The sequence below is a fragment of the Chamaea fasciata genome, unplaced genomic scaffold (assembly GCF_029207755.1).
Source record: "Chamaea fasciata isolate MVZ Bird 193981 ecotype frontalis unplaced genomic scaffold, bChaFas1.0.hap1 SCAF_3, whole genome shotgun sequence".
NCBI lineage: Eukaryota > Metazoa > Chordata > Aves > Passeriformes > Sylviidae > Chamaea > Chamaea fasciata.
In genome coordinates this window covers 78,300,599-78,372,687 of record NW_027094088.1, presented here as the reverse complement: position 1 = coordinate 78,372,687, position 72,089 = coordinate 78,300,599, and the positions used below count along the sequence as shown (strand labels likewise).

The 72,089-nt window shown below is 42.5% G+C and overlaps 1 protein-coding gene across 3 annotated transcripts; it reads right to left on the bottom strand.

The window, feature by feature from the left end:
* Positions 1 to 18,761: 18,761 nt before the first annotated feature.
* CNR1 (cannabinoid receptor 1) lies at positions 18,762 to 37,062 on the bottom strand. Of its 3 annotated transcripts, none has more exons than XM_066179575.1 (4): positions 36,865 to 37,062; positions 29,583 to 29,675; positions 29,080 to 29,136; positions 18,762 to 24,069 (listed from the first exon to the last, which is right to left on the bottom strand). In XM_066179575.1, the coding sequence occupies exon 4, from the start codon at positions 24,006 to 24,008 to the stop codon at positions 22,587 to 22,589; it is 1,422 nt and encodes a 473-aa protein (XP_066035672.1). In that variant the 5' UTR covers positions 24,009 to 24,069; positions 29,080 to 29,136; positions 29,583 to 29,675; positions 36,865 to 37,062; the 3' UTR covers positions 18,762 to 22,586. The 3 variants fall into 3 exon arrangements, with proteins under 3 accessions (XP_066035672.1, XP_066035670.1, XP_066035671.1); XM_066179573.1 differs by lacking the exon at positions 36,865 to 37,062 and adding an exon at positions 35,906 to 36,052; XM_066179574.1 differs by lacking the exons at positions 29,080 to 29,136; positions 36,865 to 37,062 and adding an exon at positions 35,906 to 36,052.
* Positions 37,063 to 72,089: the final 35,027 nt, after the last annotated feature.

Below are 72,089 nucleotides of genomic sequence, written 5' to 3'. Positions count from 1 at the left end.
AAGGCTGGGATTGTGACACCTTGGGAAGCAGAGGGAGAGATCAAGCAGGGAGCCAAACATGCTGAATGTGCAGATGGAGAGAATAAAGGCAGCATGAAGATACTGAAAATGAGGAAACAACCTGGGTTGCTGGGATGGGAGAGTTTAGGGACTGAAGTGATGAAGAACAAAACTGGAGGGAAAGCATAGAGCTAAAGGGATAAGAAAACAGAAACTGGGGTGAGAAACCTAAAGAATGGAGGCTGGAAGTCACTGGCAAGAATAGACTGAAAGAATGAGCAAGAGAGATGTAAGACTACAGCAAGCACAGTTTTTGAATGGAAGAGAAAGAAGAGGTCAGAACAGAGAATTTGTTGGGTGGTACCTCTGAATATTCTTCTTGAATACTCTTCTATCATGAACCTGGATTAGGAACATTTTTCCTGAGCTTCTTCTCTGTTGCTAGCAACCATCCACAAAAGCTGTTAGCAGACTGTGTGTATTGGCTCCTGTATTTACAGTAAGTTTGAAGGTGAATATTTCACTGCATTAGCCCAAGTATCCAGAGCCCCATTCTGCAGCTGAAAGTCCCAACCTTGTGTATGGTTTTTGTTGTTATGAGTATGGTGCTGGAAGAACATGTGAATTGAAGACTGAATTGAACATTTGAATTGAACATCTGAATTCCAGGAAGAACTTAGAAGAACATCTGATCTGTCGGTATGGAGTTTAAGAAATCACAGAAAACTTGAAAGGAATTGCAAGTCGGAGTGTCAAGAAACGTGCATATGTGGGCTATACAGCACTGGCCCAGTCACTGTCTCTGGTGTGCACTTGAAGACAGAGTAGGGTGCAGGCTTGTTCCCTCACCACACTCACACAGAAGGGAGTAGAGGACCAGCCAAAGCTGTCAGGATAAGAAGCGCTGGTTAGGCAAACCTGTAAATCTAAAAAAGCAAGGCGTCCCCCCTTTTTTCTGAATTAAGTTTGGCTGTAGACTGAGGTGGGGCTAGGACTTCATCCAAACAACTGGAAAAAAGAGAAAGAAAGGCCACCAAGGAATTTAATGGGGCAGCATGCTGAGAGACAAACCTTATGTACTGGCAGACTATGTACTGCATTGTAAAAGATCCTGGAAAGACAGATTTTTTTAATATGTTTTTCAGTTTTAAAGCCTTCAGATGTTTATCTTTGTAGATAAATGGATAAAAGAAAATTCCTTGTCTCATAAAAATTTCATCAGGTGAATGATGTATTCTTTCAAAATGTCATCAGTCTTCCTGGTCCAAGTGGTATTCACAGCAGGTTCTCAGCCACCGGAAGCAAAAATGCCAATATCCTTCGGACAGTGTAGGGGCAAGTCATGCATAATTGAATCTCTTGTTTTTATTGTTAAAGCACTGATTTATCCAAGCTGCCCATGTACTGCACTTGCTAAGCTGAGGGGAAGGTATTTGTAATTTTCTAAAAAAGCTTTAAAGACCTTAAAGTTTGCATGTCCACAGAAAACACACCCAAAAGGATCCATCTGCTCCAATTTTGTGTCTGTGAGTTGCTCTTCTGTCTGTCTATCACCATTGTGCTGAGGCTGGTAACTCAGCTGAAGCCTGTGTTTAACAGTACCTGCCAGAAAAGCACACAGATTTGCTGTGGGGTCACTGGAAGACTGGAAATCCAGAACTCCCCTTGGAGATCTGTTCCATAGCTTTATTGCCTTCTCTGCTGAACAAGAATTTCTCCTCTTTCAAAATATGAACACATCTGCCTTCCTCTTTTAGCAACTGGTTTCTGTTTCTGCTAAAGTCAGCAGATTTTTTGTGCTTTATATTTTTTCTTCATGGAATTTTTTTTCGGCACCAACACACCAATCACTTATTTTTCTTTTTATCACTTTTTTTATGACTAAGCTTCTTAAAGGTCGTCTCAAAATCTTTTGTCTCATGTTTGGGTATTTTTTCAAACCCTTTTTGACATCTTCTAATCTTTCAGCATTATCAGTTCAACTAAGAACCTTATATGCCCTTATGACACTGATCTCTGTGTTCACCTGCTTGCTATGCCTCCATCCTTAATCTTTTGCAGAGCCACACCTTTATTAGACAGTTTGTCACTCAGTAGATACAAACTGCATCTGTACCTGAACCAGCTTCTCATTTGATGCTGATAAATCCCACAGTGGTTCCTGTGTGCTCCTAATTCATTCGTATGCTTCTCCCAACTTCATTCATTGCTTCATCCATCTTCATGCGCTCCACCCATTTTGTCTTCACGAGGAGCACTTCACTATTCAGAGAACTGAAGATTTGTTGACCTATGTACAAAGGTGCTAGTAAGAACACAACCCTGAATCCTGTTCCATTTGCAGGGGATACCTGTTGTCTGCATTTTACACTAAACACCAGTCTGTGCTCTTATTTTATGATAAAATAAGAGCAAAGACTGCTGTTTCACCATTCATAGCCCCATAGCAGCGAGGCTACACAAGGGAAAGTCCCTGATTCCCTTCATGCCATACCCTAGGAATCTCTCATGTTTCTACACAAATTAGTAGAATTTGAGTAGAAAGGGTGGAGTGTGGGGTGCAGAGAGAAATCGTGTCCATTAATGAACATGGATGGCCTTCAGAAAATGGAATCTGGCCTTCAGTCACTGCACAGTTAAGCAGAATAAGAGGTTAGTTTATAAAAGACAATCCATTAAATTGTATGCAAAAACTCTTCTGGGTGCTTTGTCATCACCTCTTCTCATTGCTGGAGACCTCTTTTACTCCCTTGCCTCCTAACTTATCCAAAATATCTCACAATACATGCATCTGTGGGAGTTCTCCTCTGCCTCTGACTAGGGCTACTACAGATTCTTCATACCATCTTTCATTCTAAAGAGTGTTAAATTTATATTCAACATTTTAAATAAGGAAAACCCAACTTTTTCTACAAAGCTAGAGCTCCATCTCTCTCTCCTCACTCTCCTGCCCCTGCTTTCCCCCATGTCTTTCTTCCTCTCTCTCTCTCTCTCTTTCTTCTCTCTCTTTCTCTCTCCAGGACAAGTGAAATGAATAAAAGTACATGACTGTGGTTCCACCAGTCTTTCTTTGTTTTTCTTTCTCTTTTTTTTTTTTTTTGAGTATTTTTAACTGGAGAGGGGGCAGAATGGCAAAAGAAAGCTCAGAGACAACTTAAGTTTAAAAAAAATTACAGACCTAGTGTCTCATTTTCATAGGTTTTCTTAATTATGGTTTTCATACAGCATGTCACAGCAGGGCTGTGTTAAGGCATCACTTACAGCAGTACTATGCCACCAGCTCTGGAGGGTTTTATTTATAACTTTTACTCCTTGTGATAAAACTTCCTTGCAAATTCTGAAAAGGACTTACACATCCTTCAGTGGTGTTTTAAAATTTCAGTTTGTCTTTGGCAAGATTGGTTCATCAAGAAATGAGATGCCAGATCTTAGCAAAGAAAGAACCATATCTATCTGTCTCTGGCAGACTGATTCACAGTGTTGCTTGAAATGCAAACTGTGTTGCTAGACTTTTCCAAAAAGAATGAAAAATTATTAAATAGGAAGTAAAATTGAAGGATCAGAACACAGTATAGATTGTTCCTTTCAAATGTTACTTGTAAATACTAGTGTAATTCCCCTAACCTTACTGGCTACAAAGTATATTTCCTTCCTTCCTTCCTTCCTTCCTTCCTCTTTCTTTGTCTTTCGTTCTTTCTCTCTTCCTCTTTCTTTTCCCCTACTTTCTTTTTCTTTCTTCCGTCCGTCTCCATTTCATCCCTTCCTGAACTGCTCTGTTACTGCCTCTCTCCCTCCCTGATTCCTTTCCAGAACTTTTGACTTTGAATGAAAAGGGGCAGTTTTTAAAATTAAAATTGGCATAGGGAAAAGGGCAAAGTCATGCCACCTCTTTGTCTCAGTTCTGAGGATTCCAGGACCATAAAAATAGTTTCTAAAAGCACAGAATTAGCTCAGAAGTTTGAGTCAGTTTTCATAGATATCAGTGAAAAGTTGGGTCATGATGACTAAAACTGCTCTGTAACAATAATCTCAAAGCAATAATCAAAGTCTAACTCTTTGCTTTGAAAACCAGAGCTGATCCTCTGGGCTGTGCTTTGGGACCTGTGCGCCTCTGGATGCCGGCAGCATGGGCGCTGACTGAGAGCTCAGGTCAAGCTAGCAGGAACCAGGCAGCTTCTGCTACTCCTGTGGGATCTGCAACTCCTCCTGGCTGCTCTTTGCCCTCAGGACAACAGGACTCCACAGTGATGGACATCACTCAAAATCAAAAGGAAGGGGCTTGTTTCAGGGTCAGCATTAATTCAGGGAAGCACTTGAGGAAAGCCCTCAAGTTGAAGGCTGCCGAGCCCCCATAGCCCATGGGGGCAAAACCTTGTTGTTAATAAGGTCTGAGTCCAAACTATTTCCTGATAACAAGGAAGGTACTAGAAGGCTCTGCTGAGCTTTGGTGGCTGGATGGACCCTGGCTGCAGAGAGAGGAGTAGGATAGGATCGGTGCCAGCCCATGTCTGGGCACATTACTGCCTGTGCCAGGCCTGTGCCAAACAATATGTGGCAAGCCAGGGGTCTGTAATCCACTCAGTTACCTTTCAAATCTCTTTTGCCTGGCAAATAAGCTGCATTGGCACTAACTCGCACCCAGTTGTCCTCCATATGCTGCTCTTACTGCTGAGCTTTGCAGGCCACAGCCACAGATCCTCCTCCTTGAGCTTTTCACCCCGTTGTTAGGATGAGACTGGGGGTGGCCTAGGTTTCCTTTCACCACTCTTTGGGTTCAGGTGTGTCAGCCCCTCCCCTCAGGAGTTCCTACTGCCAGTCAGATCACCATCTTGGACCCCAGATGATCTCTCCCTGAAGCAGGCCATGTCAAGAGCTTCAAGTAACCAACAGCCCTGGTGAGCTGGTGGGTGCAGAGGAGTGTGGGCTGAATCCATATAGTCTTCCTCTGGCCTTTCATAGTCAACTCATGGGAATTACTGCACTTTGGAAAATGGCAGCTGTGTTGCAGCAACACCAGTGAGCTCCATGATTTAAATTCTGGTAGGATAAACACTTGTCAAATACCTCACACTAATCAATAAATGTCATCTAATAACAAAAGAATCTGTAATCAGCTATGACCTCCATGCATGAGACATTCACCTTGGATTCACAAAAAACCTTATGGGACCAGCAGCTGGGCTTGTTAAGTTTCTTGTGAACTACAGCTCTGAAATTCTTGTCTTATGTCTCTTTGAATGCCAAGGAAATGATTTTTGTTTTAAATTTCAGAGTAGGTCAGTCCACGTATGCCTAGCAACAAAAATTATGCCAACAGAGTCATATGGCAGGAAATATAATGTTGACTTGGTCCTGGCTGTGCTTTTTATCCTTAACAAGAGAAAATCAGGAAATAAGAGGAATGTTGGATTTAATTTGGAATTTCCTGGCCCCTTGCTGTTTGTTGTCTTGAAGATAACACTATCTAAACATCAATGGTCTTAAAAATTTAATTTCCTTTCTCTATTTCCTAGTTTGTACTGCTCAGGTTTTCAGGCTTCTATTGTGGCTCCTCTTGAGGAAGAGACTTTTTTATAATTCTGAGTGTGTTTTCACACAGCATTTACATTCCTCTTGTTCTTTTCCACTTTTCTCCCAAGTGAAAGCTCTCCGTTCTCACACACTTAGTCAGCCTGTGGTGCTAGAGGGTAGGCATAGAAAGAAGAATTAGTTGATACTGCCAGAGCTTTTGTATTTTCCTTTTCATTCTTCTTTTTCTGCCACCAAAGATGGCTATTGTCCAACAGGGCACGTCGTGAGACCTTATATAGGGCATCTTTGATCTCAGTGTCCAGTATGCTCTGCAAGAGCAAGGAATTCTCATTCTAGAGGCCAAAAATAAACCCCATCTTGTCGTTACATCTGGAGACCAACAGGAAAAAACACAGGTGCTTTCCTGTGATGCGACAACTCACCTGTGCGAGCTGCTACCACCTCAGTGGAGGAAGGGTGCCCAGTTAGGATTTTGCCCACAACTGTGTCCTTGCTGCCCTTCTTCTCTGGGAGCTGGTGGTCTTACATGAGCCAGGGAGTTCACTTCTATCCCTCAGTGAATTCTCTGCCAAGAAAGACCAGCAAATTCAGAGGTATTCTGGCAAGGGACATGGTTACCCCATTCAGACCTCTTTGATGGTTCAGAGCCTCCTCTTGCTTGGTTAAAATACAAGATCCACACATTCATTTGATTGATGCTAAAAGGGTGTCACCTATTCTTTTAGTATGGTCTGGAAAGTTGCACTCTGTAGACAAGGAAACAAAGCCATGTTTTCATATCAGAGAATCTTTTGCTGATTCTAGGCACTGGGTAGATTAGGCACACAGCTTCCCTCTTGAAATCTAAAACAAATTCAAGTAAATGGCTTGGTATATGTGGAAATTATTTTTTAATAATGTGTAGGTATTCTTGTTTATTATTTATGTGCATATAATTCCGGTAGCAATTAACATCTTAATGAAATCTTTGTATAGAATATTTTTTTAAATGAAAACATGATTGTGAATATGATTTGCTGCTCCCAGCAAACCAAGCATAATTGGATCCAGTTTAATGCGGAAAGTATTAACAAATGAAAAATGTACTCTGAAAACATTCCTGTGATGACACAGGTCCATCAGAAGAAGCTGAACTTGCTTTTCCCAAGGTCCTGCAACACAGATGAGGCTGAGATGCTGTTGCAGTTACAGCACACTGATCCCACTGGTGAGATTCTCAGGCATTTATTTGCAGAAAGCCTGTGCACTGTGAAACTTTATTTACTTTTTCTCACCAGAGGATTTTACTCCTTGAGTAAGGGATGGAGCCTCTTTCAACTTTAGGTTTCAGGAAACTCAAAACTCAATGAGAAATTAAGGTCTTGTTTGGTTTGGGGATTTTGCCATATTATACCACTGGTGACAGCCACTGATGGAGCTTTGTCTGCACTGTCCCCAAGTGCACACAGACAAAGCTGCTATTTGCACTGGTGGAGATTAGCTGGCCATCAAACAGCAGTAAATTGAACAAATGCAAATCAGATCTTGCTGTGCCTGGCTGACATATGTCCCTGCCCATGGCAGGAGGTTTGACTAGAGGATCTTTAAGATCCATTCCAATCCAAATCATTCTATGATTCTGTTACTTGCATAAAGGACTTTGCCAGTGTCAATATATTGGCTTTGCAAGTGGAGCATTTTTACAGGGCAACTAAAGGCTAGTGGCTAGCACAAGTTTGGCTGTGATATATCACACCTTAAGCAAAGCAGTGGAGAGGACAGTCAAGGTGTGAAATGTACTTCAGAGTGGCTTGACTCACATGGGCCAGGTCACTCACAACCCACAACCTTTCCTCCTAGAGTACACGGAAGTCCCCTCAAAACTTCTGATAAGCCTAAGATCTGAGCTCATACTTTAAAACCTTCCAGGCAGGTTTTTTTGTTTGTTTGTTTGTTTTTTTTTTTTTTTTAAATTATTATTTATTTTCTCTTTTTTTCTTGTACATGAAATAATCATCCTGTTCTGCTCAAACTCACACTGGACAGACCAGGAAAGAACTGAGATGGGAATTCTTTCTGGATGCCATAGGAACTTAGAAGCCACAAGGGGTACTTTTAGCAGGCTTTGGCCAAAGTTAAATCCAGATGGATTTTCCCTTGTTGAGACCTGTTCTGCCATGGCCTCACAATTATTTATGAATCAGGACTCACATTTTCCAGTGTGGCTGTGAACGGCCATTTTCACACACCTAATTAAGCCCAGAAATGCGTGTTTAATGTTCTAACGATGACAGAACACCCAATAATATTTAGTGCTTATGTACAAATGAAATGATGCATACAGCATCAAAGCTGTGTACACACACTAAATAATTCATCCTTATAATAACTGCTGGGGGCAGGGGGGAGAGGCATTAGCTAAAAAGCTCACTCCCCTTGTTGCAGCAAGTCATTGGCCAAGTCAGGGTTCAGCACTGTGAGGGTTTGGCGCTGAGCTTTATGCTCCATCTATTAGCTCTCACTTCTCCCCAGTTCATATGTTATTTGGAATGTTTCCTACTTGAAGACATTCTCCTGTGGGAAGCAGCTATGAGTCCATATGAACAGAATATTCCTTAAAAATAAACCAGTGATCCCCAGGCTGGGGTGAGTGGTGCTGTCGAGGAGATACACAGATATAAGTGATGCTGCCTGAGCTGCTCATGACACAAACACCCACGAATATGTTGTGATGCTGGGAGGCCACGCACCCACACACTCCAGTGGTGGGCAGGAGCATCCGGGTGTCACAGTACTGGGAGCATGGTGCAGAGGAGGGCTGGGTGCTGGGAGATGGAGAAAAACCCAAAACAAGATGAGCGTGGCAGCTGTGTCAGTGGCTTTGTGCTCTGCTGTGCTTACAACCAAAGAGTACAGCCCTACCTTGGTCACCCTCCTACTCACTGTCGTGATCGAATTCAATCAGCTACCAGAAATTACATAAAAAATGACCCCAAAATCCCTTCCAAAACATGAGGGGTTTGAGACTAGTGGGGGCTCCCTTCCCCCTCCCTCAACATTTAGCCAAAGTGAATAAAAGGAGCACTACAGGACGATTGAATTTCTCTGCAAACATCCTGTAGGTTTATGATCAGGATGCATCCTCTGGCATGATATTATTTGCACGGTTCAGCTGTGTGTCACATGCGTTGGCTTCTGTTTGCCTCTTCCCGTGAGCGGTGAGGTGTACGACACCTCTGAAAAAGCCCATCTGCAGAAGGCAGCTTTCCGAGGCTGGTGAAGACGGTAGCCAATGCTCTGGGAAAGAGCCAGCTCAGATGCAATAATAATGTGATGTTTCACTGGCTGAGGACAGCAGCTCCTGCTATTCTGGTGACAATTGGCAGGTATATGGCCCTACACATTGTGCATTTTTGACAGACACAGCGATTTTTCCAAGGAGCCTTTGGACTTCAAATATTTTAAATGCTTTGTTGTCTTATTTTAATCTAGGTTGCCATTTGGTGCAGTTGACATTGTGCTCAATACAAGTTTACTTGTGAAGTTTATATTGCCATTTTGGGATGATAGCACTGTGTCCACAAATTCTTTTAAAAGCTACTTCATCTTCAAAGAAAACACCCCCAAAATCCTGTACATATTCCAGAGCTTTGTACAACATATGAGAAGTGCTGGAGAGACCTAAATAATAGGGACCATTTTCTATCTAGATATGTTTGGACATTCCTTTATAGAGCATGTGGAAATATATTTCATTTTCAAATAGATACACCCTCCTCCTGTAACATGAGTCAAGAGGAGAAAGCCCACACAGTTGTTTTGGTTACTTAGGAGCTTCCATGCCTGATTAATCAGTTTCTCTCTGCTTCGAGGAACCTAATTGAACTTGTCATTTTATTCCTCTGAAATGTGCTCGAAGATTCAAAAAATTCTGGCATTTCTAATATTTATTTTCCACACTTCAGTTGCCAAATGTACCTCCCTTGGGGATATGACAGATTGGTTTCCATATTAGCTGAGATGATCCTGTGCATTTTCTGGTCTTGCCTATGGGGAATGGAGCATCTTCTGCTCTTTTGGTGCAGTTTGGCAGGAACTGAGCCCATTCTTATACCGTGGTGCTTTCTGCACCAGCAGTGCATCTCCCTCTCTTGCTCCCACAATGTCTTTTCCCTCCAGCATCTTCCAATTACAGTATTCCTTCCATTACCATTAAATTTAATATAATCCATCAAATAGTCCCACAGGGGATATCTTTCACTTTGGATTTATCTGCTAATAGACACATGGTAACAGATGATCTCTCTTCTCTCTCTTTTTTTTTTTTTCTGTGAGATTATTAATTACTAATGCAATTTTATCACAGAAACCTGGCAGTCTCCAAACATAGTCTCATATCTTCTTGTTTCATTTGAATTTCTCCAGTGTAAATTACTATCTCACAGTCCTGGTTTCTATAGGTGTCATTGCATTCCAGCATAATTCATTAAAAAATAGAAATAAATTATGTTATTGGTGTGTTTCTTCATCCTTAGATCCCCCTTCATTGTTTGATCTATTCTCTTTGGTGCATTTATACACTCATTTTTCACCAGTTTATAAATGTTGCAGTCGGAGACTTGGATCAAATTCTCAGCTATAGGCACTCGGCTCCCATCTAGATGAATAGCTTCTTAGGTTTAAGGCCAGAAAGAAACATTAAAGCATCTGTTCTTATTTCCTGTGTATCACAGGCCATTACATCTCACCCAATTACCCATGTACTGAACCTAATAGCTTCTTTGGCTAAAGTACGTCTTCGAAAAAAGGCATCCAGCCATGATTTGAAACTCTCCAGAGATAGGAATCCACAGCTTCCCTTGAGGATTTGTTCCAGTGGTTAATTAACCCCAGTCTTAAAAATACATGGCTTATTTCCCATTTTAATTTGCCAGGCTTCAGCTTCCAGTCACTGGTTTTTGCTATACATGTTGCTGCTGGTTAAAGAGCCTTATAGTATCTGGCATTTCCAGGACAGTTATCTTTCAGTCTTCTCTTCGATAAACCCCCAAACGTTACACTCCGTGTATCTATAGAAAAATGGATTCTCAAGGCATTAAGAAATTTCTATCACTTTTTTGGAACCTTTTTCAAATTTTCCTCACCAGAAATAACATTCATATGTCTGGTCATGATCTGCAGAAGGAAACCCTGCTGTCTTCTTCTCAGTCCAGGTGCCATCAAGACATGGTCATGTGTAAAGATGCACTTGGGCCCAGTCCTGGGAGGTGAGCTTTCCCAATCAGTCTGGCACAGCCTGAAAAGTAAGTCCCATCCTTCCCAGGACAAGAAGGCTCTGGACAGTAACACAATTTTTATCTAGATGCATATCCTCCCTCCTGCCTTCCCAGCCCATCAGAAGATTGGAAAGAAGGGCCGTGTTCCTTCGTGGTCCCTTGGCTGAGGTGGCAGGCATCCATTGTGGAGAACTTCTTTTGTTTTTTTGTGTTGCATTTTTCTCCACCAAGAACTGGCAACCTCTCTGCAAATAATGGTAGTTCCAGAGAAGAAGCTTTTGAGTGGCCATTCCCAGCTGGTGCTTGAGCAAGGTAGAAGCAGCTACGGAACATGCGCACTGATGTACCTAGCCTGTCCAGCCCTAATGTTTATTTTTTATTAGTGATAAGTTGCTGTGAGTGTCTCTGAATGTCTCTTCTAGATAATGAAAGCTTTGCTTCAAAAAAACAAGCAGCAAATAGCTTTAAGGAAGTTTTATGACCAAACTGGGAAGTCCTGTTGGTTTTGCAGCTTGTGGACCCCAAGGAGAAGCAAGAGCTTGAAGCACTTTGCATCAGGCTCAGGCTGCCTCAGTTCCATCTGTGTTTAATTAAATCCTGGCCAGCCAGTGATACCCATCATCGTGCCTGCTGCAGAACACAGTGCAGCTGCTGCAAGAAGTGAGACCTGCCTGCAGGCTGAGACAAAGGGTAGGTGACTGGGGCAGCTGTCCCTTGTCCACCTATTCAGCCCAGGACCAGGGTGCCACCTCAGAGCTCCTATTTAGTTGCATTATAAGCCTTTATGGTCCATAATGGAGGTATTAATGGTGGTTGCTGAAGATTTCAAGTGCCTTTAGAAATTAGATGCTGTCAAACCATGCTGAATTAATGAGGCTTAGGATGGCTGGCATATGGTGGGATTTAGATCTGCTTATGGCTCATGGCAGCACAGGACAAGGAAAGCATCACACTGAGTTGCCTGTGCAGGGACGCACAGCCCCAGCCCTGTGCCTGTACCTGCTGTGCAGTGTTTCATGGCATTATCTTCTAGCATGCATGCAGGGATTGTGACTGGCCAGTGTTCTTCCACCTGTGCCAACCAGCATGGAGAAAGTGCTTTGACTCTGGTCTTTCAGCTTCATTAGCAGACTCCAATCAGGAAATCAAAGGCAGTAAATAAATTCAGATTTTCAAAACAAAGATCCTGTGAGGAGCACTGGAAAAGGTTGTTTGCAGGCTGCTGAAGACAGTGGGGAAGGAAGAGATGCTTAGTGCTGTGCAAGACTCTGATCTCAGCCTGATGACAAGCCATCAGCCTCAAGGTTTGCTTTTAATCTTTTAGGCACACCAGAGGGGTTGATATTCCAGTTCCATGACCAACTCTCCCCTAGATCCCTGAGCTCAAGGATTTATTAGAAATGCTGTGCTAAGTGATACTCCTTGGATATTGCTCTTCTGCAGACCTCGTGGCCATGCTGTAAGATTCTCCCTTTGGGCATGTGGAGGGAGGGAAGATGAGGCAGGGAAGAAGCTTTTTTTGATGTTGAAACATTTTATTTTTCAGGGAGGGGGGATAGCTATTTATTTATTTTTGATGGAGTCAGGACAAACCATTTGTTTGATGGATTAGGCAGTTTTAATATGTCAGGTTGCCTAGGGTACAGGCCAGGCAGGTTAGCTGAAGCAATTGTCTCTATACAAATGGAAAGAATAATGTTCTGAAAAGGCAGCATTAAGGGTTCTGCTCTCTCATCTGCAGACTATTCCACAATACTTACCCTTTAAATCCCAGTCGAGCCTCTTAAGGAGACCTGAGTTAGCAGTGAGAAGTAAAGGCTTTTGTGGCCTTTTAGCTGCAGACTAAATACTGCTTTAATAATGCAGTGCTGTGGTTTTTTCCCTCATAGGAATTAATTGATAAAGGCTGGTAGTTTTGGTGGGTTGTTTGCTTGGGTTTTTTGTTTGTTTGTTTGTTTTGGTTTCTCTTGGATTTTTTTTTGTGCTGTTACAAATACCTCAAGCCTCTATTATCATGAGTTGCCAGGTGTAACTGCAATAGAAGTAAAACCAGACTATTAACTCAGTGACTTGCAAAGGAGAATATTATGAGTCTAATCCTCTTCGGCTGGAAAGCTTATACATTACTGGCAATGTCTGTCTCAGTTTAGGTTAGGGTGGCTCAAGGGTACACGAGGTACATGTCAGTGAGAGGAGAGGTACAGTCTGGACTGCCAGGAATAATGATGACTACCAGATTCCCATGTGAGTCTCTGTACCCCAGGGGAAAATGTGGGGTGCTTTGCCCTCCTCTGAAAGGATATGGTTGCAATTACTTTTGGTTGTAAACACATCCACAGCTCAGCAGTGACTGACTCATGCATGATTTGCCTATATTGCTCTGCTTGTGAATGTGGTAGTGCTCTTCTAATTTACAGCACCTTCCCCTCCTGATTTATTTACCAACTCAGCCTTTAGAGAAGATTGATTTTTTTTGATACAGAACTAGGCAGTTTCTTTTTTTTAAACAATACAGGCCTGTGTAATCAAAGTTTGACTTGTTTTTTTCTAAGAGTGAACATTTCCCAAGTGCTTATGTCATTGATAGGGATTCAATTAAATTTGAGAAATTAAAAGGCGCCAAGTGCTCATGCTGCTGAGAAGGTTGTGGTGGTTGTCATGCCCGAGTGCTGCAGATGCACCTGAAATGTAGTTTGCTTCCACAACTACCCTCCCTTCGGCCAGCAACTCCTGTAGAGCATCTCTGTGCCTCTCCGCAGTGATGAGAAACATGCTGCATCAGTTCCCAGTAACTTACTGCTTTGATTCCCCATAGTGACAGCACAGAACAGATACAGCAGGACACACAGGGACCCCCCTGAAGCAGGCAGCTAAAGGAGTTTGTCCAGAAGTGGTGGCCACTTGTGCCAAGGGGCACTTACCCCATGACCCAAGGGCTGCTGTAGCACCACCATGCTTGCCCCGGCTGCCCTGGGATGTGTTTCAGTGTGAAAAGGCATTCACCGGGCCATGCCCAAAAGCCATGTGGCTGGGAGCTGGATTTGCCTGTTCTGCCCATTCCTCCGGTGGGAACTTTGCCTATGAAAGACACAGATGCAGTCCCTACAGTTTTGGTGCTTCAATGGGCTCTGAAATTCAAGTTTCCCTCAGAGCTCTTGTTTGGAAGTGCAGAACACTTTCAGATTGTTCAGATAATGAAAAACAAGACCCTGAAAGTCCCATTGCACACTTGGCACAGCAGGAACCAGGTTTGATGGAACTGTTGAGTTGCCGGTGTGACAATTTCTGCTCCAGTTTCCAGCTCTGAAACCCAGGTCATGTAGTCTGGACATGATTTGGCAGGCATAGTATGTCCAAAACAGAAAAATACTTTTTTTTAGCTGGATCAGTTCAGCTGGATCTGACTCACCAGGCAAGCATGCAAGCACTTGTGTTGGCACTGTGGAGGTGGCAGCATAGAGAGAAGGAACAAACTGCCAGAGGGCATGGGACCACAGAAAATGTACATCAGCCCATGTTCTCATGCCTTGCCATTGTTCACTCTTCTGGGAAAAACATTTTCCTATTCATTCCCACCTCCACTCTGCTCTCTAGAAGGCAAATGACATATTCCTTTTTGAGATTGCAGTCTATGCTTTCCTGGTCAGCAGAAGGGTTTAAGCCTCAGCAGGGGGCAGCTGACACAGCAGCTAAGATTAGATCTCAAGTAACTATTTAAAAACCTTGTGTAAGCAGCAAGAAAGGGCAAAGAGCTAAAGCACGAGCATAGAGCAGCACGGAGTTTGAAAGCCCCCCTGTCCTCTCTTACCACAGCCAGTAGCTTCATCATGTGTGCAACAATAAAACAAAACATCTGCAGGGGCCAGCGTTACTTTGAAAGAGTTTAAAAAGAAATGAAACTATGGACATTCACTTCAAATCAGGGCTAAATGTTTTGGATGAGAGAACCCAACAGTTCTCAGCTTATATATCTGTGTAGGAGGTCAGCTGTTGGTCTCTGTATTTTCCTTTCTAGCACCAGATGCAACCACTCGCACTGGCATTGAGTGAGATAACTGAGCCTTTAACTAAGCTAAAGTAGATCCTCAGCTTTCCCAGCAGAAAATGAGATAAATTGTTTACCTGCATATATCACCTGCACAGAAAAGTGTTTGGGCTAAAAGACTAATTTATTGGTGGACAATGTGACCTTCTCTGAGTCTTTAGTGACACTTTGCTGTGAAGCTATTCTTCCTGCAACCTATCTGTTAAGAAGAGTAGATGTGTAGTTTTTTTATTGTGTGCACATATCCACATTTCAGTCAGCTTCAAGATTCTGAGTGAGGAACTCCAAAGGTGAAAGTGGGAGCTTTTCTTGAACACCAACTTGAGATCTAAAGACCAACTTTCAAGCGAGGCACAGTTCACACTCAGCACAGCAGGAAGCAGCCAGGTCCCTTTCAAGTGCCTTGACATGGGCACTAACCCTGGGGTACAACAATTTTCACTGGGCTCCCTGCCAAGGAACGCAGCAACTGCTGCCACAGAGGGAGTAAAGCATGAGCCTGGATATGGAGCTTTCCTACCCCTGCGACAGTGTCCACCCACCACCTCCCAAGCTGTAAGGGGCTGCAGCCCAGAAGGCTTTGCTCTTTTTAATTAATTCCTAGGCTAGCTATGAAGTAGCAAAATCCTCTCTCTTTGCTTCCTCGTCCAGATCAGTGTTTCACATTCCCTGGATGCCCTGAACATGCTGCAGCAGGCAGTTCAGCAACACCAGGGGCCACATGCAGAGAGATTGTCTCTCCTTCTGCCAGAGCTATCAGGTTTTGAAAGTGTTATAATAAGAATAAATAAAACCCCTCAAATAAATAGGAAAAGATAAGGAGGCAGATAACTGTAATTTTCATGACTGATAGTATTACTCAATTTAGACATTAACATCCTAGCTACAGCTTTAAACCTAGGGTTTACTGGGCATGCCTGCTACTAATCGTGCCTACTCAGACTACATTGGTAGCAGGTAGGTGTATAATTTTAAAATGACTTTGAATTATATTGCACGTTAAGCTTTGCAGAGACAATGATTATTTTTTTCCCCAGGCAGCTGATGAAAGGTCTTACAGGATTTATTACTACCCTTCTGAAGGTTTAGGAGGAGTGTTTACTGGATGGATCCATAGCCTGTTTAACTTCCCATATTCCTCTATTAAAATGATACCTTTAATCCTTGTTCTGTAACTAAGAAATGACACACAGCAGATTCCCATCTCTGATTCATGACACTGCAAAGTCTTAAATTCTCTCTCTTCAGAGCTTCAGCCAGAGAAGATTATACTTCACCCCTCTTGATGCAGTTTCTCCTGTCAGCCAGGTCACAGCAACCACCTTTCTGGAGGGAACAGACAGCATGGGGAAGTCCCCAGAGACCCTCACGGCATTATACACACAGCAGCTCCAGGAACAGCCTGGCACAAACAAGGACCAAGGAGTTTCCAGCTCCCTTTCCTTATCCCTGTCTTCAGTGAGATGGAAAGTGGAGTATCCCTGTTGTGCTGAGCCCTGGAAGGACTTCCAGTGAATTCCACAAGGAAAAAGATGAAATGGTTCATGTAACAATGTTAGGACTTGATGCATCCAGATATGGCTTCAAATGGCAGGAGAGGCTTCCCTTCCATGGAAACAGTGGTTGTGACATTACTTCCCATAATAATATGAATAAATATTATTAACATCATTAAGATAAACAAACAAACAATCAAAAGGTAGAGATACTATTTTATTTTGGGGAAAGATTTTGAATGTGTGTGGCCTGTTTTCACCATGCATGCACATACGTGAGAAGGAAAGAAAGCAGCATCAAAACAGTATCAGTGCAAGCAGTCAGGAAGCAACTCTGTCAGCATTACTGAGAGCAGCTTAGTTCATGATGTTCTCCACCCCATCTGCATACGTATCTGGATAAATAAATTCCTTCACTCACATGACAAGTCCATTGAACTCCTGCCAGACTTTATGATTCTGCATTGACTCACCAAAATTCCAAACAGATTTTCTTGGAGGTAAAACCCCCCAAAGAATATAGAGGCTGTTATTTATTCTGTCCCATCTTTGTTTTAATGTCAGTGAAAATACAAATACACTAGAGTATGAAATCACACTTTCCAAATGCACACTGATAGTTCAAAAACGTGGGGTAAGACACAATTTCTGCTGAAGTCAATAAAAATTCTAAAGGACTTTATCGAGACAGGATTCAATACCTCAAAATGCTTGAGCATTAAAATGAGTGCTGCTCTAAATACAAAAGATGATTTATTGGAAAGCAATACTAGGACATGTCATACCTTGTCATTAAGATTACCTTGGGCTCACTACCACTTTTTCTCCTAACTGAACTTCAAAGATCAGTATTAGATGGCTCCTCATATTAAAGGAGTTCTGTTAAAGGCAATTGTGCTTCATATTTTGTGCTATTTTTTAAAAAAAAATCTTTATATCAATTACCTAAAAAGACCAATGGACAAAAACAGATTGGAGGAAGACATATATTCTAAACTGTCAGATACACTCCCCACTCTATGCTTTCTTAAATATAAGAAATTTTTTTTCTTTTCTATTATAAACTGTTCCCCCATATGATGATTTCATTTAGTAACAAGCCAAAGCTGGATTTTCATGGAAGACAAAACATTAAAAAACCCAACCCAATAAACCCAGCAAACGGAAGATGTTTTATTGATGTGTTCGCATGATGATATTGTGACTTCTAAAAACAGCTGTCAGAAAAGCAGAAACAATAAGAGATGTTCATGTGAAGGGCTGAAACGATGACAGGACTTTTGCCCGCATGCTTCCTGAGCTGGTATAGTGTGGGAAAGCAGTTGCTTGGAAAGTTGTCATGATTTCCTCTTGTGTTGTTCAAAACAGACGTATAAATACAGCCAGATGTTACTGTCAAGAGCTGTTGTTATATGGCAGCAAAACCCTTGTTTTCCAATGACCATGGAAATACAGAGGGAATTGTCTCCTGGCTGCTTTGAAAGTGACAGCTTTTAGCAGAAGTACTCAGATTAATTTAAATGTAGTATGCAGCTAAAGACTAGATTAAGAGCTAATCTTTTATTTCTAGTTGCTTTTGCTTTGCCAAGACTTTCTCAATTCACCGGTGACCCAATTTTTAAAAGTAAAAAAATTGTGACACAACCATGATCCCAAGCATTGGCTGTGTGAGGTTCATGTTTGCACTTGATGATCCTAGAGGTCTTTTCCAACCTAAATCATTCCATGATTATGTGACATGCTCACTTTATCCCCTAAGGATGTTTTCAAACCACAGATGTGAAGAAGGAAAATTGCCCAAGTAACGTGAATCTGAGATTAAGTCATATGGAAAACTGATCCTCTGAAATAGGCAGGGACCTTTCTACAGCATTTAGTGAGCTTTTTCAACCCTTCCTTTCATATGTGGATGAGCAGCAGTGGGAGCACTTTAATGTGATTCATAGGCAGTGGCTCGGCTGAGCCTGCTCTCTCTGCACAGCTTCAATGAATCCCTCCTGGACCACTTCATCATTCACTCCCTACACCCATCAACTCTGTCCCCACTGGCACTGGCCAAAACTAGACTCTTTGTTTGTCTCAAATCTTTGATTACATTTACAACCCTCAATAACTAATTTAGGTCGTCACTGATGCTGGCAGAACTATTTTAATTTGTATTCCTTTCTTCTGTTATTTTGTGTTTTGCTTTTCTGAAGTACATGAGTTTGTCTTAATGTCACATCTTTGAGCTAACATGCATCTGAGGAAGGCAAAAGGAATTTATTGCATTTTGGCTAATACGGAGGAAAGGGGAAATTGCCTACATAATGAAACAGGAGATGCAGTTTTAACTGTCATTTCTCTCGTCTCCATAGTACTGGATACACAAATATATAATATATGATCTACCTCCTCCTTCAAACATATCAACGTACAATTAAAACCCACAAAGCTTGACAACCTGTTGTCAAGTTGTTTAAGCAGTTGTTTCAGAATCTGACAGACAAACTTATAAACAAAACGTAGAGCACCAGATCGTGGGATGAGGCAGCATCATCACATGGCTTCCTCAGTTATCTCAAAATTTGGAAAACAAAAGAGCAGAGGAATACTTTTTCTCCGTGAATAAATAACAGTTTAATTACATTATAGAAATAAAATATGATATGGTAGGAATACACTGGAAATCTTACAGAAATACTATTCTGCTACTGTTAAGTAAATGGTCAAAGCTACTTTTCATGACAATCTGAACAGTACTGTGTACAAACTATTATACAGGTTGCTAATGAAAAATATTGCAACAGTTGCAAGAATGTTACCAGCTCAAACAAACATCTAATGATACAATATTCTTCTAAGAGGAAGTAATAATGTTAGATTTACAGACAATAAAGAGTTATGCTCTCCACTTTGAAACACTGGAAATAAAAATCTCAGGTAATCTGATTTCTTTACCTCATATTATCACAAGTAAAAATTTTCCCTTCACTGTGAAACAGCATCCCAAGAGACCCTGTAAACAGTTTATTCAAAGGTAGTATTTGAGATGTCACAGCAACTTCAACAATTTTCCTAGTCCACAATTACAGACTTTTTAGGCCACTGCTTGTACAGATGACTTTTTTTTTTCCACTTATTTACATACATTCAGCCCAATAACAGCAAGTAGAACACACTGTCTATCTCACAATAGACACACTAAAATTTTCATTGAAAGGCCAGTGCAAGATGTGGATAGTGATTGCACAGCACTGAGGAGATTATATCATACAAATATACAATTAGACTGTCGAGAATCTAACTCTGCACACGTGTGACATAGATGGTCTTCTCGGTAGATACGCGACACTTGGAGTTGGTACATACACACGTAACTGCAACTAGCGGTGGTGGGTGGATGATGATGACAATGACGATGATGATGGTGGTGTGGGTGGTGGTGGAACACAGTATCGTTTGGCTGTGCTATCACTAAGTGAAGGTAGCCAACTGCAAATTAGGAATATCTAAAGCTGAAGTATAAGCACAGCTTATCTTGGAACGGCAGCAGATTTTTCTAATGAAAGAATAGTTCTACTTAGTGTGCAACATGTAAGGAAATTGTTGCCAACTCTTGAATAAATGGTTCTAAGTGAACCGATGCAGTTCCCAGAGCTTTAGAAAAACTCATTATGCAAATGAAGGTACTGATGATAGACGATAACATTTCACAGGATGCTATTTCTTATTATATCAGTAAGCACCAAGTTAAGTGCCAAGACAGCCCCATTGTCCCATGATTTATCATAAAATTTAGAACTTGAATGCACAACAAAATTCCACAAAGTTTGCATTTAATTCACAAGAAGACAGTTTCAAAAATGGCTCTTAGAATACCCTTAACATTTCAAACAGGCTTTTCCCCACTCCTCCAAGAGGACTGCTTTAGGATGGACTAGACCTAGACATAAGAAGGATCTCTCAGGAGGACTTGACATCCTCTGGGAATCCTCTGCAATCCACTGTTTTGGCTGACTGCAGTGGGCCCTTGGGAGCGTGGTGCCCTGTCCCATCACACAGGGAAGCTGCAGTGGAAGTGGGTGGAGGACGAAAGTACCCCTGTCTCTTCCAGCTGTTGCTCAGCACCTCACCTGATCCAATCTTACCTTTAAAACATGCCATCCCTCACCAAGCCTGAACTTGGAGCCACCTGTACCCCCACAGAGTCACTGGCTGAAAAGGGCTGGATGTTCCTTCAGGTGGCTGCTGTGGCCTGCACTAAGGCAGCCAGAGAGCTGGGGTTTTTGCCCCCTCTCTCTCCCAACCTAAGCACAAGGATGGATGGCAGGGCAGTATGGATTTGGCCCCACTCACCCTGTACCATGGAGAAAGTCACCCCTGTTGCAGCAAGTGCCAGGCAGCTAAAGGACTAAGCTGCGTTTTGGCAGAAATTTTGAAAAACCCCTCAGCCAGAAGGGTGAGGAAACGGTCGGAAAAAGCAAGGCAGCAGAGAAGAAGATCCCAGACCTTATGACTCAGAACAGAGTGACAGAATATCTATGCCCCAAAGATGCCTCAAAGACTATCTGGTAGCATGTTCCTTGTGGCAGTCCCAGGCTGCAGAAACTGTCCCACCATGGAACAGAGTCACTATTTGCCTTCAGTAACTTCTTCCTGGTAGTGTCAAACCTTGTCAGAGGTTTCAGAAGACGCACCTCATTGCAAGAGATCAGATTTGAATACTCACAGCCTTAAAACAAACTCCTGGCTTTCTCAGTCTTCAGGAACACCATCAACAGCCGCAGCATTTGTCAGTGCAGGCTCATTCCATGCTGTCTCTCATTCCTCTTTATTCTCAAGTGCAACTGAAAGGTTGCTTCCTCTAGCACATGGACACACATCTCAGTGTAGATTGAGATGTTCTTAATATGGTATTTTCACCAGTAATCATTTGGAAGAACTCAATTTTAGAAACGGAATTCGTGTGCAAAGCGTGCAGCAAGAAATACAGTTACATTTGGTCATAGTGTCCTATCTTAGCTATGCTACCATGACTCACACTGGTTAGTACACTTACACACATACACACGCACACACACACGTACACACACAGAGATATTTATTTAGATACACACTCAGAAAATAAGAAAATGTCCAAGTCTGACAATATTTCCTCCTCTTTAAGTGAAGACAAGAGTTTGATATTTCAGGCTCTGAATCTGCTTAGACCTGGGACACAGGAATGTGACACACTTCAAGTATACGTCGACTGCACAGTGATAACATCGCACATTGAGTCTGACACATGCTGTCTTCATGGTCCAATACCAGCACATGGCTTAAAACCAGATGCCCACTAAAGGGGGAAATATCCGGGACCTTTGCTTTTCAGTGTTCGTATTCACACAACGCCCAAGAGCAGGGCAGTAGTCTGTGCAACCAAAAATATCCTTCTGTATAAACGCAGTGGTATTTAAAAGTCTGAACCAGTGCATTCCTTTCTCACATTCCTCCTCTATTCCTCTGTTGCTGTTAGTCTCATATGCATGTGAAAGTAAAAGGTAGTGGGGAAATAATTTTAGTAGAAGAACACAAAGCCTCTCCTCTAAGTCCACAGAAGACCACTAAAAGTGTAAAATTTCCAAAGTATCTCATAGGAATTCTTCAAAGACAGTAAGTGTTTTCAATGGGGTTTACATATCACGTTTCACGTTATTTCCACGGAATTCTACCTTATCACTTTGTTTAATCAGACAAATATCAATAACACATAATAAAACGGCACACAATTCACAGGACACAACACATTTTACAAAACCTCTAAACTCAGCACTGCTGCTTTTGGAAAAAATCAGAAACTCCTATTACTTACAGACATGAAATACATTTCACATTGAAATGAACAGCATGATTACAAGGTGTTTTTCTCATTTGATGGTATTGGTTTAGGATGCGTTATTTTTCGATTAGGTTTCACAATTCTTCTTCACACCCCCAAAGGAATGATTGCTAATCTGGTATTTTCTCTGTGCTCTTTCAGGAAACCTTATTATTCAGTAAACACCTTCTGAGAAAAACTTGTGAAAATTTAGCTAGAATCCCTAGTTGTAAAACCTGAAGAACTGGCTGACGGTGATGCTCTTAACACAATCATCACTCAGCTTACAATGACAAACCAAAAAATATTACAAACACATTAAGCCATGGGTTTGGTTTTCTCTGTTGTTGATTTTTTAAATTTTTATTTTTTTTAAACTTAAACTTCTTTTCTCACAACACTGAAAAGTCTCTGACTTACAACGCTTCAGCAGTTGTGTCTGTGGAGACAGACATGGTAACTTTGGCAATCTTAACTGTGCTCTTAATGCAGCTCTCGGCAGCCCTGTGCACGTTCCCCGCATTGTTGGCGTGTTTGTGCTGGCAGTCAGACTCCATGCTGTTATCCAGGGGCTGTGCAGTCCCTTCACAGGTGGGGAACATGCTGCGGAAGGCGTGTCGCAAGTCCTTGCTCCTCAGAGCGTAGATGATGGGATTTACTGTTGAATTCAGCAAACAGAGCATGCTACAGAAGGCAAAGATAGTCTTGATAAGCTTGTTCATTTTCCCAAAGACATCGTACACCATGATGGCGAGGAGAGGGCCCCAGCATATGATTAAAACAACTAGGATAAGGACCAAGGTTTTGGCTAACCTGATGTCCATACGAGTTTGATCAGGCCTAGTGATCTGTACCTTACCATCCTCCGTTGACTGAATGATTATGCTTTTCTGTGTGCCTCGCTGCAACATGCGAACAGCGTGGCTGTGAGCCTTCCACAGAATGTACATGTAGGCATAGACAATGAACAACAAGAGGACGCTGGTGACCCCAATCCAGAACATCAGGTACGTCTCATCGATGAGGGGGAATATGTCCGAACAAACAGAATTGAGTTTTTTGCAGTTCCAGCCGAGCAGAGGAAGAACAGCTATTACGATGGCGATGGTCCACATCACACAAAATGCTACGACAGCCTTTGGTCGGGTAACAATCCTTTTATAAGCTAGTGGCCTGTGTATAGAGATGTACCGGTCTATTGCCGTGAGGAAAAGGCTACCTACAGAGGCGGTGAAGGAGGCTGTAACTCCACCCAGTTTGAACAAGAAGACGTTGGGGCTATCCTTCCGGTGGAAAACATGGAAATCCACAAAACTGTAGACAAAAATCACGCTGCCCAGGAGGTCGGCCACAGCCAGGCTGCCAATGAAATGGTAGGAGGGTCTACACCGGAGGCTTCGGGAGTGGAGGATGACACACAGGACGAGGAGGTTCTCTAGGACTGTGAATGTGCCCAGGGTGAGCGACAGCACAGCGATGGCCAGCTGCTGGCTGGGGTTCAGGATCATAAAACACTCCATATCCATAAAGTTCTCCCCGCACTGTATATTCTCCTCATTATCCTTAAAAGTGGACAGGGACTTGTTGTAAAACTCTGTGATGTTGACCTGCTCTGAGGGAATAATGCTCAACAGGGAATCATCTCCTCCAGTCATTTTTTCTTGAAAAGGATCACCCCTGAAGGAAGAAAGGGGGAATTTCTGGGGGTAGTACCCCAGCTTGGATGCCATGTCGCCTTTCATGTCTTCGTACTGGATGTCGTTGGAGCCCACGTAAAGGAGATCTGTTGTGATTGTTCGGAAAGTTGTATCTGCGAGGCCATCTAGAATTGACTTCATAACCCCAGTCTTGTTGGTTTCACAGATACTTGGGGAATGAAAAAATGCATCGGAGGAAATCCTATATGGGGAAAAGATCAGACTTCATTAACATAAACAGGGAGACAAACTCCATTGACAACTTAGCTGAACTGTGTCCAACAAAATCAACCCCTCCCTGGTATTCAGTGCAGGTCTAGCTTTGCCACTGTGGGGAAATCAGGGTAGGTTGAGAAAGAAATCACCTGGATTTCACTAAAACTGAATTATGCTAAGAAGTGACGTGAAAAACAGAGGCACAGGGAATTGTGTTTCACAGGAAAGTAATTTTCATTTCTCATCAAAACCTTCTCAGCTGCTCCACCAGAAAGATATTTTTCTCAGCTTCTGATCACAAAGTACCTGCAGACCAATATTCCTTGGGCTTGCTTCATTTAGATAATACCAAGTGCTGCTGCAGGAGCAGCACTAAACTGAGTCACCACCTTCATTGTTTTTCTTTCAAAAGGCACTGAGGGCTTTAAAAAAATTGACAACAGAGAAGCAATAGGGACAGTGCCATGAACACCAAATTTCACAGTTCACCCAGTATGCTTGTATATTTTTATTATCTTGCTAGATGAATCTGAGGTCTATTAACATCCTGAATTTGATACTGCAAATTTATTAGCAAGGTATTTGATCAATAAATAGATAGCTTCATTACACTCATATACAGAGACTGTTCTATTCCTTTCTTCTGCTAAGCAAACTAAGGTACTGGAATATTTGAGCAATATGAGGGAGGTGGGTTACCCAGCTGTTACCCAGCTCGGTCCACAGTTTCAGGAAAGGTGACCAGCCCTGTTAAGTCAGTGAGAGAATCAGTGATCTGCTCTGTACACACCAGAAGCCACAGTCAGAGCAGTTCAAGTTTGCCCAGATAAACATGGCACCAAGTCTAAGCAGTGCCCAAAATTCTAGGCAAAAGGGACCAGGAGCCACTGCTTCTGTGAGAAGCACTGTAATGTAAGTAATTCATACCCCTGGGGACACCCTCAAAAACATTCTGTCCCCTCCAGAATTGGGGGGACTCAGCAGAAGGTCCCCACGTAGCTAGCGGTCTCTGAGATCTGTCAAGTACAGCCTTTGCTCATGGATGGTGACTAGTTGTGGGGAACAACTCCTGGTCCGGGTTCCCTTGGGAGAGCAGCCCCCACAGCACCTAAACATGCACCAACATGTAAGATAAGTCTTACAGCTCTTGTTATGCTGTACTCCTTTATATTACTTTGCTAATAGAAAATGCCTTGAATATGGATTGAACATCTGCTTTAGGGCCCCCATTCCACCACCTCAATGGATGAGAGTGGTCTGAATACAAATAAGAGCCAGAATCACTCCTTTTGTGTGCTACAAATATTCTGCATCTGCTATGGGACATCTTGATGATTTATCAGCAACAGGAGCAAACCAAGTTTCTTCTTGCCTTTAGTATGGAGGAAATCGTTGCACTCAAGAAATCCTAGATGTCTAGAAGAAGCCAATATAGGCTTGTAACTGACTTAACTTGTTCACTTCACACAGCTGACAATAAATGGTCAGAAAGGCTACAAGAGTTTATCTGCCAAAATCAGAGTACTGATCACCTCAGCTCTTAAAGAGAAGACATGCACAGTAGGTACCACTGTTCTCTTTTCCCATGAAAACTATAGGAAAGAAGAAAAGAATGCCTCTCTGTAACAATAGCAGTACTTAAAAATATGTGAAATCATGAGTATTTCCAAAGAAGTAGAGATCACTTGGCTGATGATATATTTATTCTGCCTTTATAGCATATGAACATTCAAGACTTTTTCCATAGTTCTTTAAAGTTTTGCCTTTTATTAAGCAGGCCTGGACATTGAGTATTAAAGGGAATATGAACTTAGACCTCCAGAACACACTGCAACTCCAATGCTGCAAAAAAGTATGGGTACAAACAACCCTTACTGGGAGAGTCGCAACACACAAAATATACAGGCTGAGTCAGCTTTTGCAGACACAGTTTGCTCAGCAAATAACAATTATTAGACAGACAGACAGTATTAAGGAATTTAATTTTGAGGGTGTGAGCAGTGAGGGAGGGAAATGTCACTGAAGCATACATTAAAAATGAACAGCAATCATCTAATACGGAAGGTACTTTTCTGGTTTATACCTGTTCCTAGAGAATTTGCAGATGTTACATGCTGCAGTGACGACTCTGCTGACAAAGCTGCTTTGAGTGAAGTGTGACAACTTTAGGCTTGGCATTGTATGTCATTTTAAAACCAGAAGTGAAGAATGTGTTATTAATTTGAAAACTACCCAAAAATATTAAATAAAAAAGTAGTTCTATAAATATGTAAAGATTTCTGTGGTATCCTTTGCTATTCAAGCTTATTTTTGACAGAAGGAAGAGAACCACTTTAATGAGTAAAGCCACAGCCCCATGTAGAGAAGATTATGTCTGAGGAAAGCTTCATAAATTGTATTCAACTGAGCACTTCTGTTAGACAGACAAACAAATTGTTATGAGGTAGCTGGTCTCTGCTGGAGTCATGTCAAGTACATACTTCCTCAGAATTAGGTGCCATGCAACCCCTACCTTTATCTGAAATACAAATGAAAGAACATGAGTTCTTGTGTGCTTTTTTGAAGGTGGAAGTGAGTTATGTGACAATATCACTATGCATGCATATGCTATGCTAACAACACGGTTAATGGGATCAGGAGAGCCAAGTCATACTTTGAATGTCAATGATTTTTTTTTTCCTCTCTGTATTTTTACACTCAGATTATTACAGTAATTTTTACCTTATTGTCTCTGCAAAGAGCGTTTTCTTTGAGAGTACTTGGGAGTTCATTAGTAGTGTAGTTTAGGCTTTGGGGGATGCTGCTAACATTAATTTTGGTTTTGTTTGCTGCTGGGAATATCCTAATTGGAAATTTCTAGCAGTATGTGAGCATGCACCTATTCAAGCTACAGTTGATTTTTATTAAAATTGCAGTAAAACAACCATTTGCCTGATCTGGAATTACACTTTACAGGAAATTCATTTATTTTAATTTAGATACTAGCTTATCCCAATATAAGCTCACTACTAAATGCACTGAAGAGATCAGCAAGGTTTTCCACAGCTGTCTGGTGAAAACAGGACTGGACCTTTGGCACTGCAGATATTGGGTCACAGGGGCTGCATGATTTGACATAGAAAGAAAAGACAGTGGCAGAAGCAATGGTCTTGTTCTTTTCATATGGTCAGGTGCACATGCCAGTGCCACACACATTTTGGCTCTGAGCATTTCTGTCCAAACCTGTAGTGCTGAGCAGGCAGTGCCCATGAAAACAGACACCCCACGCCATGCAGCTACACTGCTCTTTGCAGCTGCCTTCCACACAATTCAAACCTATCCCACCCAAGAACCACGATCATCTCCACTTGAAATACTCCAGGAGCCCCTCTGGCTTCTCAGAGCTTCTGTAGAGAAGTGTCCCCCACACATGTTCATCCTTTCTCCATGGGATTGGAGTGACAGCTGTGTGCTGCAGAAAGCTCCCCTCATGGGCAGAGTGGCAGTAAGGGAGAGCCACCCTACTCTGCCAAGAACTCTTCTGCTCTGCCAGAATCCACTCTTCCAACTTCTTTGAGTTTTCAAAGCTCTCAGCTTCATTCCTCCCATAAGTGAGCTCTACTACCTCACTCATTTTAGAAGAGCTCTTAAAGGACTGAAACATTGATTAAATATGAAGGAGCGGCTGAACCAACACTGACACTCAAAAATTTTGATGTATTTCCACAATTGCATGCAGCAATTCACAGCAACTACTGAATTATGATTGCAGATAAGAATTAAACAACACAGAAAAGCTTCGGGATCTTTTATCTTGAAGACCAGACCAGAAAAGTCATAGCTGAGCACCATTTTAGACCTTTCTCCCATCATCCAGCAGCTGTTGATGGGCACTGCCAGATCAGCTGTGCGAAGTGACTGCCACTAGATGGAGTGGCTTTGACAAACTCCCGGCTTGAAGGCTCAGCTGTCTGCAGCTACATGCCTTCAACTTCCGTAGGCCCTTTTTCCCTGCCTACTTTACCGGGGATCAAACACACAAGGTGTTAAACATCACCTGAAGGTTGAAGACACAACTTTGTAAGGCTCTGCCTTTCAAAGTGGAAGAATAAGTAAAGAGTCGAGGGGACAAGCCTTATTAGTGCCCTCCACTGTGTGGTTGCATATAGCCCTAAAAGATGCTTGGATATCAGAATATAAATACAGTTAAAATAAGAAATATATAGTACATAAGAGGCTGGCAACTCATCATCAAGGACAACCGGGAGAATTCTACCTCCGCCAAACTTCTTGTTGGTCCACAAGACCAGTTTACTTCGGGAACAAGAACGTGACTTCATTAAAATGCTATTACGTATCTTCTCGTGCTGTTCTGGGGTAGGAGAGCTGGAAAGTTTTTATCATTGTGTACAAAAAGAGCTGAATTTGTTACAATTTTCAAACCAGGATGATTGATAATGCAATTTTAATACCCTGAATAGAAAGAGTGAGTATTTATGCTGTTCCTCAGAAAGCAATTATGAGCAATACAATGATGATACTGATAGCGGCAAAAATGTTGACATTGCAAGAAAAGGAATCATAACAAGAAAGGGAAATCTACAATTAAACCTCTTTGGCTTCCATTTTAGAAAATATTTTGATCTCCATGTCTATACGTTTCTTCTGTGATAATCATAGTTAATTAAGAACAGGCTAAAGGACAAGTAGGAAGAATTCAAACAATTTCTGAATGCATAAAAATATATAAATGCACTCTCCTTGTTTATACCTTATAAGGGTCTAAGTCATTCAGAGAAGGGCATTATACTCTGATAAGTTTACATAGTGCCCAATAAACTGCAACTCCTCCCAGACTGGGTCCACAAAGTACTAGCACAGAAGAAACAGCAGTAATTTACACTCGTATGCAGTCAGCAGTAAAACTGTGAGAGAAATGAGATCCACCATGGTAACTGTTGGCCTCTAGGAATTAGAACTGTCCTATAAAATGAAAAATTTTATGGCTAATAATTACCTTATCCCATATGGTGATGGACAATAGAGCTTCGAGGACAGAACAAGGTTTCCAAGCCTTAGAGAAAGAAATGTGCAGACTGAGAAATGGCACTCTCAGACTCAGTAACACCAAGTAAGCAAAAAACACATGTTGAGAAGAATGCGAAGGCAATGTTAATCCTATCCTATTTACTGGTTTACTACTCCATCTCCAAAACTGTGCTACTCCTAGGCTAAAAATGGCAAATATGCTGTCACTCCTAATTCAGGAAAACTTGCATTCATTTTAGTCAGAATTTTCTCTGTGTGAGGGACTGGGAAGGAGCACAGACGCTAGGAAAGGAACAAATAAGGGATGTTATCTTCTAGATACAGCAAGGCACTATCAGCTGTGGGGTAAACTAGGGCAAGCAAGTAATGAACCCAATTTTGTTCTTATGTAACATGATCATATCTTTGGCAAGTTGAACTGTAATTAGCAAGAAGGCACAGCTACATGGTTATTTGTGTTAATTAACATACCGTTTGCACACTAGCAGGATAAGGGCTGGACTGTTCCAGTTTGTGGGCAAATGGCTCCTATGTGACACCCCCCAGCATCCAGCAGCTGACAACCTGAACAAAAAACAAAACAAGGGGGAAAACAGGGTGTTAATCAGTGATGGATAATATTTTTAAAAGGAATAGTATTATTTCTCCCTCCAAAGTTGGCAAGACGTGTGTACCAGTTTCAGCATAGGTGATTTGCAGGTACAGAGAAAAGAAGGCTGCACCTTATGTCCCAAACAGCCAGAGCATATACATGTGTATAAGATCACAGAAGTTCAAAAGCAAGGCTGAAGTCCTGCTCCTTTTGGCGCGGGGGAATGATCAAAACTTTGCTCTCTGTGAGCCAGGTAAGCATGCTGGCAACCACTACATCCTGCTGCCCATCTCTAAACTGCTCAAGTTGTTCCATGTTGGATTGAGAGCTAAACTTCTGGAAATAAATGCACCCAAGATGCATGGTGCATGCCTGATGAGGGGCTTAGCTTGAAGCCCTTTCTCTGAAGTAAGCAAACCAAAGATGCACCTCCTGCATCCCACACAGATGCAGAGGAGGAAGAGTGGGAGCAGCTGCCCTGTCTGCCTGTGAAAAATCACTGAAACTCCTGAGGTCACCCCAAACTCCTCAGCTTGTAAAATAGAACCCCTTATACACACATTTCCCACCAAGTTGTAGGCGAGATGAACTACTGAAGTCACAAACCAGCAAGGGGACCGTCAGGGTCACATTAACAGAGAACCACGGCTACCTGCTCTGTCCAGCTTTTGGGAGAAGGGACGGAAGGCAGAGGTGGCTATTGTAAAACCGTAGGATTTAAAGATCTTTCACAGTTTATTTCATGCTATCTTAATTTCATTTAAAGATAGAATTTTAGAAGAGGATGAGGAGTCCTGCTGAAGTATGAAAGACCCAGATGAAAGGAAACAGTAAAGCAGTCATGACCTGGCTGCTTGCTTAAAATCAGCTCCAGTTTAGGGACTGGTTTCCCAATAAAAGACCTTCTATTCTTTTCCAATAAAGCAGAATGACCAGATAATATGAAAAGTTTGATACAATGCCATGGCACTTTACATTTTAAAGAAAATGGAAGAGAACTCATTAACCTTGTTAATTTTGAACTCTCAAACTTTTTCACGAAAGTGTTCATCTTGGATTTTAAAATTCTAACAGAAATCCTGTCATTTCCAGCCTCTTCTCTAGCCATTCTCTAAAGCCAAAAGGTGCAGGCACTTATTGCTGAGCAGAATTGACATAAATGGTGAATGGGTACAGAGAAGCCCAGCCAGGTGCAAAAAAGATAGGGGCCAAACACTCAGTCTCCTGGAAGTACCTAGGAGAAATGGCAGCTTAGTACACAACGTGTAGCTTAAGGGAGAGAAGTCATTTGAAACAACAGAGCAGGACATAAAAGACCAGGTTCCATTGAATGCTAAAGGCTAAAGGTCTCCAGAAGAATGTAAGGTCTAGAGGATCAAACTGGAGTAAAAGCACATTTATTAGGAAGGAAAGAGAGAAAGAGGGAGAGAACCACTCCTAGAAAATAGTTTCCATGCAATGGCCAGAGCAGAACACATAAGGTCACAAATTTCTTGCAGCAGAAAATATTAGTGAACTTTATTAAAAGGGTAAGGTTTAGAGACAGGAAGATAGCAAAAGCATCAAGCTCCAGGGAGAATTCTCATAAACCGCACAGTGTATGTCTGCCGTCTCATCCCCCTGCAACAAATTGGCTGTAACAAGTTTTAATTAAAGAAATCATGAGATAGCAAGGAGATGCTGAGAGCAACGGTAATGTGGGTTAAGTTATCAGTGTGGTAAGGATTGGTAGGAGAGAGGGAAGATAACGACTACCCTCATACTGGGAAAAAGACATCTCCAGGCGAGACAGGAGCAAAGTGGAGAAAGGTAAGAAAGGAAGACCCAAGTGGAGGTGTCTCAGTGAGGCACGGATTCAGATTTTAGAGAAAGAGAAGAATTGCCTTTGTGATAGGCTGGAGGAAAGCAGATCAGGTGAAGGAGAAAATTCACGAGAGAAAACCTCCCTCCTCTTCTGAGCTGTGCGAACTTCAGAGACACCTCCATAAGCTGAAAGATAAAGCTAGTGGGATTTTTCAGATCTCACCTTAAAGAAAGAACAGATCGCTCTGCAGGCAATGACTTGCTCTTTTGAAAGTCCATTTCTGATCTGTATTCAAATGACAAAGGAAGATGCAAAGGGCTCTGAGATGCCATCCTTGGTGTAAGGTCAGAGAAAAGGACAGCACTGTGTGCACCGACAGTTGGGACCAGGCTGGGGACACTCAGGAGAGGTTAGCTGAGCAAATTTGGCCAGGGACATTAAAAAAAAATCAAACTGCTTAAGGAAAATGACATACAGGATACGGACTTCAAAGGTGCAAAGGAAGAGTGAGCTCAGATGGAGCCATTGAGTGACCCATACGGTGGATAAACAGAACAAAAGTGAAAAAGAGGTTCACAGGCAATGACAAAAAGTTAGTGCACAGAAGGTCAGCAACACATTGCAAAGCAACATCCCTTCTACCTCAGTCTTCAAGAGTCTGCTTCTCCTGCAGACTGTTTTTAGGCCGTCAAAGTATTGGCAATGCTCAGAACCCAAGATAAAAAGGCTTTTGGCAACTGCGATATCCCATGCCACCAGCATTAGCAAAGGACAAAACCACGCACTATCAATTAAAAAATGAAAAACATTCTTTCATTTCTGGAGCTGTCTGGCCTTTCCTAAGATTTAAATACGCTCAGATAATTGTCCTCATAGTTACATTCACAATATAATGATATTCAAATATACTGCCTTCACACACACAAATAACTTGAGAAATTATTTGCCAGCATATTAAGCTACTACACCAGATTGCTTGGCAATGGTGTATGTCTTTGAAATATGCAGATGCCTTTCTTTTTTTAAAAAAAGGAGAGAGGGAGGGAAGAGGAGAAGTGAGAAAGAATTACAGTAGAATTTGATATCCAAGTAGCAGAACAACAAATTGTGGAGAGACTCCAACCAATATTACATCAGACTTGGAAAAATAGCTAAAATATACTGAGGGATGAGTTATGACTTTATATATATATAGGTATACTTCTATGCATAAACTTACAAATATACATAAACAAAAAACCACATGCCTAGAGGAAGAACTGAAGTCCCACAAACCCTGCAGTTTGTCATGCATAAACTCAAATTTCAAGTGCTAGAGTACATGCAGACAAGCTACGAGTGTAGGTACAAAAAATATAGGCAAGATGATTGCTGAACATCCTTTTGAATTCCCTTATACACAGCCGTTTTGGCTAAAAGCAAGAATCTAAAACTAGTATATCTATCACTGAGATCCTGTAAAAGTTATTTTGCATGCATCTATACGTATGTCACCTAATAACCCAGGCATGTACCTAGTCTGGACTACAGTGCTGCAAGCCTTAAAAGAGAGGTACAACTGGCTACAACTATGTTTCACATACTCAGCAGAACACGAAGGTGGAAGACCCCAAGATCCTAAACACAAACTTTGAAATGCTTCCTAAAATGCAGAAAGATGGAAAGTACTCCAGTGAGGGCTGAACGGGAATTGACAGTACAGACCTGGTCTTGCTCAGTACTTTGTAGTGAGTAAACACACCTTTCTTAAGAATATATAATTGCCAAAGAGGAGGTTAACACAGGATGAGGTACTATTTGATGCCATCTAGCCTCAATCTATATAAACAACACAACATCCAAATTGTATAAAACATCCACTTTCACCAACAGTCCAGCCAAGGTGTAAGAAGTGAACATCATACTAACATGCATTGCAATGATATATCTTTTTTGCCTGTAATTTGGATGTGGCCGGTTTCACCAAGAAAGGATGAAGAGAGGCAGAACTGAGCTTGGGGTGTGCATCACCATAATGCCCCTGCATGAGGCACAAGTGGCAGAACATAATGTGCTCCGACCTTCTGTTGCAAACCCAATCATTTTTCATGGGCAACAATGGCACCTTCGGGAGAAAGGGGAAAAAAAAAAAGTTCTTTCTAACGAGAAATTGATTTATAAGTCATTATAGCCGTTTAAAAAGGACAGATCATAGCTGGTTTCAGCAATCATTAACAAAGCCACACACTTTCAAAGGGTGTGAGTTTTGGGGAGGAATCCTTATCCCACCAACAGCGATGGGATATGCATTTCCAGCAGCAGTACAGCGTCAGTCTAGAAAAGGAGACATACAGAGCCGTACTGAGAAGACAGGTTGTCAGATTTTTAACTTTGCATTAATAACAAATGCTCTTGCTGCCTATTCTGGCACATTTGCAAGCTTGCTTTTAGGTACAAGGGACTTGCATGCATTTCCACTGTAGATAAGAAAACAAGAGCAGCCTTGTTATGATTAAAAGGGTCTATTTCCCTCTGCCTTCTGTCTTGTGTGTCCATCTGCATAGCTGCTTTGAACTTGGCCAAATCCCAGTGCTAGAGTTGCCCACAGTACGAATTTTAAATCATCAGCAGACTGTGAATTTGCTGCTAGAGCAAAGAAAAATCTCAAAATTCTCACCTAAATGGTCGATGAGTGGTTTTATAGGACATTCATCATGTTACATAGCCTAAACTATTTGGGAAATTGCAGGAAAAAATCATTTACTGTTTCATGAGGACTGTCAGATAAAGACAAAATAGACATCTGGAAAGAAATTAAGAGTAATCACCATTGAGAAAAATGAATTCTGCAGGTGCCTAGGTAGGTAACTATATGACTAGAGAGGTCACAAAGTTTGCATTCGAGAAGTTACAGCAATTTCTCTTCACACCATGCAGAATTAGATAAACTAGGTGAGCAGAAGACAGCGGATGAGACCTGCAGAATCAAGAATGGCAACACATTCATAAAAACCTTGGGGAATACTAAGTTAATATGAGTTTGGATTCTTAGTCTCCTCAATCCAGTAGAAAAGAAAACCATGCCATCTCTCCCTCTCTAGTGTGTAGCATTTTCAGCACCAAAATTCCCAGTGGGATGACAGTCTGCAAGCATTTTGAGATGGCCACATTAAAGGCTGAAAGTCAAAAATGGCTTCAAAAAGAAAAGAAAGAAAAAAAGTTATTTCTTTCTAAACCTCCGCTGCCCAATCAAAAACTTGTAATAGGGGAAGTTAAAGAAAGGCTTGCATTGGCTAAGACCTGTCAGTCCTTCAATAGAGCATGAAAGCCCCTAACGTGGTCCTTTATGCAACTGAGCTCACATCATCCATCAAAGCACAACAGCCAGGATCAAAGGCATCCACCGGCTCGTCCTCACAATACTATAACCTGCTTCCACCTTCACCTTGAGTTTTATAGGAATTTTGATTCCATTCCTGTGAGTTTAGGTATCACAGAATGGTCAGCGAGCTAATTCTCAGCAAAAAAGTCAATTTCTTTACCTAGCCAACTTTTTTTTTCCCTTCTGGCAATAGGTGCCTTCTAGCTCAGTCAAACAATTATTGTTTTTATGAATTCTGCTTTAAAATGGTTTTATTCAAATGTTTCTGCCTCTTATTCCAAAGACCAACAGATAATAAAGCAAAGCTGTTACTCGTTGCCACAAAACTAATTTTAACCTCAAGCAAATCAGGAATTACACATTCATCTTCTGAACTGTTTAAAGATGTTACGTTCAACGTTCATTTCTTTTATGACTGATTTAATAAACTCTGCCTGCATAATAAATATTCCTACTATAGTCACTGGGCTTTTTCCTCTTCCTGAGAAGGAAAAACCCATGCTGATCGTTGATACGAGCTGCAATACAAAAATAATTAAGCACAGCCAAGTAATTTTTGCAATGCTCTACATTTTGTTATTAAACATCATATTCAGTATCGCTCTGATTCTTCGCCTTAACAGCAATGCCACCCCCAGCAGAGAATGCCATATTCCTTTAAGAAAGGGTGAACAATAACAATAAAAACAACGTGATACATCTAAGAAAAAAGAAAAAAAAATTACTACACCTTTAGCAGGGTAAAAAAGGCTACACTGTTTTGTTTGGGTTGTTTTGGGGTTTTTTTAACCCTAGTAGATACTCAAGGAGAATTTTGCTATCTGGCTCTATGATATATATGTCCCTTTATCTTCTGAAATAAAAAAAGCATGTGCCAAAACTGCTAATGTTATCATTTGCTGCCATACAGAAAATAACAGTGATGACAATTTTAGAGAAAGAAGGAAAACTATGGACTTCATCTTCTGACACCATTTTACTTAATCAAACTGCAATCACAGTAATGAGCTCTCTCCTACCAAAGGCTTGGTACATACCTCATCCAGGGGTGTTCTCAATGGAGGTTTGCAGACGTCTTTGAGACAAAAAGATGCCAAATAAGCCCATCTGGTTACTCAAAATTATTTCTCAACAGATGAAGATTTCACATGACAAACGCTGCGTGAAGTTGAAAAGGCTCACTCTTTTTCAGCTCTTTCCCCCCCCAGACTTCCAAATCTCAGACAAAAACAAACCACCAACCGACCAATCAACCAGCCCTACCGGGATATTCTGAGGATGCTGGACGACTAAGTGACATTTTTTAACGGAACATCATCGCGCATAAAATTGCGAACCGCCTTTTATTTCGGTTACAGCCTCAAAGACAGAGTTTTGTGAGGAAAAGTGGACAGGAAAGCCGGGCTGAATACCACCCGCTGTAAATCACCAGAGGGTCAGGACGAGAGGAAAAACCTCCGATGTCAGATAAGGTCCTGTGGGAGCCCGGGAGGCTACCGGCTCCGCGCACAGAAGAATAGACGCGTGTAAACCATAACGCCACCAGCCGCCCGCACCCCCGCCCGCTGCCGGGCTCCCCTCGGCTCCCGGGTCCCCCCTCCTCCGGCCGGGCTCGCGAAGCCAAACTGCGCTTCCCGGACCGCCGGCTTTTCCCGGGTGGCCGCCGGGCTACCTCCAACTCGCCCCAGCCGCCCGAGGCGGCGGCGCGGGGCCGTGGCCGGGGCAGAGGCGAGACCAGCGCGGTCCTCGGCCCCCGCCCGGCGTGGGTCGCGATCGCCGCGGGATGCAGCGGCGGATCACGGGGAGGGATGCTCCGTAGGCAGCCGCCTCCCCTCCGCCCGTTCCGCCGTCGGGGCAGGCGGTGTCATTTCCCGAAAACCTCCCTCCCACCCACGCCGCCAACAAACTTTGAGGGGGACGACGGGTCCCTGGCCCCCGACCGGGGGTGCACCCGCCGCCCTCCCGTGCCCCTCCCGCCGCCCCGCGCCGTCCTTACCCTCCGCACGGCACCGGCCGCGTTCCCCGCCTGCTCCGGCCGCGCCGACCCCCGGCAGGGAGCGGGAGCGCCGCCCCACCCGGGCACCCCAGCACTGGGGAGCGCCGAGGAGGCGGTGCCGGTGAGGGGAAGGAGGAGGTGGGAGACTTCTCCCCCCGGCTACCTCCCCTTCTTCGCTTCCCTCCCCTCGGCGCCTCCTCTCCGACCACCGCCGCCCTCGCCCGGCTCAGGCGGCGCGCCGGGCTCCGCCGCCCTGCCGCCGCCGCCGCTCCATGTGCCGCCCGCCCGCCCCCTCCTCCGCCGCCTCCGCCCGCCGCCGCCTCGGCGCGGGGAGGCAGCGCGGGAGACGCCGGGCGCCCGCCGTGGCTCCGGCACACGCCGCCGCTGCGTCCCCCCCGCCTTCCGCCCCGCTCCGGTCCCATTTATGAAGCCCGGCGCCCATCACGTGTCAGTGTGTGCCTTTTGTCCCGGCCCTGGCAGCACCGGGGCGGACAGGCGGCGCTGGCCAAACTTCGCCCCGGGGGAGGGACGCGGGAACACCGGGGTACACCGCAGGGGCGGGCGGCGGAGAGCGGGTCCGTGTCGGGCCGTGCCCCACCCCGCGCCCCGCCGGCCGTGGGCGCTGCCCGGCCGTGAGCCCCGTCGTGCCGGCGCTCCGCCGCCGCGCCCCCCGGCCGGGCGCGGGGGAGCGGGGCCGGGGGAGGCGGCGCGCCGGCCCCCAGCCAATGTGGAAGGCAGCGCCTCCTCCGGCCCGGGGGGGCGGACGGCGCATCCCCGCCGCGGGGACCCGGCCGGGCCCCGTCAGCCGCCCGCACCGCGTGGGGACAGCGGGGACCGGCTCCGCTCTCGCCCCGGGGCCGCGGGGTTGGCGCGCCCGGGGGGCTGCGGAGGTTGACTGCCCTCGTGGGGCGTCCTTTCCCCGTCCCAGTATTTCCTGCGGAACACCAGGGTTTTGACATAGTTTATTTCCCTTTTTCTCACTACCCCTGAGTCCCGCCTTCGGGGTTTTCGGGCTTACACGACAGTCGTCATGGCAGCCCTCAGAAGTACTGGGGATTCATCTCTGAGGGGACTCCAAAGGTGGACAGGCAATGGGCATAACTGGAAAGCTGAGCTTTCTTTAACAGCCAGTTCCTAAACACTGTAATATCCAGCTGGCTTTGATCGTGTTTTTCTGCTTCTGCAGCGTCATACATATGTATTTGTCTTCACACGAATTAATACTGAAACATGATAAATATTTATCATTTGACATAGTGTCTAAAGACATTAACTGGTCTGTCTACCATTTACCTGAACTGCTACATCCACGCACGGAGGAGGAATACGTGATTTTCCTTGTTAACCAGGTTAAAAAAACCACTCAACTCTCCAAAAGTGATGGCTAAAGGTTTCAGGTGGCTGTATTTTTAGGAGTGTCCAACTCAAGATGTGCCTGCCATCTCGCAGTGACTCTTCCTCCTGAAGGCTTCTCAAGCTGGGCCCCCAAGGTCTGAGGCAACCAAAATCTCCAGGCTCCATCCACCAAAGTGCATCTGCCGAGGAGCACAGCCTCATTCTCACAACCCAATGTTTTCCCTGCATCGAGTCCCAGAGCGAGTCTGCAAGATCATAATTACTGCCTATAATTTTTCAGCCGCTGGCTCTTTTTGATGGTAATCGTTAAATTAACAAGAAAGGAGATAATTTCAAATGGCACTCCCTGTGAGAAAAGTGGAAGGGGAAAAAAGAGGCCAACTCATTTGTGCCCAGCTCGAGTTTCTGGTATTAGTCCGTCTGTTTGGTCATTTGGAACTGGTGGAATGTAAAAAGAACTTTATTTAGGACTGAGTTAAATCAGATCAGACTCCTCTTTAGCTGTGCATTTCAGTAAGTACTGACTTCTCAGAGGACTAAGACTTTTTCTTTAATTCTTTGAAAGAATTGAGTACTTTTGCTTTCAATGTGAACCTATACCAAGTTAAACTTCACTTCCGAGTTTATGGAGGGACACGTCCCCTCTGCAAGTCACATCAAGTGGACATTGCCAGACCAAAATCAGCCCTCAGAGGGAATTTAAGGGAGCGTGTTACTGTTCATCCTACCTCTACATTCTTGGCTTGCTAAAGATTCCCCCCCTGAACTGGGCTCAGGATAATCCTTCTTTCCATCACTTCTAAACCTGGGTGATAAAGAAGGGCATTGCAGGGTTGAACATGTTTCCATGGCCACATACTGGGTTTTTTTTCCCCTCTTAAATTCCTGCACAGATGCTACTGCCTGTTCAGCCTACAAGTTCAACAGGAGACAAGGTGTATGGGTAGCCAGAGGTGATTCAAGCAAGTTCTCAACCTTCATAACCATGGGGCACCCTGGGACCCCTAAAGCCTTGCACACCCCAGCTCCTCTTCCAGGATCCTGCTTGCAATTTAGCAATTTTGCAAAGGGAAGGTTATTGCAATACTGTGACACCTGTTCCCAGGGGAGCTGGTTTGAAAACCTTTAAAAAAATGGCTTTCCACTGGAAAATGCAACCTTGTCAAAACTGAAATGCTTCGCAAACTTGTGTTGGTTGCACTGAAAATGTCATTTAGAAAAGAGTAAGTGATGGAGGGATGTTCCAACAGTGTGGGAACATCTCGTTGTAGCATTTCCAAGCTAAACATTTCAATTTCTTCAAAATGAGTTTTAGTTGCAAAATATTTCCTTTTATTTTATATATTGTAAAATAATACAAAAATTTGGGAAGCTGAGTCACCTATTACCATCAACCTGAAATTAATGTTCTTCACAGCTTTCTTGAGGTAAGAATTTTGCTATTCTGATTTGGAGCAAAATTTTAAACTGCAAACACCTAGTGAAACTAGAATATATGAATTTTGCTGGCCTCTCAACAACATGATGGAATTCTAGAACACACCTGCCTTTTAAAGTGCATGATTGACCACCCCAGGTACTATTTTCTTCTGACTTCGGCTGTGATAAAGTCAATTTTCTTCCTAGTAGCTGATACACTGCTGTGTTTTGGATTTAGTATGAGAATTGTGTTGATAACACACTGATGTTTTCATTGTTTCTATGCAGTGTTTATACTAAGTCAAGGATTTTTTGGCGTCTCACCTGTGTGTAGACTGAGGCCAAAAGAAGCTGGGAGGACATGGAGCCAGGACAACTGACCTGAACTGGCCAAAGAGATATTCCATACTGTATGATGTTATGCTCATTTTGTAAACTGGGGGGAAAGCTGCCTGGGGGTTACTGCTCAGAGACTGGCTGGGCATCAGTCAGCAGGTGGTCAGCAGTTGAATTGTGTATCGCTGTTTTTGCACACTCTAATTGTATTGTTATTATTGCTGCTGTTATTATTATGCATCACTTGTTTTGTAAATCCATTTTCCCCCCTTCCTTTTCTGTCTTATTAAACTCTCTGTATCTCAACCCATGAATTTTGCTTTTTTTTCCCCAACTCTCTTCCCTATCCCTCTGGGGGCAGGGAGTAAGTGAGCAGCTGTGTGGTGCTTAGTTGCTGGCTGGGGTTAAACCACGACATATTGCAACTGGGATTTCCTTCAGTTCTTATTTCACGGAGAAGAGGCAAGGGGGTAACAGATGAGATAATCCAGCTGATCCTGTGCTCTTTCTAAATCACAAATTCTTGCCTTCTCAGATATTTTTTCCAAATAGTTTAATTTTTTATTTTAATGAAAAATTAACTTTGCCATTTCAGGAGTGTTGTCCTTCGTCCATTAAGCATTTTATTTATCTATTTAGATTGATCAGAGGTGCACTGTGAGACCCTGATGATTTACTTTGAAAAAATATGTACAACAATCAGGTTAGATGCTTTGGTTATCTCAGAAAGATCACTTGCTTCCTGGTTTTATACATCCTGCAGCACCATGGCTACTCTCAGGATTTCTCCATCATTTCTGGTCAAGAGTGTTTCCTCCTGCTGCCTCATTTAAACTCAGAGGTCTTGCTCACTTTTCTCTCCTCATCCATAGTTAGAGTCAACTGTCAAACAAGACATAAATGATGCACTTGGAAGTGTGCTCATGGAAGAAGCCAGTACACTGGTTTTTAACCCTTATCCGGTGTCCTGCCCACAGGCAGATTGATTTTCTCAAGGTTTATGTGGCAGTTTCTTAAATCATTTTCAAACAAGAGAGTAGATTTGTTCTTATGTCCAGTTCTTAATTTAGAAGAGTGTCTGCTTATCCCAAGGGCTCATCTTTATCTATCCATTTTAGGGGACTTTTCTGCTATGATAGTTGAAAAAAGCATTATGGGTGCACAAAATCCTTTTCACCACTTCCCAGGCATAGTCTTTGGGGAGAAAGCTGAGGAGGGTCTTCACTATAATACAATTCTGCCCGTGCACAGCTTGAGGACCACAACAGAAATTCTTTTGGACAAGGAAAAAAAGATTGGAAAACAAGACGCTAAACCTTGGCCATTTCCTGTGGTAGCCTTCTCTCCCTAAACCGCAAAGCCTGAGGAACTGGCAAGTTCAGGTGCTGCTGCAGCCCAAACAAGTAGTTCTAAAGCAACATAATTTTTCTTCTTTTCTACATTTTCTCTGCAAACTGTTGAACAAGCAAGGCCAGTTTGGGACCCACCAAGTCCTGGTTCTCCTCCTTACTTTTTATGTGATATTGGCCCCGTTTTTTCTGTACGGTTGAACACCCGCAGTTTTCACTGAGTTCAGGAGGAGCAACATGAGCTCAGCCCCTCGGGACGTACTGCTGTTTGTGTTTCTGCACAGTTGCTGCCCCACTATGAAATGAGGATAATAATATCTTTTTTCTTCCTTCAGTCTCAGGCTTTTCTGTTTAAACTATAAGGTCATCGAAGTGAGAACTGTCTCTTAGTAGTGGTTTCTGAGCACCTATCACAACAAAGTCATAATCCTGTCTATGACCTGCAGGCACTAACACATTGCAAATAATAACAATAAAAACCCAATCAGAAATTTCATCGTCCAGGAGCAGCTTTACTGCCATCCAGCAAATAAAAAAAAAAAAAACCAGTCCAGCAAATGACAGAGTCCATGAAAGTGAGTGGGTTACCCGGGGCCTTTGTTAATTGTTCAACTCCATATTTAGTCAAATGTTGGTCTTTTTTGAATGGGTTGAGATGCCAGGGGACAGTCGCTGTTTTTGCCACTGATGAGGCTTGACACTTTCCTTGTTATGGGCTGTCCCCACAGCACACTTCAGCCTGTTGCTTGGGTAGTACAGTAGCCCTGCTCCTTCCCCAAGTCTGATCTTGGCTTTTTACTTTGCCAGCTGCTGAGAGTGAGAGATGTGCTGCTGGGGTTTGTAAAGCAGGTGTCCACCAGCTAGAAACAGACTGAGACCACCACCTCATCTCACACAAAAGGCACATGAATATCTCTCATACAGTAATGAGAGTCACGACTGCCCTGAGCCAAATTAAAACCAGTGATGCAGGCATTCAAGTCTCTCTATCCCATCATTAACTATCCCCTGAACCTATCCAGTTCCCCAAATATTATTCTTTTCAGCTTCTTGCTTTGTCCTTTTAAATTGGAGCTGAGCAACGATGAACCATTTTAGCTGCTGTTCTATGTAAGTTAGGTTATGGACTCAATGAATTAAGGAAAGAAACATGTAACACAATTGAGAATGCCTGTTTTTAAAAAATTCTCAGTTTACTGCTGACGGTTGTTGGTAGCCATACCAGTCATAATGCAATTGAGCTTAATCTTCTGCTCTATTGATATTTTGTGATGTTTTACCTTTTCTGTTGAGGGTGGCAATGCAGAGTACTAACAGGGTTTTTTCTTTTGCTCTAATGGCAGTGATACTGCGCTATGCCACGCTCCTTCCACCAACTCCTGAAAAAGATAACAGAAAAGAAGAGCCAGAAGATTGGTGAGCTCTTGCTAGGAGAAACCTCTGTTTTAAAACACAGGCTTTCCCATATTCGGAGGCAAGGAATTGCTGACCTGACATCTGTTGCCTGTCACACATTTGCTGATGCCTGGGGAAGGAGCCTTAGAAATGTTCCTTTAGGCAGAAGTCCACTGACTCCTCCTCCTTTCTTTTTGTCTCTGTATGATGCTCCAGTCTCAGCTCTGGCACACTGGACAGAAGCTGCTGTGCTGAATGTGAAGCCATGTCATGGTGCTCCCGTTTGGAGCAACACCTTTTGCCTCCGGTGGCTCTAACTGGCTCTGTGTTTTGAACCATTCAGCACCACGTGCTCTGCTCGGTGTGGCTTGGCATTGACTCACTCTTCATTCCAGGTCTCCGGAGCAAATGGCAGAAATCTCACAAGCATTTTAAAGATCATGATTTTGGAGTCTCTTTCTCTGCAGGGTTTGAATCTGTGTCTGCAGCTTTAGGTAGATGTTTGTGAGCTGCTCCACTAATAGTGCATAGAGCTTTGAGTGCTTTCTGTGACATTTTTGCATGTTCTTTCAGAACTAAAAGCTGGCTGAGACACATGAGTTTATTTTCTCCCCACTATCTGAAAATTACAAAATGCGGATACAGGTGGAAAAAGGAGGTTGTTGAGGAGGAGAGTGAGTATACTGTGTTAGAGAGGATGGGCTTCTTTGACCTTGAGGATGCTGCTTTTGAATGTTTGCATTGTATTTTTCTAACACAAATGAAATCTCTGCTCTGCTCCTAAGTGATCTTTCAATGCAGAGAAACACCCTTCATAGTGGGGTTTTTTTAATCTTCTCACCTTCTTTCATTAAATCATATGCTTTACAGTTCCAGTTCACCTGCATGGAACGTTATGAGCTGACTGAAAATCATTTTCCTTTGTTAGTGTTTTTTCATCATTGAGCAATAGAGCAGTAATGAGGACACAAATCATCTTTCATTATAAATATGCAGAGCAAAGTGTAAAAAAAAGTGTGTTCCTAAAACAAATAAACAAAACTGTGTGGTGAAGGGAAGGAACTGAGAAAAACAAGATGACAAGGCTTTTTCCTGATGCTCTACCTTTGCTAGTGTACAGGCATCAAAGTCAGGAGAGTCTCCAAGTGATGTTGGGTGCTCTGAATGCTGAGTTTAATGGAAATAGACATGGGAGTATATCTGCAACTTCTGTGCGATGCAAATCAATATCACACATCGGTATGGCAAAAGAAACCAACAAATAAACAAAACCCAGCTAAAAACACAGCCTAAGATGACTTGAAAATGGATTGGTTCTTTCATGGAAATATACAGATTTGTTTTCTCTCTTGACTTTTGTTCACATTTTCTGTGTTCCTGCTAGATATGAAAACAACCCATTATGTCGTTTTTTAAATAGGGACAGTATATATCAGTTTGTATGGCATGGATGTTCAGTTCCAGCAATGAGAAACAATTATACGAGTCTGGATGAGACCTGCACATTTTCTAGCTCAAGTTTGTTCGAGATGTAGCTGTGCGGAGGAGGCACATTTTCTGTGTACGTGTTTGTACGGCACTTAATAAAATGAGGCCGTTATTGGAGGGTGAGGGAGAGACCTCAGTTGCTATTGTAGTGGTTATAAACCTCAGCTAGGATAAAATGCACTCATCGCCTACTTCCTCATCCCTCCCTGCAGGTTGCAGAGGATTGTGGCCAGAGCTCTTCCCTGTTGTAGCACACTCTGCTCCGTGCACAGGTGCAGCTGTACTTAAGGGTCACCCTCTCTCCCCCGGCTGAGTCCTCCTATCAGTTTGTGCTGCACAGGGAAGCATAGTGAGTCTGGAGAAACCACTTACCCCTGTGTTTCAGGAGGAACATGTAGTCACTCCAAAAGAGAAACACAATCTTCTCTTTCTTCTACCAGTGCCAGTCCGCAGGATGTATCATAGTCTGGTCCTCAAGAGACAGTCTGGCTATTTCTTTTGCCTCTGCCAGCTTTTTGATGCCTTTTCTACAAATATTGCAATCATTGTGGCTACGTTTGTTCATATGGTCAAAGACTGCTGATGCTATCCCTTCCTGCCCCAACAAATTTGTGGTAGTGTCATACAGTATTCAGCATAAAATGTATAGTTGCATGCTTGTTTTTACTAATGAAACACTTTGGTCACAGAAAGGCTGCCAGTTCAGATTTTGTTACTTCGGAATATTCACCTGAAATCTTGTGGCACCTGTGTGACACAGAGGTCACGAGGACTTTGTGCTCTGTAAAGCAGGAGGGGTGCATGTGTGTGCTTTACAACTGCTTGTTTAAACAATAAAACCCAAATCACAAAGCTCAAGCCCATTCAACATTGTCTCTCCTAGGACAAGGGGGGACTGAACTGTTCATCAACAGTTAATGGGAACCATTAACTGTTTATTTCACAGCCTTACAGTGTCCCTGGATGCACTGGAAAATAAATTCACATCAATGGCAGCAAGATTCTGAACACAGATCAGCCTGGAATCAATCCGTGCAGCTCACCTTGCAGGCTCAACTCAGGGAATAAGCTGGGACAAACAGCTGGTGGGATGGGGTTTCTTCCAAAGAAATCCTTCTGTAATTGTGTTTTGGCACCACCTATCTTGCAGCCCTGTTGGGAAGAGTTAGATTTTCTCACATCATTTTGAGGTTGAGAAGCGGGTGTTGAGTAATGTTCCTGCCGCAGGTTGTGTCCCTGTAGCCATCTCAGAAATCCAATGTGTGTGTAAGACACATTCATTTTCCATCCTGGGATGGGTTTCTGTGCTGTGTAATGATTCTCCAGCTGCTTTTAAGGCATGTATTTTTGAACGTGCTTATGGGGTGATTGCTGAAGAAGTAATAGATCAAAGCACAAAAATAGGGATGTTACCTGCCTCTTAATGTCTGCCTCCTTGCTCCAGTGGGCTTCAGGTGCCAGGACAGCTAAAGCAGCACATGGTTACCTGGAGCAAAGATGATACATTAATAGTTTTAAACTGAAAGAGGGCAAGTTTGCATTAAACTTTAGGAAGAAATTCTTCATTGTGAAGACAGTGAGTCACTGGAACAGGCTGCCCAAAGAAGCTGTGGAGGACCCCCTTCCCTCAAAGTGTTCCAAGATCAGGCTGAATGGGGCTTTGGGCAACCTGTCTAGTGGGAGGTGTCCCTGTCCATGGGGAGTGGGGTTGGAACTAGAAGGTCCCTTTCAATCCAAACCATTCTATGCACTCACATTATGAAGAAAACACTTAAAAAATTAAGGAATAGACAATATGTTTCATCAAAAGGATAATCAACAGTATGACATGTCCCTAAGAGAGCCCTGTCTTGGAAGTATTCTCTGTGGTTGGCTAGGGAAAGCTGACTTCTGAACCCCAACTTGGGGAGGAGATTTAGAAATGAAATGTGGGTGGTTTTTTTGATAACTACCGAATATTTGGATTCACACATCATATTGCAAAATACTAGAAAACAAGAGTGTCATTTAAGGACTAAGATATGGACTAAGATGTTTTATTACCTATGATCCAATTCCCTGTTCCTGTTTCTGAGGCCTGAGCTTTTCTTCTGCTGGTCTGCATTAGCTCCTGCTCAAAGAGTCATATAACTGACTGAGTCAACAGCAGAGCTGTTAGCACCAACACCAGGAGCCATCTTGGGCAAATGGAATCATGGATAAATTCTTCAATTTCTCGCCTTCTCTCAGCGATTTATAGAAGCTATTTTTATTAGAACCTTCTTGGGTGCTTCTCTTGCCACAAGCTGGGAGACCATGTGATAAGCATTTTCTATTAAACCATAGACAAAAGAGTCAGAAGTGCTTTGTTTACTTCAGAGTTGGCTTTCCTTTGTTTTTGCAATGTTTGTTTCCTTTAGGGTGACCAAGAATACTGTCACAGAAAAGCCCTGACAGATGCTGCAGCAGCAGAATTTCTCTGTTCAGAAGGTATTTTTAGATGAAAAGGTGTGAGACAGGTTTAGCTTGTTTGTCAGGAATTGTTTATTGGTTAACTCTTTTTTAGAGCAACACAGAGAGACCATCTATTTTAGCCCATTAGGTTATTTAGGAGGCGGTCCTGCGAGACCACACTTGGCTATTGCACTGAGTAGGAAATGAAATAGTATGGCAATAATATGTACTACTCTGTCGCCACAAACTAGGGGATGTCTTCTCTCATTAGCGGTGGTACATTTGTGGTTAAGTTATTCATAACTGGGGAGTGACAAAAGACATAAAGCTTTCTCACCTATTCACAGTGTCTAAACCGTGAAAGAGTTTTGCCTGCACACTTGCTAAGTCAGTTTTCTGCTGATTTCAGTGTAATTGGATGACCTTAAAAAAGGAATTTCTATAGCAAGAGTTGCAGAATCAAATTCTGTTGTCCCTGATTTTTGTCCTATATGCAAGTCTGTGTAACCATGCTTTCTTTTTGCTTTGTACTGTCCCCCCCCAACACACACCTTCACCCCTTTGGAATGGGCATTACTATGGAAACAATTGTGTCCTTGCTATTGTTAAAGGCAGCTGAGTGACATCCAGAAATCCCATATACCCACAGAAAATTGTAATAGTAAATCATCTGACCAGCTATTCTTAGCCATTCTTTTCCTCACGTAAGAGAAGGATGATATATAAAGGGAGATTATATGAAGGAGCTTTTTTTTTGCCTGTACGAATTTATGACCACTCAGCTGAAGCATAGGAGTAAAGGTAAAAAACCCAAGGCATTTCATGAGTAGCAGAATTAATGAAGCCTAGTTCCCTATGGATCTGTATAGCCTGTGGTTGGATTCTCTGATGACTAATACAATGCTCGCCGTCTGATCACATTGTTTCTTTTAGCAGTGACATTCAGAATGCCTTTGTGCCATGTGGATCCTCAGGTATCTAATAACAATTTAGTTCAAATTGCAGCTTTTTGTCAATGAAGGTACTGACAATGGTCTCTCTCATCTGCCCACAAAATGGTTTTCATCAAACTTGTAGAAATCTATGGGAGATTGCTGTACTCCATCATACTTGCTTGAAACAAACTATCAGGTTCAAAAAGCATCAGTGGGGAACAGACATAAAGACATTGAATATGTGATCTTGTCAACCTCTTTTTCTTGGGGCATCAGCCTAAAATTTTGCCAGGTTATTCAGTCTAGCAGGTGGGTAATCCTTCTCCGCTTCACAAGATGACATTAAGATTTTTCAATCTATTTTAACAAATGGTTAAAAAATGCAAAGTTGGAGCAAGGGAAATTCACATGAAATCTTAGAATCTTTTTTTTTTTCCTTTCTTTTTTTTTTCATAGTGGAGATGGTGAACCTGTGGAACAGGCTTTGCAGACAGCATGTAGATACTCCAAAGTTGCCCAGGGAAAGCCCAGAGCTACTTTCTGTAACATCTGCTTTGAATGGGGACTGAACTAGGTGACCTGCAGAGATCCATTCCTATCTAGAGTTTCTGTGCATCTGTATTACTTGCTACTTTAGATTTCTTTTCTGTAGGCCTTTGTTCCCCAGGAAGAACCACAGTCAAGGTCAAATTCTCCAGGAACATGATGTTTTGATAAATGCATGCATGCTGGCAAGGGCAAACCTTCCATGGAAGGGTTCAGATTTTTACTGTCAGAGACAAGTTAGAGCTGTTTATTGAATCTTCAGCATTTTCTGAATATCCATTTTCTTGTGGTTTTATTTAAACTGTGTGTAAAGTCACTGTGAGGCTTCATATTATATAAAAAAGCCCTCCTTTTGACATCTCCCTCTCTTAGAAACTGAAGAGTGCAATGCAGAATGACCAGTGGAGCAATATCTCTTGCAGAAAATAGTTACTGCTTTTATTGCGTAATTTTGGATAGTATGCTCTGGAAAACTTGGCTGAAGTGGGAGAAAAAAGTGAAACTTTGTTTTTATGAAACACAACATTTTACAGTGTGATTGCCTGTCCCAAGTGTAATCAATCTGTCCATTGAGTTGGCAGTGTTCAGAAGCAGATGAAAGTCTCTTCGAATCTGAAGATTGCAAATGTTGCAGAGCCCTATATTGGGAATATATGGACACAGGAGCTTAAAAAAAAAAGTACTCACAGAACCATCATAAATTTATTTTTTCTCTTTTTTTTTTTTTTTTTTTCTTTCCATTGACAGTAGTGCAGTGGGAGATGCTGAAATAGTACATTAATAACAAGCCACAAGGCCAAAAAAATAAGGCTTTGCTCACCCTGTGATAGCACACAGGGGCCCATGGCAGGGTTGGAGAGCACACTGGCAAGCAACAGCCCTTGAAATACAGGGTTTAGGGGCTCAGACCAAAGGCAACAGGTGGAAACAACAAACAGCCAAAGGCAGCTCAAGGTATCAATGGGGCAATTATGAACAGCAAGGCAAGCAGCTGTCACAGCACACCAGCTGCCTCACCACCCAGCAGCTCACACTGAAGAAAGGCAAGAAAGAAAACAAGCCACTAATAACTGATTGCCCTCCCTGAGCCTCACTGGCAAAGACAAGTCTAACTAGAGGTGCTGCATCGTTGTTTTTTGGTTGCTCATGTCCTTTTTCACCCCTACCCACTTGCCTGTGGATGTTGTACCCTCATTTGCCTGTCATCTCTTCTATTTAGAGGCTAGGCTGTTACACATGAAGGGTAACAAGCAAAACTTTCCTTACCTCATCAGGAAGGAAGGAAGGAAGGGGAGATTTTAGATATTGGGAGATGGGGGAAGGAACACAACACATTAAGTGCAGAAATAGGGGAGTGATTTATTTCCGTAGCACAGCCTGAAACTATGTGAGCATTTGCGGAGATGAGGTTGGTAAGGGTCTTGGGGACCTGAGAGGAGGGGGAAAGAGTGGAGTACCTTTTTTTGTGTGTGTACTGAGACTCTGCTGTGCATCAGAACAGTAAACGACTGGTCTGGTTCCTCAGTACAGGCTGAAGCATACATCTATCCCTTAGGGTCATCACAGCAGCAAGCTTGCTTGTTACTGTGCTGTTCTTCATAATCACACACTGGATGTGGTGGCCGCCTCCATATTAAGAGACTTAAATGTAACTGAGTACTTGTAGGTGCTGTGTGTGGGTTGTCTGGCCTTCCATGGTAGGCTAGGAACAGGTTTGTAAGTTGGAACAAATAGAAATATTCTGAAAATTCCACTGACTGCAGTGACTGCCTCTCTGCTGAGTTATCTTGGGGCTTGAACACCTATGGTTAACACCTAAAGACCTGCATTTACACACCAAAGTTGTAGTGAGACTCTAGAAAATAACAGATAGAGGTCATAGCAATTACTGCAAGGTCACAGCTGTTAGTTTAGAAGCAAGTTGAATTAGTACATGTAGAGCTGTGTGCCTCTGCAATAAATCAACCTCCAGTACCTGAGCTAATGTGCTTAAACCTGTGTGATATCCTCATGCTGCGTTATTGCCTGCAATGGAGTGCAGTGCACTTGAAGGGTGCTGGTCCTTAGGCTGATGTTGCATTTTGAGCATTCTCTGGAATCTTGATATTGCTGCACTTTGCAGGAGATAACCTTCCGAGTTTTTATCTGGTGGTGAAACTATGAAACATGTAAGACAGGATTCAAGCCAAAATGTTCTGTATTTTTCCTGCAGTTTCTCTTGAGAAGATGGATGCAAAACAAAAAAAAAAAAAAAAAAAAAAAAAAAAAAAAAAAGTGCCAAATTTGTAACACTGACAATCATTGACCAGCACTGCTACTAGCATGGAAGGTGTCCCTGGCAGGAGGCAGCTGAGGGACACCAGCTTTAAGATTAGCTTCAAGTTTAAAGTAACTTCAAAAGTATATGCAAAAAGACAGAAGATGAGCTTTTGGTGATGCTGGTGCAGAGGTTAGTTCAGAACATGAAAGATGAGGGAAGATAGAAATGTAGTTCTTTATTGCTGGGGTTTTAAATGGGACTTACGGTCCTCATGTTTGTTAGGTTTTTTTTCTCCCTTCTTTTGTATTTTTTGGAGACGGGAGCAGAAATAAGGTAGCAAATCCTCCCACACTGTCTGTAGCTGAATGAAGGACAAGCCTATCCCTGCAAAGGAGTGTAATGTGATTTGCCCATACTAATTTTTGCATTAGATCCAGAAGCAATAAAGCAGAATAATGAACCAGAATAATGCACATGGACCTTATTAGGCACAATGGTGCATACGGGGGCTGCTTCATGGTTTTGACCCCAACAAGTGTCTTTGCTGTGTAGGAAGAACTCAAAGTATCTTCATCATTATTTTTTTAAGGAGTCTCTGCTGTGAGCTCCAATGCAGACATAGCCAAAACTCTTGCATGTGAATAATAATTAACACGTGGCACACTTATTGACCAGGAGCAATAGATCATGTTTCCTGAAGTATCTCAAAGTATATACTCAACAAACATTCAGACAGAGACTTGCATAAAAGTGGTTTCAGAAGAGGCAAGAGGAGGGACTGCAGGCTAAAGGGCATTTGCAAATGACTTGCAAATGTCAGTCAGGCCTTATTTGCATTAACGAATTTTCAAATCAGAAATAAATGGGGTTTTATTGGCTAAATTAAAAGACTTAGGAAAAGAATATGAGAAAGGAGAATCATTTGAAAAATGTAATTGTGCACTATAAAATTCGTGAACATTACATAAGGATTTACAAATCAACCTTGAATTACTGGTTAGTGGAGACAAGCATTTTGAATTGTTTTGCTGAAACCCTCTTAGAGCTTGAAAATAATTTAAGAAGGATAAAGGTGATCTCAAAAATGATGTTAGAAATGCACCCTCATATTCCAGTTTGTAAGGAGCCTTTTAAAAATAATTCCCTGTCTTTGTTATTATTTGAAGTGGAGGGGACAGAAGGAAATTTTTCTTGGAATCCAGGTAGGTTAAACTACAAGCAGATTTTTTACAATTTGAAGGTCATACCCTCAAAATGCCAGTCTTAACAGCTGAACGCTTACCAAAACTCCTGCTACACTCTGAAGGACCTTTGGCTGATGGAAAAAAATCTCACCAGACTCTGAGGAATTTCTGGTTTGTAGTTAAAGGTCCAGATTAATTTCTAATTGTCTGAAATAGACACAGTATCAAAAATTATACTCTCTTGTTAAGTGTTGGGGTTTTTTTTACTTCGAAAGACAGGCTTTTAGTAATAAATTCATAGCTTTCGTTTGGCTGCTCCCTGTTTTCCTTTAATGCATATCATCTTGAAATCTTCCTCCTTGTAACTGGATGTAATCCCAGTCCTAGTCCATAACAGTGGTGGTCACTGGTGGTGAGCAGTTTTCCAGGGGAATTCATTATCTGAGTCATTTATAACTGGGCTGATTAAAACAGTCAAAAGTGTATAGAGGGAGAGAGAACAATTCCACAGTGCTGAGGGTTGGGTTGGATGACCAAAAGGATATTCTCTGTCTTGGATTTCTATGCTGATCATGGAAGCACACAGACTAATGAGCCAAATATTCAAACATCTTTGGGCAAAGCATTTTGGAGAGGAAGAATGTGCACTGGATGCTCAACTTGATGCATCTGAAAGAAAATCAATAGTTTTCCAAAGGCCATAATAGGACAGAAATAGTGCTGGCAGTTCTGGCTATTTCTCTATGAAAATTTGTACCATCCGTTATATAAGCAACCAAGTATTTTTTTGCATCAAAGGCTGTAGTGAGCAATTTTAGTTACTCTTCCCTTTAGATCTTAGTCTTGCTGTCTTTTAATAGATGATATTAGCATAGCAGCACTCCAAAGTCCTTTTTTTTTTTTTAAGTAACTTGATTTCCCACCCAGTGGCTTTCATTCTTTCCTGTATTGCAGAATGTCAAACAAAGGACCTCCCGTATAGAAAATAATCATATAATAATCCCATATATATGGGAAATGAGGAATAGCTTTTTGACAACCCAGCTGCTTTTACCATATCCGGCTTCATACAGCATTAAATATCCTGATTGAAGACCACTCTTGGGGAAAGTTCTGCCATATCTGCAAGCTGATATGATGTTCAGGTGATAGTTCAGGAGCAGGTGTTTCAAAGCAGGATAATAAGGAAATGTTCCTTTGGGGACCATGTCCAGGGCATCAGGTGGATTCAGTTGAGGCTGGGTTTCAGCAGGACCAGCTGAGTCATGGGACTGGTCCTTTGGTATGTGATCTCATCCGTGCCAAGACACCTTAATAAGAAGAGAAGATAGGACTTAAAAATAAGTTCTTACAGTTAGGCATTTTTCTAAAATTTAGATATTTTAGTAAGAGACTTTTGGTTTGAAGTTATTTGATTGCCAGTTTTGTAACTAGCTTTAGTTTCAAAATATTACATATTTTACATTATTAATAAATTAGCGTGTTTTGATCACTTGTTTTGTACTCTCTACAATGCCAATTGCTAAATCAATTACCAAACCAATTATCTATTACAAATGACCACTTTGCTCTGTTACCACTGGAAAACCAAATATGAATTACCAAACCAATTAGAATACCAATTAAAAATTTCCATTGTAATTACCAGTCACTAGTAAGAATTACCCCAATGGCCATTTGGAACACCAATTACCAATTAAAATACCAATTACCAAAGCAAATATCAGTTACAGTAACACTTAACAATTAGAATACTAATGAATTATTGCATTACCATATCTGATATTGTTTATAATTAAAATAATTATTATGCTCTATTCATATATAAAAATTAAATTACAAAATTTAAAAAGCTCTCCAAATCAAAACAAAAGCAAAATATCTCAGCTGATGGCAATTATATTTCCTCACAGACACTGCAGTATGGGAGGTTTAAACCTGGGGGCCATTTATGCTCACAATGAATGGAAAATGTTGGAATTCCCCACAGAATGGATGTTTGAGGTTACCATTTGTAACAGCCAACTCTGCATATGTTGGAAAGCCCACCTACTCCTAGTGCTAAGGCTTCAGACCTTGGCTTTCCTAGTCCTGAATCCCAGGGGTAGGAGCCAGGGCTACTTGCCATGGGAGATCTGGACGGTTGGGTCACAGCTGTCACAGCTGTCGCTCTGCCCATGCATGACACGGGGGTGCATGTCTTGTCCTCTCCACAGAGAAACACTCCCCCTTATAGAGGAACAGCTGCTGAAGACACTGCCCCAGCTTTTCTGTGCCTGTTCTGGGCTGCAGACCTGGGTTCAGCCAGATCCAGCTGGTTGGTGCTGTGTGCACTTGAGCTCAGAAATCCCCAGTTCCGGGATAATTTTTTGGCCACGAGGTGTTAGCAAGGTGAGGCAATGCCCTCTGTTGTGCTGGTGGAGCAGCCTGGCCTGGGGCAGTGGAGCTCAGCAGGCAACCACAGGTAGGGATGGAGGAGTGCAGGGTTGAGCTGATGTGATGCTCCCACACTTTGGTCCCAGGTATGTGGAGTGCCAGGTGCATATATCAGAGTAATGAAATTCTTTTCCCTCACAGTGCCCAGCCATGAGAGCGGCCTGACCTATGGCCATCCCTGACCCTGGCCACTGTCTGGATGAGCACTATTCAATCCACATCAAAACCTTTTCAAGGCTCCTACTAGCTGGCTGACAATGCCAAGAAAAACATGAAACTCCTTGTGCCAGTGCCCTGGGTCTGTTTCACTAGAGGAGGTATAAGCTATGTTAGTTTTTGTTTAAGCACGCTATGGAGGTGCAGTTTAGCACTCCTGTTTCTGGGATGGGCTCAGGGACTTCATGCACAAAGATCTAAAATGGGTTGTTTATTTCGGTTTCCATTTCTGACCAGCCTCACATCCAGCAGCTTCACTGCAGGGCTGCAGCAGCTCCCGTGTTTTTGTGGGAACAGATAAGCTGAGGGACTGCCACATCACACTACATGAATATATAACCTACTCCCCAAGCTATATGAAATCCCAGCAATACACAGACTATTGCTCATTACATAGAATCTGCGAGTCCATATGTTCAAAGGACAATGTGTTATACATTATTCACTCTTGCAGTTACTTGGTAATTACATGTGTTTGGCTAGCTGGGGCACATAACTGCTCCTAGGTGTCAGTCACTGTGTTGAAGGCTTTTCGGAGAAATTCAAGATATTGGGGTTTTTACATAGCCGAGTTTCTCCCTTGGGATATTTGATACAAAACATAAGCCTTGGCAGAAGTCTATTGGTGCCCCTGTCTCAGGGGGCTTCTTGGCAGATGCCAATTACTGACAATTAACCATCCATGGCAGATCCTAGGAAATGACAGGCACGTCTGTGTGCCCAGCTCAGGGATTCAGGTATTAAAGAAGTGTCTGAGTGTAACGTCCCCTTGCATGAGCACAAAGCACAGCAGGGTGTGTGTGGGAGGCGAGGAGTGGCGTGGGACAGAAGGGACCCATGTGGTTATGGATTGCGCTTGTGCCCTCTGTGTCCTTGGCTCTTTTGGAGAGTGGTAAGGTTCTTTGCAGTATCTTAGCACTCCAGGGGGGCAATATGGCATCTCCTCCAGACTCTGCCCACAGCATCTCTGCAGAAGCCTTTAGTGCTTGGCTCAGGCACCTTCTGGTGGTCTCTGCAGCCCTTGAACTAAGGGACAGTTCCAAGAGGAGGGGCAAGGGACTTCTGAACCCCTGTAGCACCTCTGTAAAAAAAGGGGGGATGGGCAGGAGCAGAGCAGACACCTTGCCTCAAAATCTCACAATGTTTAGTAACTCCTGAGAAAAAAAGTATGAGAAGAGAAAGATTTATTTGGATTGGACGTGAATGTGTAGAAAGAAAAGAAGAGAAAAGGGGAAGGGGAAGGGAACTATCAATGTTCTGCTGCTGTTCTGGCTTTCCAAGAAGTACTTAATCTCTTTCCAGACAGTGCTTAATGAACCTTTGTCTCTTTCCAAAACCAAAACTGTTATTCTCTTTTTTTGTTTTTCATTTTCTCTTGAAAATCTGAAGTGCTGGGACTCCTGAAGCTCAACAGAAGTTTGATTTTTGTGAGTTCTATTTGTGCTATTGCAAGTCAGCAAAGCATTTTTCTGTAAGCAATTGACCAGGAAGAAATACACCATTACCTTTTGCTGCCATAGTAACTTTCATCCTACACCAATGACTTACAGGCAATATTATCTACATCTTAATCATTAAAGATAGAGATTAATTGTCTGGTTCAATATCTCATTAAAAATTAACATCTTTCCCTATGCAGTATCTCTTCAGCAGAATTAAACCCAAGTAGACTTTTTCTAGTTTGCTTAAACTGAGGGATGAATGATCATTTTTATCTCTGCAACATCAGAGCATGGTCACTAAAAATAAAAGTGTTTGTAGTGCTCTATTATTTCCTCCCCAGTTTATGAAAAGATGGATTGGTAACTACAGAGCAGCTGGCCAGCTCAACTAAGTGATTCCACAGGATTTTTGGTATTTATGGGTCTGCTTCCACTCTCAGTTTTTTTAGAAATATTTGAGGAAGTATAATGGATTCATGCTGCTAATGGATCCATTCTGGTCTGCTCACTGTTATTGTGTCTTCTTTGTCATATTTGCAACTACAGTGCTGCTTAAGTTCTTTCTGAGGTCTGTAATTTAGCATCTTTTTTTAATGGGAGAACTAAAAAAAACCTTCTTGTCCATCTCTTGTTTGTAGAAATATGGGATTGCCCTCCAGATTTATTCACTTCCAGATGAGTTATCAAACTGAAAAGAAAATATTTTGCTCTTGGAAGGACCATACACTCTGGGATTACCAGTTTGCAACATAAGGATTTATTATACCATAATGGCTCTGGGGCCAAAGTTTAATTCAGCAACTTCATGAGACTTACTAAAACTGATTGGTAGTGGAACCTAATTACTGTGCTATGAATAGGGAAAGGTTCAAGTCTGGAAAAGGATGTGGACAAATTCTGGTAACCCATTACAGGAGTAAGAGCCTGTGGATGCCTCAAATCTTTGGCAAAGTTCGTACACCTATATTCTCTAGGATCTTTAAGTACCTGAGTACCTTACTACAGTTTAACAACTCAGCCTTTATCACGTGCTTAAATCCAGTGACATCCTCAAACTATGTCTTTTCCAGGGGGTTCTTAGCACAAGGCAGGGATAGAGGTAACAGGGTTGTATTATACTGGCAGTGTGGTGAAGGCACTCAGTCTGGCTAAGGCAAATCCAGGCTCAGTTTCCTCTTGTGCCTGCAGAAGTTCAAATCTGCATTTTTCCACCTTCCTGGGGATTACCCTGCTCTTGCATCTTGCCAGAAACAAATCTCTTGCAGCAAGGATTGACACCCACATCCCCATGCTGGGAGAAAGTAAAAGATGATAAATTTCATATCTGGTTTTGAAGAATGACCAGTTTTAAGAGGAAGGAATGGCGATTCAGAGAAAAGGGATTTTTTTGCTTGGGATCTTTAGCATTCCAAGTGCTTGTCACGAGGATACTGTACAAGAGAGGAGGCAGGAAGAAAGGTATGGATTTTATTCAGAGGTGCAGGGGACTCAGCGCTTGTCTCTGGACTAGACCCCAAGAGCCAAGCACCTCAAAATCCAGCATCAGGATACATAAATCATCACCAGCCCTAAGCCTTTGCCTATCTCTAGCAGAGCACACAACTTTTAAGTTAGCACCCAGGTTCCTCCGGGTGCAAGGCTCTGGCTTGCAAGAATCAGCAGAGGAGAAAACTGTGCATGGGCTCAGCTCCAGCACTGCCAGGAAGGGGGCCGTCCCTTACATTTGCCTCCCCTGCTCCTAACGCCTGGTTCTCCTCTTGGATAACTTACTCTGCTTTCCCAGCTACCCAGGAAGGATTTAATAAGCTGAACCCGGAGCAGCTGCCAGCAGGGTGAACCTGTGTTAGAATATGGGTCAGCAGAAAAGCATGATTACAGAAATGCTCTTTAAGGCTTTTCACTAAAATACAAAGGCCATGTAAGAAAGAAAAGGAATCTGCTGGGTCACGTTGAGAGCTGTTGGTCCATCCATGAAATAAAAAAAATCTGTCAGCGCAGCCGGTGTCAGGAGCCGACAGGCGAGGTGCTATGTGTGCGTGTGTGTGTGTGGCCGGTCCTGTGTGGATCTGAGCAGCTCCCGGGAGGTGACAGGAGCTGTCAGCACCTGCGAGCTCCTGCAGCGCTTTGCAGGTTTGGGTGTGGGGCGCCTGGTGCTATAAACGCCCACTGATGGCAGCTGCAATTGAGGAACTGTGAAGCGTAGGAATGACTGTGCCACACATCCGCCCCCTCATTTCACCACAACCCACCAAGCATCCTGCACCCAGACCTGTGGAGCACAGCAGGATCACAGGCAGGATCTCCAGGATGGGGCCCTGTATCAGCAGACTGCTTCTCCCTGTGCCTGCCTTTGCCTTCGTGGCTGACGGCCTTTCAGAACAGCAAATGCCGCTAATTTTGTACTAATTTTTTATGGGGACCTTGCCAAGGTCAACAGGCCTAAAATTTCCCACCCATGTGGTACCCTAAAAACCTTTAATTTGGTGTTTGTTCTTTTTTTCACATCTCTATTATCAAGGGGGAAAAATACCACTTTCCAAAAGGAGGGATGCAGCCGTATTAAAATCCCAGCTGGGTGAGCTGCTCACAACAGATCCAGCAGATGCAGGCGTGCTGATGGCAGGGTTTTGCATGCCAGCTGTGCCCTCTTTTGCCTCTCCATGTCAGCTCTGTCACTGATAGCTGGCAAGGGATGCAGGCCCTCAGGATGCTGTGTGCAGAGTTCGAGACACTCATCTCCAGGCAAGTTTCTGCTGGCTCACGTTGGGTGCCAGGGACAAGAGAACGACCATACTGCCGATGCTTGTCAGCAGCATGACTCTGTTAACAGAAAACCCAGCCTGCTGAGTTAACTCTTCAGCACCGGGCTGTTGAGCTGGGGTTTTTATCCTCCTGCAGCCTCGGTCTGTCTGCATCTTTCAGCCCAAAAGGGGATTCTTTACCCTTCTTCCCAGCACACACTTAGAAAAACCCAGCAGGTTGAAGGAGGTTGTCAACCTTGCAAATGTTCCTTTGGCTTCTCACCACCCACACCTGCTGCATGTATTCATACACATATGCAAATAAGCAAGTGTGGTCATATGTGAGTGCATACGCACAGAAAGACATACACTTGCACCTATGTAGGTTTTGCATAGTAAGCATAACAATAAGGTACAAAGGACTTGTATAAAACAAGAAAGTCTTTGAGATCTGTGCAGGGGATTTAAGCCCACCAGCCTGCTTTTTTGTTATCTTTTCTGCAAATCTTGTCAGAAATTGTGCTGCCATCTTCATTCTTTTTTCCCCAAAAAGTCCTGCAGTTACCTGTGGTGTGAACAGATAATTACAAATATTGACTGACTTTAAGGTAGAGAGCAATGAAACATTGCCTAGGGGATAAAATTCCCTGCCCCTCAAGTTGTCATACATTGCCTGAAGGCAAAGAGCCAGCAGAAAATACACAACCAAAAGGAACTATTTTTATCCAAAGACAATTTCCTTTCCCGCTTCTATCCTCAGAGACAGTTACTGTTTGTAGTTATTACCTGTAGGTCTGATGTGCCCAAAAGCCCAGTCACATCAGGGATACAGTGTGCAAGGCACTGTACAAAGCATAGTAATGCTGTTGATTTTCTTTTCTCCGAAGATTACCTCCTAAAGGAGACTCCAGGGATGAGGACAAGCCAAGCCACGAGGTCTTATCCATTGCCAGGAACATCCCATGAGGAGAAGAGGAATTTTTTGCATTTATCTAACACTGCCCTCTCACTCCTCTCCCATGTGGTTGAAGAGTCTCTGTAGTTGCAAGTTTCCCTGACGAAGAAGAGGTCAGAGTTTCTGGATCCGTCTCAGAAGGGGCAACCCCATCATTCCCACTGCCACGGTTCTGTGCTCCGACTGCAGGGTGAAGAGCTCAAGGGGACCTGTGGAGATGGCAAAAAAAAAAAAAGTGTTTTCAATCATCAGTATCTCTTTTTCCCAGTTCTGGTCTCCCCAGACAGCTGATACTTTGCAGTCCCACAGAGCTGCTATTTCTTAGCAGCATCTTCTTGCTGCTGGCACCTGCACTTTATGTTCTGAGTCAGACATCCATGCTGTATTGGCACACACACTACCATTTTCTATGGCCAATAAAAATGTGTTTGTGCCTGTGTTCTTGGAAATGAGTCCCCATCTCGCCTCGACAGCATTTAGCTTGTGAGTTAGTGCTCAGATGGGAGGTAATTAGGTCCTACCGGGGGTCTGGATTTACCGCTAGCTCTGAAACCAAACGAATGCGAATGCGTGACACATAGCTCATGTTCTCTGTTCCTGAAAGATGTCTCCAGCATTTACCTCTTCTCCCCTTGGAGCAGGTACCACCGGCCTCTGTGTCTCAGCTGTAGTTAAGGCACCTGGGAGAGCAAGTGAGGAGGATGTTGGCACAGATCTAACACGTGTTGTTAGCACAACACACAATCATATCCCTCAGGCTACTTCACTGCCGTTCTAACACAAGCAGAGAAGTCTTTTATAACAAAAACACCATGCTCGTTCCCTTAGCCAGGCAGAGGGAGTGTGGGTGCATTAGCAAGATTTGCTCTTTCATCTCCCAGTGCAGGTTAAACAGAGACCCTCCTGTAAGCCTGTGATCCCAGAGCATGGTCTTGGGGATCAGAGAAGAATGGCAAACATTCAAGGACTGCAAACCGTGTGAGTAGATGCCCACCATGAATACGCAGACACCTCAGTGGTGAATTTAAGTAATCTAAGTGCTTGGTAGGGAGAGATCACAGTCCAGGCAGCTAAACAATTAAAATCAAATGCAGAGTTATTCCTGTGAGCATGTGAGAACATTATCAGGAGTACTGGATACCAAAGAGCACTCTCATACACTTTAATTCCTCTTACACTTGTGGTATGTGCCTGTCTGAACTCCCACAATAAATTCTTATCAGTTGATGCTCAATAGGTTGTCCTGCCCTAATGATGGACATTAACATTTCTTAACCTTTCTGATTCTGCTTTTGTAATTCACCCAACATTTTGAAGCCTCATTTGCCAATTCTGTCTGATATTTTGATGAAGTAAATCTAAGGGCTTCCAGTATGAATCTGCAGAATGTGGCAGCCAGAACAAAACATTGTTTCAGCTTTCTGTAGAGTTACTCTAATTATCATAGTGTATAATTACAAATATTCACATGTATACTTGTGCACAGTCATACACATACTCATTTACACATGCATGTGTTCATTCTCTGGACTGAAGGCTGAGGGTTAGATAGACAGATACTCAGCATATACAGAACCACCTATCTTGAGAAAGCCATGGTTTTTAAAGTACTGACACTACTGGCCAGATAACTAGCCCATAATCTCTCTCTTTCCCCACTGAAAGAGCGGTGCTGGAGCTCTGACATAAATACACAAAAACAGGAACATTTGAAGTTAAAGCTTCCTTTTCCTGGATGTGTGTGGTATATCATACTTTAACCCGTATCTAGACATGACTAACAGAATTAAGGTCACGACAGACAATGAATCTCAGAGGATTTTTGTACCAGGCTGAAGACAAAGGAAATTACTGACTTTTCAAAAGTTGAACTAGTGGGGAAAGATATTTCTGTGGAGATGTCAAAGAAAACCTGTACTGTATTTTTAGCCTACTGTATTTAAATCTGTATTTTTTAGTACTATTGTGCATGAGTGGAAAATTTGTTAGCCTATTTTTTAGCCTCTTGTATTTTTATCTGCAAATTTTAGTGCTATTGTGCATGCATTGAAAATGTGTTCTTAAGGGCCATTCACAGACTCCCCCCCCCCCAGTCCTACCATTCAAATAATTTCACATACTTCTGAAATTTTTCCTATGAGGATACAAGTCTCTGCCACTGAATTATTTCTTGTACGGTGTATTCCAGCATTATACTTTAGTGTCCAATTTGATGTCAGAATATTTAAGAAGCAGGAAGGCATGATGATAAAGGATTGACTCTTCACACCCTAAATCTATCAGGGAGTTCTCATGGGAGCAATACAGCCCCATACATTTTGAAATGTAGCATTTCTTATTCATTTCAATCATTTCACCTTTCAACAGTTGCTAATGATGCTTAATATCACATTCAAACCATTTACAAGCTAACCAAGAATGAAAATAAACATTTTCGGCCACTTTGTTTAAATTTGGGAAACTGGCCACATTTCAAGATTTGAGAGAGTCTCATTTGACTGGCTGTTCAGCTAGTATAGTGTTGACAAATTGCGTGACTGGTGCTGAAAAAATCCAATCCTCTAGATTCTACAGCTTGCTAAAAATGCAGATATCTTGTTGGCTTTTTAATACTGCAATGAAACAGAAAGTTTCCCCTGGAATGTGTTGATTGAGAAATATTAAAGGTTAACTTTTCCCATGCTGCAGAAGGTCAAATATACCCCCTTCCTGGGGATTAGCTCTCTGGTAATTCAAGCTACAACAAAACATATGCCTTTGCCTCTCTTCTCCTGCAACACTGGCTCTTCTTAGGGTTTCCTGCAGGACTCCCATCTGTTAGACCAGTCATTTTCCTGTGTGCATATAACAAGATCTATAATTATCTAGGTATAGATATGTAAAAGATAGATGATACCCATAAATGATACAGATACATATATTCATACACACGTACCTCCACATTTGTAATTCCCGACTCTTTGAAGCCTCTGACAGAATCATGACTGATTTCAACAGAGCCCAGATGTGCGACTTTATTTGCAGGTGCAACTGAGCAGTCTGTTAACAGCAGAATCAATCTGAAATTTTCTAACAGAATATTTTCCTGTTAGAAAATGCGAGTTTGTCCAAAGGGAACTGTTTCATGGAAATGTACTAATTACCGTGACATTTCTCTTGCAGACCGAAATTTTAAAAAGCATATTTATTGGGTCAGATGTGACCCTTTTTGGACATATTTGGAATAGAACATACTTCCTCCAAGCTATTTTTCATGTAGAAAAGTTAATGTAGCATTTGATACTATTTTATTAACTAAAATAGAGGGGGATATGGTTGGTTTATAAAAATAAAACTCCTAAGTATTTTTTTTCTTGTGGAGAAATTTGAGAGTTTTTTTAGTTTTTGCAGCGGCTTAGGAGATTTTTCTCCCACTTTTTTTTTTTTTTTTTTTCCCGTAATGGTGCAATTCCTAGTGAAACTCAGTTCCAAAGAAACTAGTTCAATCACAGCCATATCCTACATGGATTTTCTGTGAGGTCAGGCTTGAAGCGTCTGATAAGAAATAGGAAGATGAAGAGGGAGCTGTGGTCATGTTATCATTAGTCCTGCCTGAAGCACTGTAGAGATGTCCTGCCTCTATGCTCTATGAAGCCTTTGGATGCCCTGGGAGCCAAACCCAGAGGACTGCTGACACCAAAGGGAGCTGTCTTTGGGTATCTGCCTCAGCTCAGAGTTCCTCTTCACTTGTATCTTCTAAAACCTTCAGCATATTTTCAGTGCTTAACCAATACCAATATCATGGGAACCACAGAGGAAGAAGCTGCTTGCAGTGCTTTTTAAAAAATTGTATAATAAAGCAATTGTCACCTTTTCGGAGACAACGGCCAGGAATAGGCTATTCTATTTTCCTTCTATCCTTTAGAAACCCATGTGAATAGATTACTTAAATCTCATTTGTTGTGAAATGTGCTACATGGCCCTTTGTAAGTGGGTTGTGTTCAATGCTGAATAAAAGAACGATATGTCGTGAACTTCTTATTATTTTAATTTTCAAACCTATAGTCGGTATTTCAAGTTGATGAAAGACGTGCTGTTCACAAAAAAATGGTATTTTTTTTACTTCATTTTGAAACATTTTTGCAGTGAAAAACACGACCATGAGTCCTCAATTTTCTATTACAGATAGGCAACTTTATTGTCAGGCTGATAGTTATGGGATTATGCCTTTTCTGGGAATGTTGAAAAACCTGCCACATTGTAGATAAATTTCAATCTTGCTGGCAGTGGAAATTCCAAAATAGACTTCAGGTGATGCTGTTATGAACAGCAGAATCAATCCAGTAGTTCAGAAGGAGGTAGGATTAGGAAAAAAAATTAAAAATAGAAGAGCACTGCTCACATATGGAAATTAAAACAGTCACTGATGACTCCACAAAGAGACAGCTCAAATTATCCTCACAATTATCAGGTAGAAGACTGCAAATTATGCTCCCAGTTCACAAAGAAAAAGCAATCTAGAGGAGAAGTGCTGATTTACATAATCAATATCATCCAAATTCAGGGAGGCTGCCTTTCAGCACACACAAAAAGAGAAAGCAGAGCAGTAGACAGGATTTGCACTAGGCAGATAATGGAAGAAGAACCATGCTGAGAGAAAACTGAGATAAAAGAAAAAGGACTTTAGAGAGAGGAGGCAGGACAGCACCACCTTGCCTGTGTGCTAGTCCAAGTGCCAGCTCTAAGAAAGCTGAAGTAGAGAGGATGATTTAAGGAAACTTGTAAGTTTCTTAATGTTATCTGAAATGGAGAGTAAGCCCTTGGGCTGGCTTCTTTCAGCCTAAAATTGTGCTGGAAGTCACAAGCATTTGAAGATTTCCAGGAGCTAAAGGCAGATCCTGAACACGTCTTTTAACTGCAACATTGAAGTTCTCAATTATATGTTCAATTACAATTATAGTATTCCATTACAATTACCATATTCCAAGTGCCTTTGAACTGTGATGATATAATGACTCAAACCTCTTTGTTTCACACCCACTTCTTTTTTATGGTGTACAGACTCCAGGAGACGGATTAACAGCTCAAGAAAATGAGAAGTGTGCCATGAGTCCGGTCACACTGAAAGAGTCCTTTTTCCCCCTGAGTATCAGACCATCCGCTGAGCAAACACCCCACGGCTGCTCTTGCATGAATCTTTCAACCTGCACCATCCTGCTGCTGGAGAGAAGCTGAGTGTTCACAGATGTCACTGCAGCCACAACCCTTTTTGCAGTTGTGACCTGCAAAGTTGATGAAAGCATCCATTTGGGCTTGTGGCTGCAACTGCCAGACCTGTAAATGGAACGGACTTGATTGTATGGATCCTGATCATACTCAGCTTGTTCCAAAGGCAGGAGGCGATTCTCATGGGACTGTGAGCATTGATTAGCAGGGAGGTGGTCCTGCAAGATAGGCTTTGGACTCTATCCACATTCTAAAAAGGGCCTGGACATATTTGTAGTGTTAAGCATATTTCCATGGCTCAGTGGAGTTGCTGGGTCCTGGTGAGCTCAAGGTTGGGACAAGACCGGAGGAAATTCTGGAAAGCAGTAGTGGTGGAAAAGGGTGTGTCAGAGCAGGGTACCAATGCCAGGGCTCATCACTTTACTGCTGTGTGTGGCTGGACAGGCTGCAGCCCTTGCAGGGTCCTCCCACAGAGAATGTAGCAGGACACAAACTGCAGGGAATGCAGGTGTTTGCATGTGCAGATGGATCATCACAGTCATAGCGCAGAAATGCACCTGGCAACTGCAAAGGCACCGTTCTCATCAGGCTTCTTCCTTTGCTCAAAAGCAGCTGAAATGAAGTGTTGGAATCAACAGATTGACCTGTGAAAACATTCAGGTAGAGAAGCTCCCTCCTGCTTCCATTGGTAAAATCCCCTCTGACTCCCATCAGGGGGTCCCAGCATGCCACATCCTCTGGATTGCTGAAGCAAACTAAGAACCAAGGCTGGCTGAAATCAGCTGCCAGAAAGTTGACCACAGCACTCTGCTGCTCCAGGCCACAGTGAATAATGCATTATCCACAACCTTGGAAGAAAACTAAAAATAAATTTACAGGGAAATAATACATTCTTTCTAATCTGAGTCAAACCTAAAAATTAAGCAGCTATAATTATCAAACCTAATTTAATTAAAACTAGCTGTTCACCATCTGGTGTTATTTGTATAAATTTGGAAATCTACTATTTCATATTAAATTCCTCTATTTAACAAATTCTATTAGAGAATATATTTCTCCACTGTAATCATTATGTAATTGGTCATTTTACAAATTGTATTTCCTTCCACTTGATAGAAATATATTTTGTACAATAACAGGCAAAAGATCAGCTTCTTTTTCATCAAAACTGAATTTAAGATTAAGATTTGCAACATCAATAAAAATAAATCACTGAAGTAAAAAGATGTAAGATGAAGCAAGATTTTTTTATTTCTCAGTTCGGTCACTGTGAGTATAAATGAGAATTCCATTGGATTTTTTCTGCAGATGCAAGCACATATTCAGACCTATAATATTATATGTCTATTATGTGTATGCATGCATTCTATAATAGCTAGTGAAGAACAACAATTTGATTGGAAGAGCACTGTGCACTTTCCTAAGGCAGTGTGCAAATGTACAGTTGTAGGCATTTAAAAAGTACTGTCAAAATAAATTTATCTTTTTTCCCCAAGACATATAATGATCATTTATGTGATAAGTATATCACTGTAGAAACTGAAGCTAAAATAATGATGAGAACATCATGAAAAGACCACACATTGATTGGCACCTAAATACAAGTGTTTGACATAGCCAGCATGGGAGTCGTGGGCTTCTCAACGACTTCCTAAAAAATTCCTATAATTTTTGACATGTAGGTATTTCAGTAAGGAAGTGGAGCAATGTATAAATATGATAAAAAATAATCCATTGAAATGAACTAGACTGGATATGTTCACAGAATGTTGCACACGGTGGGCATCCATAGGAAGCCACGGGATGGAGTGGGATCACAGTGAAGTGTTGAGACAGCTGAGTGGGTGCAATTTAGGACATAGGTTAACTTAAATCAGATTTGGAGACATGGAGTTTATTCCATCTTGCCTGCTGATCTGCTGTATGAATTATGTATGAATTAGCTCTGTTAGTCCATTCCCATCACATGCAGACTTTAAACGCGTATGGGCAGTGGATGGTTCTCCAGTTGCACTTGGGTCAAGAGCCAGAACCTCTTAGTGGTGGCCTCCAGACAGCACTGCAAAAATAAACACCAAAATGCAAAGACCAAATAAGTCATTCAAACTGGATGGTGAGAGAAAGGAAAGGAAGCAACGGAGAGAAGGTGGAGGGGAAGAAAATCTTCCCTAAATCTTAAAAAGACACATTTTTCAGAAATATGTTCACACCCACAGTTTTGGCATCACCTGTGGCTGCAAAAAGATGAGTTAATCTGTAAGTCACCTATTTGCAATTCCCTAAAAATAAAGCAGGGAATTCCCTTCAATTGAAGGCAGGACCACTCTAAACTATCCACAGTGACCAGAGGCCCTATTCAGAGTGAAGCTTTTGTTAGTTACAGGAATATATAGAAACAAGAAGGGAAGTAGTGCTCATTTTTAGCTTGTTTGATAAACAGTTATCTTCCACACAGAAAACTTGGCTGGTCCAAGTTTTCTGGGGCTCACCAGCAAGCAAGATGCTTCCACCCATCTTTCCCTTAAGCAGCACGCAGACTTTTTCCTCTCTAACCTGGGCTCTCTGCCCCAGAGCTGCCTCACTGCAGTAGGCCACTCCATTATACAATAACTCTTTTCCACTGACAAATCACTTGCAGAACTTCACCCCCTTTTGACTCATCAGTATTTATAGATTAGCACACAGCAGCACCCATTCCATGACATTTGGTGCTTTGCTTTTTAACAAGCAAAAAAAATCCAGCATGGCTGAATTTCACAGTTTGGCTGCTGTTAGATTCTACCCTGATGGGGGCCTAAACCCACTGATGCTCTTTGGACCTGAGCTGCTTGGCAGCAAAAGGGGATGAGCAGGGAACAAAGTAGCCCAAATGCAAGATGCTCAGATGTATGCAGAGAATGCAACATGACAAACTGCTAGGTTTGGTTAAATTGAGACTGTTAATTATAGCAGTTTAAATTGGGTTCTGACTCAGATTTTGAATTTGTAGTGTCAAGATGACAGCCTGGAGAAGGTGGTTGTAAATGGCTGACTCAGAGGATGATGATCAGCACGACAGTGCCTTCTGCCTGTGCTAGTACTATGTGTTTATAGGAGAGATGTTATAAGGTGACAGTCACCAGTTCAGCTCCACCCCTTGATCTGTTCACCAGGCATTATGGAGACTGGAAAGACCAAGAGAGCAAATGGAAGAAGGAGCATATTAATTGGGTGAGTACAAAATGGCAATCTGCCGTCTCTTTGGTGCTCTCTCCTCTTCTTTCCACATGTAATGCTGGTTTTCCAGATTCTTCTGTAGGCATCCAGCTGCTTCTGACTTGAGTTGATGAAATGGCTTCTAAGGTAAGGATGACTGGAAGCTTGGTGTCTCCATGCAGGGGCTGCCAAGAGCATGGACACTTGGGAGAAAAGCTCTCTGATAAGAGGGTTGGAAAACCTGCTTTAATTTCTGACCAAATTATGCAAAAATTGAACACTGGTACTGGAAATACCAGATGCTGACAACTCCAGTGTCTTTCCTTTCCCCAAAGTGCTTTTTTTCTACCAGTTGTCCTTGAAGTACTTTCAGTCATGCTTTTATGCAAAATGCAAATGTCCAAGATTCCTTTCCCTGTGTACTAATATGGATTAGCTCAGCTGTTCAATTGGTAGTTGAAATTCATTTGTAAGCGTTGTAGGTGACTAAGTTTCGTAACTGTAATTTGTGAGTTTCAGTCAGGGGTCAAAAATCTAATTCCACAAGAATAATGTAGTTAACCCATGCTTTGATCTTAGAAATCCTTACACCAGTGCTGGGCTAAGGGCACTGTCAGCCAGCATCTGAACAGGGAGTGGGGAGGATTTGTTACGAACTACTTGTGACTGAGCTAGAAGCCAGGAAGTACATGCACTAACATCACTTATCATTTGCTTGTAGAAATTATATATAGAACCTGAAGTTATTGTCTTCTCATCTCTAACTCTGCTCTAATAATTGCTAGAATTGAGAGGCTAATATATTCAATAAATTACTTTTTTCATGCATTGAATAGCTGAGAACAGATTGTGATTCCCCAGTCTATTTGCTATTCAAATGAATTCAACAGATACCTTTTCTTATCTTTAACACTGTGGACTGAGAGCAAATATCCACGGCATGTAGTGGCTGGTGCTTTGATAAATCATATGCATCACTGCTGTTTCCTGACAGGAACACTGTGCAGATACCTCAGCTGAATCATTGTTTATGCAAGCATACAACTGGGTTTTCAGAAGAACTTCCATATGTGGCTTTAAAAACTGTTTCCTCTTGCCTTTGTTTTTTTGGTTGTTGTTGTTATATTGCTACCAAAGGTCTATTTTCCAAACTATCACTGAAAACAAACGGAATTTAGATGAGACCAAAACAAACTTATTTACTCTTTTTCCCCCATCAAATATCTATTAACACAGTGATTGAAGCCCTGATGCAGAAAGGTGATTTATGAAAGGCATAGCTTTCAATGTGCTCCCATTTAGTTCTGTGTGACTGTGCAAGCAAAAAATGAAATATGAGCATTTTCTTGGGAAGATCAGGACCTAAGCAAAGATTATCTGAAAACTTTCTGAATTATTCAGCTCCAATAATCACTGTCTGAATACTGCTTCTGAAGATCTAAGTCAGTCATCACAGTTTCACTGTCCTGTAGACAACCCAACAAATGGAATGTTCAGACTATTTGCCTGTGCAAACAAAACAAAGCAACAAATATAGCAGTGAGCATCTACAAACATATGCAGTCTGTAAGGGGACATGCCCAAGAGACACTGACCCTGGACAAAGGAACAGTCATTGTGAATTTCCCAGAGGTTGCCAATGGGATTTTTTACAATGTAACTTATTTCACCAACCAATATTCCTTTTTTTTTTTTTTTCCAGAATAAATTTTATAATTTTTGGAAGTAAGCAAGAGTATTTCTCAAGGGCTTCCAGGAGGATTTCACAGAGTTTGGACTGCATGTAGCTGAGAGGAGGAGGATGGGCAGAGACCTATCTGTCTGAGATCATGTCACCCTATTTATTAATTCACAGCAGAATTCCTGCAGGTAACACCAGGAAGCCTGACTGCTGGCAAAAAGAAAACACTGATCTTCAAGTGTTAGTTGAACTGTAGTTATAATTTCCACAGCAACAACACACAGCTTCCTGGGATCTATTCTTTTGTTGGGTGAACACTTCCTGGTGGCTTTTGTGCCACTGCTTTCCAGTCTGGGACCCCATGCCTACACCCAAAGAAGCGCTGCTTTCAGGTTTATGTGCCTGCTCTGTAGAGACGCCATACAGATCCATCACACAAACTTAATCCAGTTCTCAGACCCTGCTGTGAAATAGATGTTCTGAAGGTGGGGAGAAACCCTCTAGCCAAGGCATAAAATCAGTGGAGTGCCTTTTCCCAGACATAAACGTATGCTTAGCCATATGAGAAATGTTCTAACCTACATTTGTGCCTGAAACAACTCAGTTGGAGGAAGGAACAAGGCATAGGTACAGAGATTTACAGTTTTTGATGTCCTCCAGGGTAGAGATGTAGTGACAGATTGCCCAGTCAGAGAGAAGGCTGGGAGAGATGGAAAGAAAAGGCAGGGTATTAGCCCCGTCAGATCAGCCTGCAGTCTGGGTGGGCAGCTCTGTTATAGGCTATGTCCATTTGATTATTTTTCTCCTACACATGCTATCCATCCAGGTATGGCATATTCCATTGGCATGTTGTGGTACATCACCTTCACCTTTCCCCCCACCCCTCTGAGTACATTTGTGTCTGTGTTTGCACCACAGAAGACACTCACAGGGTGTTTTAACCAGAGCTAGCCAAGCTCTTCCGCTGGGAAGCTACAATCAACATTGCCAAACTCCAAACTGAAATGCTTTCACCACAGTCAGTGGTTTGAAGCAACCCAGGAGTAACCCTGTACCAGAGTTACTCCTGCCTAAACTCTTGCTGTGGTGGAGAGGTTCCACGTGGTGGAAGCCCTTTGGAGAAATCAGTTTCTGCCTCCTTACCGTGGTGAAGTAGTGCAGTGGATGGAGGAGGCTGGATGGTTCCAGAAGCTGAATGCTGCTCTGGAAAATAAAAAAAAAGTCAGGAACAAATAAAATAAAATAAAATAAAATAAAATAAAATAAAATAAAATAAAATAAAATAAAATAAAATAAAATAAAATAAAATAAAATAAAATAAAATAAAATAAAATAAAATAAAATAACCCCAACACAAGTGGGCAGGAGGCAAATGGGGAGTGAGTGGCAAGAAGGGCTGGCAGGTGCTGCAGGTCGTGTGAGGGTCGCTGGAGGGCACATTCTCAGTTTTTTGTGCTTGTTGCACCTTCTTGGGGCTGATGGCCTGAAGCAAAGCAGCCGTAAAAGCCGGCATTGTTTCAAAGCACTTACTCAGTCATGCTTGAAGGTTTTGTACATGTTTGTTAGAGGTTGGAAGAAAAAAATGTGACTGAAAAACATAAGGCAAGCCCTCGGGGTAGATGTACTCTGTGAGACAGTGTAATCTTGTCCTGCTGCTTACCAGCTTTGCACCTGGTTAACTCTAGGTCAGAATGAGACTATATAGTCAGAAATGATTATTTGTGACCCCAGACAAGAACACGACCTTTCTATCTTTAGACTCCATTGAAATGGCAATACCCTGATTATGGAATATTTCTCAGCTAATTAGGAATGCAGGCTCTACAGGTCACTGGGAGTTCATACTATTCCCTTGGCATAAGCAGATGTCTTCAAGATAAACTTGTACCAAACACATCAACAGCTCCACAATATCGCGTGCGCACTGGGGGGAAAAGAAAAAAAAAAAAAAGAGAGACCACCAAAGCCTAAAGAGCCAGATGACTCCAGGAGCTGGATATTAATTTATGAACATTAAGCAAATAATTGCCCTTCGGGTAGTGGCTCCTGAGCTCTACAGCACATGGCTGCCAATATGTAAGCAGGACTTACTGGGGAGGTGCAAATCTAAGGCCAGGAAGAAATGCTGCACAGTCTGTAATTCCTGCAGAGCTATGGAGGATTCATGCAGGGCCATTCACGTGGGCATCTGTGCTGTGCTTCCAGCTTGGAGTAGTTAGGGAGCACAGCAAATAGGCACTCAGGTAACCATCATCACAAAATCCTGTGCAAACTTGGTGCAGCAACATCTTAATTTCAGTTTTTACCTGCCCTCTATTTTTGTCTTTTTCTTCACTCTGTTTCCCCTCCCAGACCCACTACAGGCTTCCTGATTGCCTCCCAGCTGCTAGCCAAATTCTACACTCCCCTTTATATCTCCTTCATCTTTTCTTGCCTACCTTAAGCAAACCCTCACATCCTCTCTAAACTTTGTTCTCTACTGCTCTGCTCTTTGCCTGATCTATTTTCCCGTTTCTCATTCAGATAAATGCAATACTGCAGTTGCAGTTTGTCCAGAATTCTCTTCTACTCATTGTTCTTGCTGTAATTTCCCGTCCTATAGCAAAGGACTGCTTTCCAAAGAAAACTGGTCATGTTTCCTGGTGAGCTTACC

Excerpts from the sequence above, each read along its gene's own strand:
- CNR1 (XM_066179573.1), bottom strand. Across the intron at positions 29,137-29,582 it reads ATCCTGCTAGTGTGCAAACG|GCTTGGAAACCTTGTTCTGT; the intron begins GTATGTTAATTA and ends TCTTTCTCTAAG. Across the intron at positions 24,070-29,079 it reads CCATCACCATATGGGATAAG|GATTTCCTCCGATGCATTTT; the intron begins GTAATTATTAGC and ends TTCCCCATATAG.